Source organism: Zea mays, chromosome 5 (assembly GCF_902167145.1).
Source record: "Zea mays cultivar B73 chromosome 5, Zm-B73-REFERENCE-NAM-5.0, whole genome shotgun sequence".
In the NCBI taxonomy this organism is placed as follows: Eukaryota; Viridiplantae; Streptophyta; class Magnoliopsida; order Poales; family Poaceae; genus Zea; species Zea mays.
In genome coordinates, this window is record NC_050100.1 from 161,450,016 (window position 1) to 161,522,104 (window position 72,089).

Genomic DNA, 72,089 nt, shown 5'->3' on the forward strand with positions numbered 1-72,089 from the left:
AGTGGAAGTGAGTTCACCGGAGGTGGGCGCCAATGTTGGGGACTTGTTCTCAAATGCTATGAGTTAAGAACAAGGCAACATAAAATGTTAAATGTAAACGTCCTTCGTCCATGAAACATTATTCCCTTGAGGATAATGGGCCTTGGACGAAGGTTGATGAGAGTATAATTACGAAGCTTAAGTCTTCGATGTTGGGGACTTGTTCTCAAATGCTATGAGTTAAGAACAAGGCAACATAAAATGTTAAATGTAAACGTCCTTCGTCCATGAAACATTATTCCCTTGAGGATAATGGGCCTTGGACGAAGGTTGATGAGAGTATAATTACGAAGCTTAAGTCTTCGTAATAAAATTTCAATAGATATTGTAAGACGACACAAAATAAAAGGTACAAAAGGGGTAAATAAATCATAGACGAATTATATTATATTTACTTAATATATTGAATCATTGAATACAATAATACCTCTGCCTTGGCAAAGGTTGAATTCCAGAATATGCGATTGCAATTACTAGAATGTGTGAACAGTAAAGGAATACTGTTCACTATTTATAGGCACAGGACGCAGCCTGTGAGGAATTACAAGTATGCCCCTTATAAAAGCTTACAACATTGACTCAGACCTTTATGGACTAAAAGGTCATTCTATCTTTAAGTCGGTTTGTAATGCCGAAGCTTCACGAAGAGGAACCTTCAGCCATCTTATACAAACAGCTTCAGCTGAAAACCGCTTCTTCCTATAAGACCTTCGGCGACGAAGCATAGGCCCAACAGGCACCATAGGTGGGCGACAAGGACTACGACTCAGACGAGGCCGCCCAAATTAGGCATTTTAATTCCCAAGAAACCTCTATACTCCTCGCCTCCTTGTGTCGAGAGGAGTATAATAAGGTGCAAGGGTTGAAAAATGCCAAAGAAATTTGGGATGTCCTCAAAACGGCGCACGAAGGGGACGAAGTGACCAAGATCACCAAGCGAGAGACGATCGAGGGAGAACTCGGTCGATTCGTCCTCAACAAAGGAGAGAAGCCGCAAGCGATGTACAACCGGCTCAAAACAATGGTGAATCAAGTGCGCAACCTCGAGAGCACAAAATGGGATGACCATGAAATGGTCAAGGTTATTCTTAGATATCTTGTTTTCATAATCCCACTCAAGTTCAATTAATTCGTGGAGATCCTAGATATAAACAGATGTCTCCCGAGGAAGTGATTGACAAGTTTGTGAGCTTTGAACTTATGATCAAAGACTCCAAACACATTGTCAACTTGGAGCAAGGCGCCACCTCTACACCCGAGGTGCAACCCGTTGCATTCAAAGCAACAGAAGAGAAGAAGGAAGAGTCTACACCAAGTAGACTTCCAATCGACGCCTACAAGCTTGACAACGAGGAGATGACTCTTATCATTAAGAGTTTTCGCCAAATCCTCAAACAAAGGAAGGGAAAGGACTAGAAACCCCGTTCCAAGAGGGTGTGCTATAGGTGTGGTAAGTCCAGTCACTTTATTGCAAAATGTCCATATACAAGTGACAGGGACAGGGACGACGACAAGAAAGGGAAGAAGAAAATGGAGAAGAAAAAGTATTACAAGAAGGGTGGCGAGGCGCTCATGGTGCGGGAATGGGACTCTGATGAGAGCTCCACCGACTCCTCTTCATGAGGATGCCGCCAACATCGTCATCAATAAAGGGCGCCTCTTCCCCAACATCAGCCACAAGAGCCTAATGGCTAAGGACGACAAGAAGAAGAATGTACATTCTAGAGATACCCCTAAATACACTACATCTGATGATGAGGGTAGCTCTAGTGATGATAATAATGATTTAACTTCTTTTTTGCTAACCTTACTAAGGACCAAAAGAAAAAGATAAATGAACTAATAGAATCCATTAACGAGAAGGATGATCTCTTGGAATGCCAAGAGAACTTGCTCGTTAATTAAGGAAAACAAGAACTTTGTTAAATTGAAAAATGCTTATGCTCTAGAGGTAGAAAAATGTGAAAATATATCTAAGGAGCTTACCATTTGCAATAATTCAATATCTTGTCTTACAGATGAGAATGCCAGTTTAAATGCTAAGATAGAAGAATTGGATGTTTGCAAACCATCTACATCTACTGTTGAGCATGTCACTATTTGCACCAGATGTAGAGATGTTAATATTGAAGCTATTGATGATCATCTTGCCATGATTAAAGAACAAAAGGATCACATAGCTAAATTAACTGCCAAAAATTGCCGAGCATGAATTAGAAAATGAAAAATTTAAATTTGCTCGAAGCATGCTTTATAATGGGAGATGCCCAGACATTAAGGATGGCATTGGCTTTGAACAAGGGAGCCAAAGCAACATCAAACTTAATGCCCCCAAGAACAAACTGTCTAATTTTGTTAAGGGTAAGGCTCCCATGGTTCAGGATAGAGAGGGTTACATTTTATATCCTGATAACTATCATGAGCACAAAATTAGGAAAATCCATGCTAGAAAATCTCATAATGTTTCTCATCATGCTTTCATGTATAATAATAAGGCTTCTAGCTCTAGGCATTCAACTCATATCAAAATGCCTAAAAAGAAAATTGTAAATGCATCAAATGAGCATAATGTTTCATTTAAGACTTTTGATGCTTCTTATGTGCTCACTAACAAATCAGGCAAAGTAGTTGCCAAATATGTTGGGGGCAAACACAAGAGTCCAAAGACTTGTGTTTGGGTATCCAAGGTGCTTGTTTCTAATGTGAAAGGACCCAAGACTGTTTGGGTACCTAAGAACAAGGCCTAAATTTGTTTTGTAGGTTTATGCATACGGTGGATCAAGTTGGATAATCGATAGCGGGTGCACAAAACACATGACAGGGGAGAAAAGGATGTTCTCCTCATATGAGAGAAATGAAGATCCCAATGAACTATTACATTCGGGGATGGAAATCAAGGTTTGGTCAAAGGTTTGGGTAAAATTTCTATATCTCCTGACCATTCTATTTCCAATGTTTTTCTTGTAGATTCTTTAGACTACAATTTGCTTTCAGTTTCTCAATTATGTAAAATGGGCTACAACTGTCTCTTTACTCATATTGGTGTTACTGTCTTTAGAAGAAGTGATGATTCAATAGCATTTAAGGGAGTGTTGGATGGTCAGCTATATCTAGTTGATTTTAATGATAACAATGCTGAACTAGACACTTACTTAATTGCTAAGACTAATATGGGTTGGCACTGACATCACCGACTTGACCATGTTGGAATGAAGAATCTTCACAATCTTCTAAAGGGAGAACACATTCTAGGACTAACAAATGTTCATTTTGAGAAAGACGGGATTTGTAGCGCATGTCAAGCAGGAAAGCAAGTTGGAGTTCATCATCCACATAGGCTGCTTGAGCTACTCCACATGGATCTATTCGGCTGCATGCACACAAAATTAGGATGACAAAAATGTACGATGAAAGGAAATAGATTGGCATGCATGGAAACAAAAAAATCATATTTAATGCTTTATTTCCTCCATAAATATAGGATCACTCCAACAGCCATGCAACTAGACTCGTTAGAACCAGTTTATGATATATACTTATACAAATTATGTTACACGGTGTAGGTATTTATGCAATGTTGTACACTGTGTAAAAAAATCTGGCATGCGGTTCACTGGTGGACGCATCTACAGGTTCGAGCGTAAAAATCTTAAGTTTTGAGCATAAAACCCCTCGGTTATAAGCATAAATACCGAGCCAATGTGAGAGGTTGATATCTCTGGTGGGTTGTATTAACGATCCTATTTTTATGGCAGTTCCGAAAAATATGGGAGTCACATCCATGGGGTTTCTATTTTTATGCAGATCCAAAAATTATGGCACATCGTTGGAGTTTCCATTGCATGTGCAAAAATTTTGGATGATATATTCGTTTCCAGTGTACTCATGCAAAAAAATAGGATGACATTGTTCACACAGAGCATATATTCATATACAAAGTCATATAATTACATGCACTGTGTAGCATAATTGATAAAAAACCTAATATCCGTTCAACTAACAGCCCCTGCAGGAATTAGGGATAGTTTTATGGCAACATAAAATCGTATTCATCATCGTAAAAATCATCACTGGAATGCATAAGTAGTGTAAGTAGCAGGCATAAAACATAATCATCGATGGCATAAACATGGATCAGATAGTTCATCGCCGGAGGACGATCCCGAGCCCCCTAGATCAAAGGACGCTGCTGAAGGCACTGGTTTGGAGGAGTTAGTCATCGAAGGACGCCATAGCCACCCACGCCTCGCATGCCCGCCCTCGCCAGAGACGAACGCTCCTCGTGCAACCGTTGGAGCGACCCACGTACCTCGTGGCACCGCTGCCGACGCCTACCGCGCCTCGCACAACCGTCGTTTCTACCGGGCCTAGGTTGCGCCGCCGCTGCCCGTTCGCTTTGGGAGCACCATCACCGCTTGCCCGCCCGCCTCGGGAGCGTCACCGTCGCTTGTTCCTGGTGGAGCACAGCCGTCGGTCGCCCGCCTCGGGGCGGCACCGCCGCTGGCACCCAGGATCGTCGCCGCTCGCACGCGCGAGGAAACCGCCGCCGCCGCTAAAACCTAACCTCTAGCGGTATGGGGGTGTTTTTATAGCAACCCAGACCTGGTCCGGCTCGACCAGATTGCACCATCTGATCTAGGCTTCCTCAAGTTATTGGAAGCCTAGGGCTCATAATATACAATCTATATATACATATATTGTTTGTATATTACGAGCCCTATGTTTTCAATAGCTAGGGGAAGCCCTCGCATAATGCTGCCATCCGTAAAGCCGAACCAGGTTTCGAACTACAAAAAAAAGCACTAGGCCGCTAGGGTTCAGTTTTTTATGCCCAGCCACGATGCACGAGTGTTAGGCGCCCACCTAGGCGCGCGCGGCGGTAGTGGTTCCACGAGAGCGCGAGGCGGCTGCGGCCTCTGGTCGTGGCGACGACGACTTCTCGATCCGAAGGTGTAACGCTGGCGGCTCTCCGTGTAACACCCCGGGATCCACAAACACCCCAGAATGCTACTAAACTACACATCTAATATTCATATATAAAATTTCGACAGCATCCCCTTTGAAAATTGCATAAACGGGGAAGCAACAAAGTATAAATAGATATCATGATAAGAAAACGTAATAGACATTAATAATCTGCTAGCAATGGAAAGACAACCATAACGACATGAACTAAATTAACCAGTGCGCACAACTAGTTAGAAACAACAACCTTTGACAAGAAGTTTCTAATTAAATCATGACTGCGCCTAATCAGCGTTATTATGAGAGTGAAGGTGGATGTGCTGCTACTTTCCACTTCCCTTGATGAGCAACAAGCATCTGCATTGAGTAATGCAAGAGTGAGATGAAACATCTCAGCAAGCGAATTGTTTTGACAAGATATTTAAACCACAAATTGAATTAATCAACATTTTAAAAAAATCACAATTAAGATCAGAAATACTTGTAGATATAGAACTCAGTAGTCTCAATATAACCAATACAATTTCATTTCCTTGAACAACCATAATAGTTTGTATAACACTCCCCTGCGTCAACAATACCTGCAAATATCACTTCAATGTATGCATAGGAACGCAAAGTGTAGGTACTCTGTCTTCATACCTCTGAGGGTATAAAACCACATCATCTGCAAATATCACTTCGATGAATGCATATGAATGCAATGCATATTCCTCTGCCTTCATACCTCCAAGGGTATGAAGCCGCATCGTACCCCTCCTCGGGCAACGTACGATGCTAAGTTGTACTTGTACGGTCGGACCATAGGTCACGACCCAACTTCAGATGCAAGTGAATCATGCAATGTATGTGGCAATGCTGCATTTATCAATATACTTAACTTCCTTCACATGCAATACAAACCTCAAATAATACTTCATTTACCTTCAGATACAATACAAACCTCAAATAATACTTCATTTACCTTCAGGGGTGTGAATTAATCTCATTAGTCGTACTTGAATCATAATCATCATCAATATATGATTGAGCATCAGGATAATGCAAGCAAGTAAAGCATCACCATGGAGTCCAATTATGAAAGAATCCAATAATTGTGAATAGTAGAGTGTAGGCGATAGAAATAACAGGTCAGAACGGAAGCAACCACCCCTACATTCACTTGCCTTCATCGAAGAAGAAAAATGTACTAGGCATGATCTGGAGTGTAGCCACCTGCTAGCAGGAATAAAACTTAGTACAAATATTTCACAAACATTTGCCAGCAATCAACAAATCGCTCCTACACCTGAAACCAAGACCTGGTGGAAAACCTCCCACTCTGAACCACATGCCATACAGCAGCAACGCTATTTGTTAATTTTGTATCTTTAAAATTATAACATTAGTGATATCAAACAAATACTCTAGGAGTATCTACACAAAATACTCTACAACTTCGGCATTCGATGGATAATTAAATTCTGCCATCTATAAGTTCTAAAACATCTGACAAGATAACTGACTGAATCTGTTTTAGACAGCAGCATAGTTAGCTTTCAAAATTAGATATCTCACAAACTACTCAACCAAAAATCATGAAATTCTGCTGGAAGTAAGAATTCGGCCATTTACCTAATGAAACCTACCAATGAACAGACCCGCTCATTTCTATCAGGCCAACAGAAACAGCCACAGTAAAACAAACATAACTGAAGTTTCATAATTCATATGAATGCACTATTTAACAATCTGGAAAGCTTATGAAATTATCTACATCTTCTCTTACAAACCCAAGGTTTAATTCTGTTGATAAAATTGCCTAAATCTTAAGAGAACAGATTCTGCACAGAATTAAGAGACTGAAAAACTGCTATAATCAAACTGCAATAACTCTCTGATCTGATGTCCGATTGAGGTATTCTTCGCGGCCACGAAAAGATCTACAAATTATCTACGACTCATATATAGACTCTTTATTTTTTTTGAGGCCACTAAGACCACGGAAAACTGACATGAACAGAAATTGTCGAATCTGCCATTCTGCAGAAAACTAAATTCGAGATCAAAACCTAACCCCACATCAAATCCAACCTATAATCCTTTAATTCCCATGATCCACAACCTCCAAAAGCACATAATTACAGGGAGGAACAAGGATCTCATCCATACCTAGGGTTTCCCCAAGAAATTCTGCAAGAAGAGATGGGGAAGAACATCTCCTTGATCCTCTCTTCCCCTTCAATTCAACGTGCTCCTCCTCTTCTCGATCCTTGCTGTGCGGGGGAGATCTAGAGGGAGGAGGAAGCCATGGAGAGGGGCTGCCACGGGAGGAGAGGACGGCCAGCCCAAGGGGAAAGGAGGGAGGGGCGGCCAAGTGTGGGAGGGGGGGAAGGGGTGGCGGCCAAGTAGGGGCAAAAGGGGGAAAAGGCCACCACTAGGGTTTTCTTTGCGGGAGAAAAGAAGCGACACCACAGATGACTCCGACTTAGCATCCAACGGCCCACAACCCTTTTCCCACATCCACGCACCGAAGATCAACCTTTGGCAACTTTTTTTTGGGATATTACACTCTACCCCCCTTAAAAAGAATTCGTCCTCAAATTCGTCCACTCCAAACAAAACATCCAAGGTACCCCATATAGCACCACCATTCCAAAACATGGGTCATTATTGGTCTTATCTAACACAATAACTTCTACCTCGGACTAAATGTCTATGGAAACTACACCACCTGACATCAAGCATGAACCAACATGTAATGAAGCTCAAACCAAGTCATAGATGCAATCAACACTACGATTTCACAACATCGAATTTGGATGCAGCCATACATCCGCATCAATGTCTTAAAACGACACTCTTTTATGAAGGGGTAATATGCACTAAGCACAACCTTTACCAACTTCAACAATTCATTTTAATTTAATGGTGAAACATCCACACCAGATGAATGTATAAGAAGATCAAACACCTCACCTCACAGCACCATGAAACAAGTAGTTCTATTGAAACAAAACTCCTAATCTTCCTAAACCTTGTTTTTGCCATAATGAAAAGATAATCATGTAATCTAACATTCTTTGCACCCCACCGAAAGGGAGAAAATCTATAGAACTAATGGATCAATAAAACCGACAAGAAGCCAATAACATTCTGCGCGACATAGTTCATCGAAGAAATGCCAAAAACTCCACATAGAGCACTGACAGCCCAACGACAACACAATACTTGCTTAACCGATGTCACTATACTTCATCCAACAACTCAACTAAGAAAATATCCAAACTAGTAAGGTTCTACACATAATATAAGTCTTCATCTACTGTAGTTCAGAAACATACATTTCATTCTATCATATGATGCACTCAGAGTACCAGATATAAAGGGTCAACACAAACCCCATAATCCTTCACACATTTGGCAAACATCCCAAGCTGATGTAAAAACCACATCATTTAGGAATAGGTGACTAACCATACACAACCAACTCTAGGCTAGGCAATGACTTCATTCAAACCAATAGATAAGTGGTCCGACAATGGCTCCACAAACATGCAACGGGAAGAGAACCATCAAATCCTCAACGTATTAATACATAATCTATGGATCAAGAAAAATCAAAGATTTATTCTACAATTAGCATGACTAACATACAACCACTTTAAACCACATCTAGGCTTTGTGGCTACTAAAACACATGATAGAAGAGAGACATGTAAGCCATTCTGGCTATGAAAGACTTCCCCCAAAAATCCATATAAAAGTACCAATATTCATTTCTTTCAGAACTGGTTTCTCAACATAAACAATCATTCTTTGCAAAGATAGTTGGAGCTATCGACCAACCGCTCAACAACTTAAATTCAAATTGATGATTACCTTGTACCCAAAAACACGCAATTCACACTCCTCTTAGAAACATCCACAATCAAGCATATATAACAATATTATTGTAATAAAACTCAACCATGAAAAACATGGTGAAAACAACATAGGCATACTTGTATATCACAAGCATAATAACAACTTCATTCTCACAAATGACCAGCGATATCTACCGCATTAATAAAACAATATCAAAATTTCAGAAATTAATTATATCAAGCATTAAGCCATAAACAACTTACCACATCACCGTAAAGGAATAGGGAGGGGTGAGGTTATTGTCATCTACACTTCAAAGACACTAACATATATCAAAGATATTTAAACCCATACCCTTCCTATATGTCCGAGTGTGTCAAATTTATCTTCAAATTGCCAAGAATCTAAAGCCTATGCTTTGATACCAACTGTAACACCCCGCGATCCACAAACACCCCAGAATGCTACTAAACTACACATCTAACATTCATATATAAAATTTCGACAGCATCCCCTTTGAAAATTGCATAAACGGGGAAGCAACAAAGTATAAATAGATATCATGATAACAAAACATAATAGACATTAATAATCTGCTAGCAATGGAAAGACAACCATAACGACATGAACTAAATTAACCAGTGCGCACAACTAGTTAGAAACAACATCCTTTCACAAGAAGTTTCTAATTAAATCATGACTGTGTCTAAGCAGCGTTATTATGAGAGTGAAGGTGGATGTGCTCCTACTTCCCACTTCCCTTGATGAGCAACAAGCACCTGCATTGAGTAATGCAAGAGTGAGATGAAACATCTCAGCAAGCGAATTATTTTGACAAGATATTTAAACCACAAATTGAATTAATCAACATTTTAAAAGAATCACAATTAAGATCAGAAATACTTGTAGATATAGAACTCAGTAGTCTCAATATAACCAATACCATCTCATTTCCTTGAAAAACCACAATAGTTTGTATAACACTTCTCTGCGTCAACAATACCTGCAAATATCACTTCAATGTATGCATAGGAACGCAAAATGTAGGTACTCTGTCTTCATACCTCTGAGGGTATAAAACCACATCATCTGCAAATATCACTTCAATGAATGCATATAAATGCAATGCATATGTCCTCTGCCTTCATACCTCTAATGGTATGAAGCCGCATCGTACCCTTCCTCGGGCAACGTACGATGCTAAGTTGTACCGGTACGGTCGGACCATTGGTCACGACCCAACTTCAGATGCAAGTGAATCATGCAATGTATGTGGCATGCTGCATTTATCAATATACTTAACTTCCTTCACATGCAATACAAACCTCAAATAATACTTCATTTACCTTCAGATACAATACAAACTTCAAATAATACTTCATTTACCTTCAGGGGTGTGAATTAATCTCATGAGTCGTACTCGAATCATAATCATCATCAATATATGATTGAGTATCAGGATAATGCAAGCAAGTAAAGCATCACCATAGAGTCCAATTATGAAAGAATCCAATAATTCCGAATACTAGAGTGTATGTGATAGAAAGAACAGGTCAGAACGGAAGCAACCACCCCTACATTCACTTGCCTTCATCGAAGAAGAAAAATGTACTAGACATGATCTAGAGTGTAGCCACCTGCTAGCGGGCATAAAACTTAGTGCAAATATTTCACAAACATTTGCCAACAATCAACAAATCGCTCCTACACCTGAAACCAAGATCTGGTGGAAAACCTCCCACTTTGAACCACATGTCATACAGCAGCAACACTGTTTGTTAATTTTGTATCTTTAAAATTATAACAGTGGTGATATCAAACAAATACTCTAGGAGTATCTACACAAAATACTCTACAACTTCGGCATTCGATGGATAATTAAATTCTGCCATCTATAAGTTCTAAAACATCTGACAAAATAACTGACTGAATCTGTTTTAGACAGTAGCATAGTTAACTTTCAAAATTCGATATCTCACAAACTGCTCAACCAAAAATCATGAAATTATGCTGGAAGTAAGAACTTTTATTCCTCTACAAAAATCTCCATAGCTGGGAGAGCCAATTCGGCCATTTACCTGATGAAACCTACCAGTGAACAGACCCGCTCATTTCTGTCAGGCCAACAGAAACAGCCACAGTAAAACAAACATAACTAGAGTTTCATAATTCATATGAATGCACTCTTTAAAAATCTGGAAAGCTTATGAATTTATCTACATCTTCCCTTACAAACCTAAGGTTTAATTCTGTTGATAAAATTGCCTAAATCTTAAGAGAACAGATTCTACACAGAATTAAGAGACTGAAAAACTGCTATAATCAATTTACAATAACTCTCTGATCTGATGTCAGATTGAGGTGTTCTTCACGGCCACGGAAAGATCTACAAATTATCTACGACTCATATATAGACTTTTTATTTTTTTGAGGCCACTAAGACCACGGAAAACTGGTATGAACAGAAACTGTCGAATCTGCCATTCTGCAGAAAACTAAATTCGAGATCAAAACCTAACCCCACATCTAATCCAACCTCTAATCCTTTAATTCCCATAATCCACAACCTCTAAAAGCACATAATTACAGGGAGGAACAAGGATCTCATCCATACCTAGGGTTTCCCCAAGAAATTCTGCAAGAAGAGATGGGGAAGAACATCTCCTTGATCCTCAATTCCCCTTCAATTCAACGTGCTCCTCCTCTTCTCGATCCTTGCTGCGCGGGGGAGATCTAGAGGGAGGAGGAAGCCGTGGAGAGGGGCTGCCATGGGAGGAGAGGATGGCCAGCCCAAGGGGAAAGGAGGGAGGGGCGGCCAAGTGTGGGAGGGGGGAGGGGTGGCGGCCAAGTAGTGGCAACAGGGGGAAAAGGCCACCACTAGGGTTTTCTTTGTGGGAGAAAAGAAGCGACACCACAGATGACTCTGACTTAGCATCCAACGGCCCACAACCCTTTTCCCACATCCACGCACCAAAGATCAACCTTTGGCAACATTTTTTTTGGGATATTACATTCCGATCTGGAGCTGCGGCGACAGTGGCTCCTTGTTCCGATGGCACGACGGCGGTAGCTCAACACAGCGCACCGATGGTGGTTTCTTGATCTGAAGGCGCAACGACAACGGCTCCCCGATCCGGTGGCACGGCTACGGCAGTTCCTCGATCCGGAGGCGCTGCGACAGCGGCTCTCCGATCTGGAGGAGCGGTGTCGATGGCTTCCTAGAGGCGTGCACGTGACATCGGCTCCTCTGAGGCGCGCACTCTGGAGTGGAGCACGCTGGCGTCCCACCTACTTCGACCACGCCGGCCTTCCATAGGCGAGAGCGACGACGACGTACTTCTCTAGGCACGAGCGGTGGTAGATCGGCGACCCTGTTTTTATGCTATTTTGTGTACATATTTATGCCAACATCAATAGGTTTTTATTATACATTGTCAGTTTATGGCTCTCCTTCCATCTTTTGTATGTTTATGATATTTTTATTCACATTTTATGTATACCTTTGTTGATTTTTACGTAGTGTACCGCAATGCATAAATACCTTCGACGTGTAGCATAATTAGTATCATTATATATCATAAACTAGTTCTAACGAGCCTAGCTGCATGGCTGCTGGAGAGATACTATAGTTATGGACGAAATAAAGCATTGAAAATCAGATTTTTTGTTTACATGCATGCCAATCCATTTCCTTTCAACTCATATTCTTGTCGTCTTAAAATTGTGCGCATGTGGCAGAAAACTGATGAGGACATCGCTGCCATTGATACAACTACACCAATGATCACTTCTCCATTCGTAGCTAATCAAGGACCAATGACACGAGCTTGTGCACGTAAACTTAATTATAAGGTGAACTCGTTTCTTGCTTGTTGGGGGTATGCTTCGTCGCCGAAGGTCCCATAAGAAGAAGCACCTTCAGAAGATTGACACAAAGCCGAAGCTACCAATCAGAAGGCTTCGGAGTACATTTCCAAAGGCACCGACTTAAAGATGAAATGACTAACCGACCCATAACGATTTGTATTATGATTGTAGGCCTTTGTAAAGGGCATGAATGTAATTCCTCACAGGCTGTGTCCTGTGCCTATAAATAGATGAACATTACCCCTGTACTGTTCACGCAGACTTGGCATTTGCTTCTGCATCACGTTTGTACCTTTACCTTCTTTCAAGCCGAAGGTACATTTGTAATTTGATACATTTCTATTTTTCCATGATGATAAAATAGAAATAAGCTGATAATGCTACATAATTGTTCATGTTATCTCTTACATTCCATATGATTCTCCTTTTATTATCGTATGCTGCAATGATGAAGGTATGTCCTTCACGACCTTCGTCTGAAGATCATTATATCCTAAGGGAAATAATGTCTCGAAGGATGAAGAGCATTAACATTTAACATTTTTTGTGTTGCCTTATTCTTAACTCATAGCATTTGAGAACAAGTCTCCAACATTGCTGTTGAAACTAATTCTTCTTTAAATGTGGTACTAAAGCCTTGCTACGACTTTATTATGCTCATGTGTTTGGGAGGTGAACCATCTTGGACTGGAGAAGACAACAAGGCAATAAAAGTTGTTGCACCCGAGATAATTTCGTAACTGTAGCAAGTGCATGTTAAAGAGGGCATATCATTCAACTCCCAAGGTTGTTTAAAGTAAATAAGCACTTGTTGGAAAGGTCTCTTCGTCTACTTTCTAGTGGCTCAAGAATCAATGAGAGATCATACACTAAGCATCCAGAAACTGCTGAGTGAACTCCTGCTCTACCCAAGCCAATTTTGTAAATGCAGCATGCACCAAATTAAATCAATCATATCTTTAAACTCCCAAGGTTGTTTATTGCAAATAAGCACTTGCTGGAAAGGTCTCTTCATATACTTTCTAGTGGATCAAGAATGAATGATAGATCATACCTGAGGCGTCCACGAATGGCCAAGAGACTTCGTAACTCCACCAGCCGAGGGGATTTCGTAACTGTAGCAAGCACAATACTAAATGGAGCATAACTTTCAAATCCCAAGGTTGTTTAGTGCAAATAACTACTTGTTGGAAAGCTCTCTTTGTCTACTTTATGGTGCATCAAGAATCAATGACAGAAACCAAACGAGGCGTCCAGAAAATACCAAGAGAGTTTTGTTCTCCACCAGAACTCCTTTCTATTCCTCTATTTAAGCAACTAGCAGCCACCAAAGAACTTGGGTTTTTGTTTGATGTAAGTTTAACCTTTGCTACTTCCTTGTAAACGCGTGTGTCGGCTAGACCACCCGGATACTTGAAACAGAACCTCAACTCTATCAGATTCGTGCGTCTGCTTTTTATCTTGTTCTTGCTTGTTCTCGATTGCTTGCAAGTTCAAGGTTGTTCTTGGCATGGCAACAACAACAACAATACGAGCCGGTGTAACTATCGCTAAGGCGCAACACCCTTGTGGTTGTTGTAGTCGGATAACACAACGTGGACCTCCACCCCAAATCGTAATTATCAGGAGATGGTGTACCTGTCGCTCAAGGCGCCACACCATCTTGGTTGTGGTAGTCAGGCAGCCAACGTTGGCCTCCAACCAAACTTCCACCTCCACCATCTCTCATCAAAAGATCGGGCTCCCTTCTACTCGTTGGGTTTATCAAGTGGTATCAAATTTTAGGTTGTTCAGTGAGAGATCTGGATCATCCTTGTTTTATTTATCTACAGTCCACTTTTACGCAAAGATATATTTAGATTAGAAAATTACCTAAAAACATTTTGAGCCTTTTCTTTACTACTTAGTTTTTGACTTGTTGAATTCATGGTTGCTGCATTTGTGTCGACTTGCTGGTCTAAAGTTTTATTACTGTTGGGGACCTTCGGCGTCCGAAGGTCCTCAAAAACAGGATTTAACAGTATTTCTGTAGTACAATGTGTGAACAGGTACCCTCGGACTAAAATCGGCGTTACTGTAAACCGGAATAATACGAAGGTTGATACAGAGCCGAAGGTGTGAGCAGGAAAGTTTCGGCGTGACAGCAAAGAGTGGAACCGACTTAAAGATAAAAAGGCTATTCAGACCTCGGTAGACTACTATAGAATTATTATCAAATGTAAAGGGCATGAATGTAATTTTGTAAGGGCTGTGTCCCGTGCCTATAAATAGGTGAACAGTGTCCCTGTACTGTTCACGCTGACTTAGCATTCGCTTTTTGCGTCACACTTGTATTGTCATTTCCTTCCGATTGAAGGTACACTTGTGATTCAATAATATTTTTATTTATGCTCAATAATAAATGATTGTTCATGTTTTCTTTTATATTATATTTTATCACCTTCGTCATTGTCTGATGAGTTTATGAAGGTATGTCCTTCATAATCTTCGTCCGCAAGTCATTACATCCTAAGGGAAATAATGCTTCGGAGGACGAAGGACATTGACGATTAACATTTTCTATGTTGCCTTGTTCTTAACTCTTGAAGTGCTTGAGAACAAGTCCCCAACAATTACCGCTAGAGTTTCGAGTTCGCGCCACCTTGTTTCAATCACTAGTTTAGACCTCTTGCTGCAATTCAACCAAAAAGAAGAGAAAGCAAAAGGAGAGTGCACAAAAAGCCGCTCTAATCAGCAAAACAAAAAAGACACGTGAAAATAGAGAGAAACTCCAGTTCTGAATTTTGGTAGATAAAATCTGTAAGTGCAACAAAACAAAAGGCAGTTTGTGTGCCTTCTCTTTATAGTTTCAGAAATCAGATTGCTGTTCTGAGCTTTTGGTGATACTATTTGCGTAACGGCTCGTGTCTCTATTACGGTTTGGACTAGGACCAGCACAACACCATTGTGGAATTTTAATCAACTTGTTGTGGCTAACGAGGTACTAGCTATTCCTTGGAACTATTGAAATTGCAGCTACCTATAAATCCACAAATTTTTCTACAACACCACCAGGTTGTGCTAGCTGCCACCGTTGTTGTTGTTCTTGTTGTTTGCCGGCACCTCCTGTTTTGTGTGATGAGATTTTGTAAGAACTTGTTTAACCAGTTTGAGAGTGAGAGATTACTACAATGATTCCTAGTACTTTATAGGATCAAATATATTTTTTATTATTTCTTGTCTTTACTAAACATGGCAGGTGATGGAAAGCTGAAAATGAGATTCTATTATACAATTATACAAGCACTGAACAAGTCAGCCATAGTTCCTCTTTTGCGTCTGCTCTACATGCTGATCAAGAACACAAAATAGTGAAACCAGCTATTGTTTTTCCATCATCACAAGAATTGATTGCTGACCCTTATGATAGTGAAGTTTTGTGGGATAATGATTCACATGTACTAAGGCAACAACTAGTAAATGAACATGTTACATCTGTTATTGAACCAAATAATTTGGCTAAACATGTCATTTGCATTGCAAACAAAACTGAAGAAATGAGGTTGCTCTCTTCTTTAAATACTTGGGGCTATATTGAGTTTGATGATCTTTGTGAGCTCGGTAATTTGGACAATATTTTATTTGATAGATCAACTATGCCTTGTCCTTCTCATGCTATATTTTACTTTGCTAGCAAGTACAACAATACAAGACAATTTTTAGTGCATAGAGTTTATATTTCATCAATATATAGTGTTTCTTCACATTGCACAAATAAGATATTGGCATGTTCTCAAGAAGTGGAGAAATTATTGTTTCCATGTACTTTAGTAGAAGTTTCAGGTTTATTTTTAGAAGATCATGATAAAACCTTAGTCATGAACATCAATCTTGATGCAAAACCGAGGACAGTTTGCTCTCAAGAAAGGGAGAATGATGAGAACATAACCTGCTCAGATATGACCATGTCAATGGCTCCTGCTGCGAAGGGTACAAGGAAGGCATTGAGGAACAAAGAAGTTGATTGGGGACCAAGTAACGATATTTCCAACATCCCCAATCAGGCAACCACATCATTAGAATTGACCACACACTTAGGTGAGGAGTACATGCTAGAGTCAAGGACGACTCTATTGCAAGAAGGGGAGGATAATGAGGACATCACTACCATTGATACAACCACACAAATGATCACTTCACCATTAGTTGCTAATCAGGGACCAATGACACGAGCTTGTGCACGTAAACTTAATTATAAGGTGAACTCATTTCTGTTGTTGAAGCTAATTCTTCTTTAATTGTGGTACTAAAGCCTTGTTATGACTTTATTATGCTCAGGTGTTTGGGAGGTGAACCATCTTGGAGTGGAGAAGACAACAAGGCAATAAAAGTTGTTGGACCCGAGATAATTTCGTAACTGCAGCAAGTGCATGTTAAAGAGGGCATATCTTTCAACTCTCAAGGTTGTTTAAAGCAAATAAACACTTGTTGGAAAGGTCTCTTCGTCTACTTTCCAGTGGATCAAGAATCAATGAGGGATCAGATACTAAGCGTCCAGAAACTACCGAGTGAACTCCTGCTCTACCCAAGCCTTTCTAACTGCGGCATGCACCAAATTAAATGGATCATATCTTTAAACTCCCAAGGTTGTTTATTGCAAATAAGTACTTGTTGGAAAGGTCTCTTCGTATACTTTCTAGTGGATCAAGAATGAATGACAGATCAGACTCGAGGCATCCACGAATGGCCAAGAGACTTAGTAACTCCATCAGCTGAGGGGATTTCGTAACTGCAGCAAGCACAATACTAAATGGAGCATAACTTTCAACTCCCAAGGTTGTTTAGTACAAGTAACTACTTGTTGGAAAGCTCTATTCGTCTACTTTCTGGTGCATCAAGAATCAATGACAGAAACCAAACGAGGCGTCCAGAAACTGTCAATAGAGTTTCGTTCTCCACCAGAACTTCTTTCTATTCCTCTATTTAAGCAACTAGCAGCCACCAAAGAACTTGGGTTTTTGTTTGATGTAAGTTTATCCTTTGCTACTTCCTTGTAAACGTGTGTGTCGGCTAGACCACCCGGATACTTAAAATAGAACCCCAACTCTATCAGATCCGTGAGCGTCTGCTTTTTATCTTGTTCTTGCTTGTTCTCGATTGCTTGTAGGTTCACGACTGTTCTTGGCACGGCAAGAGCAGCAACAATAGGAGCCGGTGTAACTATCGCTAAGGCGTAGCACCCTTGTGGTTGTTGTAGTCGGATAACACAATGTCGACCTCCACCCCAAATCGTAGTTATCAGGAGACGGTGTACCTATCGCTCAAGGCGCCACACCATCTTGGTTGTGGTAGTCAGGTAGCCAACATCGGCTTCCAACCAAATTTCCACCTCCACCATCTATCATCGAAAGATGGAGCTCCCTTCTACCCGTTGGGTTTACCAAAAAACCCCAACTCTATCAGATCCGTGAGTGTCTGCTTGTTATCTTGTTCTTGCTTGTTCTCAATTGCTTGCAGGTTCAAGGTTGTTCTTGGCACGACAAGAGCAGCAACAATAGGAGCCGGTGTAACTATCGCTAAGGCGCAGCACCCTTGTGGTTGTTGTAGTCAGATAGCACAACGTTGACCTCCACCCCAAATCGTAGTTATCAGAAGACGGTGTACCTGTCGCTCAAGGCGCCACAACATCTTGGTTGTGGTAGTCGGGCAGCCAACGTCGGCATCCAACCAAATTTCCACCTCCACCATCTCTCATCTAAAGATCGGGCTCCCTTCTACCCGTTGCGTTCACGTGAGGCGGCTGCGGCCTCTGTCGTGGGGGCGACGACTTCTCGATCTGAAGGTGTGACAGTGGCGGCTCTTCGATCCAGAGCTGCGGCGACAGTGGCTCCCTGTTCCGATGGCACGGCGGCGGCAGCTCCCCGGCAGCGCGACGATGGCAGTTTCTCGATCCGAAGGCGCAACGACAAAGACTCCCCAATCCGGTGTCATGGCTATGGTAGTTCCTCGATCTGGAGGCGCAGCGACAACGACTCTCCGATCTAGAGGCGCGGTGTCGATGGCTTCCTAGAGGCGTGCGCGCAACATCGACTCCTTAGAGGTGCGCACTCTAGAGTGGAGCACGCTGGCGTCCCACCTCCTTCGACCACGCCGGCCTTCCATAGGCGAGAGCGACGACAACGGACTTCTCTTGGCCCGAGCGGTGGCGGATCGGCGACCCTGTTTTTATGTTGTTTTGTATACATATTTATGCCAACATCAATAGGTTTTTATTATACATTGTCAGTTCATGGCTCTCCTTCTATCTTTTGTATGTTTATAATATTTTTATTCACATTTTATGTATACCTTTGTTGATTTTTACGTAGTGTACCATAATGCATAAATACCTTCGACGTGTAGCATAATTAGTATCATTATATTTCATAAACTGGTTCTAACGAGCCTAGCTGCATGGCTGCTGGAGAGATACTATAGATATGGATGAAATAAAGCATTGAAAATCAGATTTTTTTTGTTTACATGCATGTCAATCTATTTCCTTTCAACTCATATTTCTTGTCATCTTAAAATTGTGCGCATGCGGCAGAAAACAGATATTTTACGCAGTCTACCGCCGTGCATAAATACCTTCACTGTGTAGTATAATTAGTATCAGTATATACCATAATCTGGTTTCTAACAAGCCTAGATGCATGGCTGTTGGAGAGATCCTATATTTATGGAGAAAATTAAGCATTTAAATCATATTTTTTGTTTCCATGAATGTCAATACATTTCCTTTTCAACGCACATTTTTGTTATCCTAAATCTATACACATGCGGCAGGAAACAATTTTTATACGGTGTACCACACTGCATAAATATCTATATAGTGTAGCATAATTAGTATCAGTATATGTCATAAAGTGGTTCAACGAGTCTAGCTGCATTACCGTTGTAGAGATACTATTTTTATGGACGAAATAAAACATTAAAATCAGATTTTTTACATGCATGTCAATCTATTTCCTCTCAATGCACATTATTGATATCCTAAATTTGTGCACATGCAGTAGTAAACTGATTTTTTACGCAGCATATCATATTGCATAAATACCTACACTGTGTTGCATAGTTAGTAGCAGTATATTTCATAAAATATTTCTAGCAATACTAGTTGCATGACTGTTATAGAGATTCTATATTTATGGATGGAATAAAGCATTCAGATCAAATTTATTTGTTTACATGCATGCAGCAGTTAACGGATACGCTTTCTAATTTCTCGCGCATGCAAATAGAAACAAACTACACACATAAAAAATGAGACGCATGCAGAAGGTAGGCTAGCGCCTAGCGGGCAAGCTAGTCCGGTGGTGCGGGATAGCTGGCTGGGGCTTTCTATGTGTTATGAGAATTCTTGTAAAGCCCATATTTACATTCAATCTCGTTTACTCTGTTAAAAACAATTAAATCTATTAGTCCATCTCTACCTTTATAAAACACCAGTTTACTTAATTCGACCATCATATTTTTTAAAAAAACTTAAACTTTCTATATTCAACCCACAATGCTACCATGCTTTCTCCCTGTGCCAATGACGCGAGCGGCTGCTGTTGGATTTATTATGGGCTTGGCTCATTTAATCAATAAACTCTATGGTGTGTAATTATGGACAATATCAATAGTACCATATTGGAATTCCAAGGGTCGTTGGCTTGACTTATATGGTGGAAATTATTCCACTTAATTTGACAAGTCAAGAAACGAACCAGGCGTGCCAAACGCGTGCGCGCACGCGCGCCGCCGCCGGCCAGGCCGGGCTCGGGCCGGGCGTGGCGTGGCAGGCGGCGAGCGGGCGAGGCGTGGCTATGTTAATTTTTAGCACTCATTAACCGCGGGAGTTTCAACTCCGGGTTAAACCTTTCAGATGCCCGTCTCTTGATCTGCCGCATGCGAGACCCTTTTCGTTCAGCTTCCCTTCCGCGATGAGGTTAAAAGAGGAGAACTCATGTCGCTTGGTATGCTAGCAGAACTCTTTCAGAATCACAGTCCAGCCGAAGTGTGGGTATTTCCATCTCGTAACTCTGCGTGCATAGAGGAGCGAGAGGGCAGGTGCCTCCGAAGCCCTTACCGTTCGAGACCTTACACGGGGGATCGGCAATTAGGTTTTTAGGGCATTTTTAGCACTCATTAACCGCGGGAGTTTCAACTCCGGGTTAAACCTTTCAGATGCCCGTCTCTTGATCTGCCGCATGCGAGACCCTTTTCCTTCAGCTTCCCTTCCGCGATGAGGTTAAAAGAGGAGAACTCATGTCGCTTGGTATGCTAGCAGAACTCTTTCAGAATCACAGTCCAGCCGAAGTGTGGGTATTTCCATCTCGTAACTCTGCGTGCATAGAGGAGCGAGAGGGCAGGTGCCTCCGAAGCCCTTACCGTTCGAGACCTTACACGGGGGATCGACAATTAGGTTTTTAGGGGGCGTTTACGCAACTGCCAGAACATCCTTCTGGTAAACATATTCTTCTTCCTGGCGTCTTCATCTCGTACGGCATGACAAGAGAAGTTGGACAAGGATCTGGATCCTCGGAGCGCATGGGAGGGTATGATCAATTCATCTCCTTACTGTTTTACGTTTTCCAGATTATATATGTTGTCCATCTCTACAGTTTCATATATAGCCATGAAATTATCCAATTTGTTATGTCGAATCATTTCATGACATGTCTGATGTCTGTTCATGCTAGTAATATATTATATCTGTTTGTTTTAATTTTACAGTCATATTGTTTATGTTGCTATCTGTTTATTTTTAGTTGTTTCGTCATGATACATGTACCATGTTTATATGCTTATTATATTTATATGATTCATATTTTTTATGTTCCCATGTTCCATATTGTTATGGATATATTTGACATCATAATTTTCATGATTAATTGTACTTTATATGTCATCATCGTAATGTTAATTTATGGAATTAAAATAATATGGAAAATGCCTATATTTCTAACAATCTAAAAATCTAATGTTAGGCATTTTTCTGTCAGAGGTTTTGCTGCTGTGTTAAAGCCTGATCCTTTTGATGGTAAAAACTTCTTGATTTGGAAAGCTAAGATGGAATTGTGGCTTACTGCAATATCTTGTTATCATGCCGCTGAGGGCAAGCCTGTCAACTTACCTCCTAAGGATGAGGCTAAGTTTAAGGCTAATGACAACCTCTTTCGAGGAGCAGTGATAAGCGCACTTGATACAAAATTCCAGAAAAGCTATATCATCCTTCCTATAGGGAAAGAGCTGTGGGATGCACTTGTTGGAAAGTTTGGAGTAACTGACGCTGGTAGCGAGCTGTATCTCATGGAGCAGTTGTATGACTACAAGATGGTTGAGAATCGATCTATAGTAGAATAGGCTCATGAGTTTCAGGCACTAGCTAAGGAACTTGAGCTTTTTCCTTGTCCTTTGCCTGACAAGTTTGTGGCTAGCGGTATAATCGCCAAGTTGCCACCCTCTTGGAAGGACTTTGCTACCTCTCTCAAACATAAGAGACAAGAGTTCAATGTGGAAGAGCTCATTGGTACTCTTGATGTTGAGGAAAGGGCTAGAACAAAGGACAGTGGTAAAGGTGTTGAGACCTCTACTGCTAATGTGGTGCAAAAGAGAAACTTCCGCAAGTTTATCAAGAAGAAAAACCAGAACAAACAAGAGAACACAAATAAACCTGTTCAAACAGCACAGTTTAAAAAGAAGAACAACAACAATACAAGGGAAAGGGAGGATGTTTTGTTTGTAGCAGTGATCAACATTTGGCTAGAGAGTGCCCTGATCGCAAGTTCACACAGGACAAAAAATCAGCTAATGTTGTAACCACTGAAACTGGAGATGGAACATCTGGGTATGGTAATTCTTTACCATTTGTTCTTTTAGTTTGCAATTCACCTGAGTGGTGGATGGATAGTGGTGCAAATATTCATGTGTGTGCTGATGCCTCTATGTTCTCCTCCTACCAGGTCGGGAGGTCTGGTGCCTTGTTAATGCGAAATGGGTCGCGTGCTCATGTTCTTGGTGTTGGTACAGTCATTCTGAAGTTTACTTCGAGAAAGACGGTGCCATTGAAGAACGTGCAGCATGTGCCCTCTATCAAGAAGAATCTTGTTAGTGCTTCTATGCTATGTCGAGATGGGTACAGAGTTGTTCTTGAGTCTAATAAATGTGTTGTGTCGAAACATGGTACTTTTGTTGGTAAAGGATATGACTGCGGAGGTTTGTTCCGCTTATCACTGCATGATGTGTGTAATAAAATGGTGAATTCTGTTAATTTTTTTTTGATGAGTCAGATTTATGGCATTCATGTTTTTGTCATGCAAGCTTTGGTTGTCTTATGCGGTTAGCAAATCTAAATTTAATCCTAAATTTATCTTGGTCAAAAAGCGTAAGTGCCATGTGTGTGTTGAATCAAAACAACCCTGCAAGCCTCACAAGGCTGCTGAGGCGAGGAATTTGGCACCTCTAGAACTTGTTCATTTTGATCTGTGCGAGATGAATGGAATTTTGACAAAAGGTGGTAAAAGATACTTTCTCACTTTTATATATGACTCCACCAGATTTTGCTATGTGTATCTCTTAAAAATAAAATATGAAGCATTTAATTATTTTAAGACCTATAAAGCTGAAGTTGAGAACCAACTTCAGAGGAAAATAAAACGGTTAAGGTCCGATCGAGGTGGAGAATATTTCTCTAATGTTTTCGATGAGTTCTGCGTGGAACATGGTATTATTCATGAGAAGACACCACCATTCTCACCACAATCCAATGGGATTGCTGAAAGGAAAAACCGCACTCTAATAGATTTGGTGAATACCATGTTGAGTACAGCGGGATTATCCAAGGCATGGTGGGGTGAGGCGATTTTGATGGCGTGTCATGTCCTGAACAGAGTTCCAACAAAGAACAAAGAGATCACACCATTTGAGGAATGGGAAAAGAGAAGATTAAATCTCTCATATTTACGCACTTGGGGTTGCTTGGCTAAAGTGAATGTGCCAATCAACAAAAAGCGTAAACTTGGGCCTAAAACTGTTGATTGTATATTCCTTGGGTACTCTTTTCACAGCACTGGGTATAGGTTCTTAATTATAAAATCTGATGTGCCTGATATGTATGTTGATACTATCATGGAATCAAGAGACATAATATTTTTTTGAGAATGAGTTTCCCATAAAGAATACACCTAGTGATACAAGTCATGAGACTATAATTCCCCATGAGCACGAACTGTCTATTCCTATAGATCATGCTGAGGATTCTCACGTGCACATCCCTGAGGAGGATGACACTATAGTCACTCGAAAGAGCAAGAGACAGAGGGTTGCAAAATCCTTTGGTAATGACTTTATAGTGTACCTTGTGGAAGACCCACCAACTACCATTAGTGAGGCATATTCCTCTCCTGATGCTGACTTATGGAAGGAAGCAATAAGGAGTGAGATGGAATCTATTATGTCTAATGGAACTTGGGAGGTCGTTGACCGTCCTTATGGTTGTCAACCTATAGGCTGCAAATGGATCTTCAAGAAAAAGCTTAGGCCTGATGGTACAATCGAAAGGTACAAGGCAAGGCATGTGGCCAAAGGATGTACCCAAAAAGAGGGTGAAGATTTCTTTGATACCTACTCACCAGTTGCTCAATTGACTACAATTCGCACATTAATAGTTGTGGCAGCCTCTTATGGTCTTATCATTCATCAGATGGATGTTAAGACAGCTTTCCCAAATGGAGAGTTAGATGAGGAGATCTACATGGATCAGCTAGAAGGGTTCATTGCGGATGGTCAAGAGAACAAGGTGTGCAGGTTGATAAAATCATTGTATGGCCTAAAACAAGCACCTAAGCAATGGAATGAAAAGTTTGATAATACTCTTACAGCTGCTGGTTTTGCTGTAAATGAATCTGACATGTGTGTATATTATCGGTATGGTGGGGGTGAGTCTATTATGCTGTGCCTTTATGTTGATGACATCCTGATCTTTGGATCAAATCTCAATGTGATTGAGGAAGTTAAAAATCTTCTATCGAGCAATTTCGAAATGAAAGATTTGGGAGAAGCTGATGTCATTCTAAACATCAAGCTTGTTAGAGAAGGTGATGGTGGGGTAACTTTGTTACAATCTCACTATGTGGAAAAGGTATTGAGTCGCTTTGGTTTTAGTGACTGTGATCCTACTCCAACACCTTATGACCCTAGCATGCTATTGAGAAAGAATCGGAGAATAGCAAGGGATCAATTGACATACTCCTAGATCATTAGCTCGCTCATGTACCTTGCAAGTGCAACAAGACCAGACATCTCATATGCTATGAGTAAGCTAAGTCGGTTTGTGTCAAAACCAGGAGATGATCACTGGCGTGCTCTTGAGAGAGTGTTGCGGTATTTGAAAGGTACTATGACATATGGTATTCATTATACTGGAAACCCAAAAGTGCTGGAAGGCTATTGTGATGCCAACTGGATTTCTGATGTTGATGAGCTTTATGCCACAAGCGGATATGTGTTTCTGTTTGGAGGTGGCGCTGTTTCCTGGAAGTCTTGCAAGCAGACTATCTTAACAAAGTCTACAATGGAAGCAGAACTCGTAGCATTAGACACTGCTGGGGCTGAGGCCGAGTGGCTCTGTGATTTCCTATTGGATTTACCGGTAGTTGAAAAACCGATACCGGCTATTTCCATGAACTGTGACAACCAAACGGTGATTACAAAGGTTAACAGTTCAAGGAATAACATGAAGTCTACAAGGCATGTTAAGAGGAGATTAAAATTTGTCAGAAAGCTGAAAAACTCTGGAGTTATAACAGTGGATTATGTCCACACATCAAATAATCTGGCAGATCAATTCACTAAGGGTCTGTCACGTAATGTGATAGAAAGTGCATCGAGAGAAATGGGTATAATACCCATGTGAAATCTACTATAGTGGTAACCTGCTCTATGTGATCGGAGATCCCATGAAGTAGAGTGGAGAAACAAGCTAGGAGTAGATTGTGAGGAAAGATCCCTTCCTTTAACTCATTTCTGATGCACATCTTTCCTATCTATAAGGCAGGATGGTATTTACCTTAATATATTCCAAGAGTCTTATAAAGGTGAGATGTTGTCCTACAGAACATCTTCTGAGGAGTACACCTATATGAGTCAGACTGCTGGTCACAGTCTATGGGACTTGGGTAATCCCTAAATACTCATGAAAGGCACTGAAGTGTGACTTATATGCTTCTAAACAGCGGGAATGCCCTTTTGTAGCCTAGTATCAGCAAAGGATTTGAGTGAATCTCACTTCGCACAAAACTGTCAATTCAAGGCTTAGTCCATTGTTCAGTTGTGAATGAGTGAAACTCTTATTCTAGATGGATGTTCAACTTAACAGTCTCCATCGAAACACTGGTATATCAAAGGATTGTGATTCTGATACTTCATCATTACAAACCCTAGAGTTTGGTGGGGATTGTTGGATTTATTATGGGCTTGGCCCATTTAATCAATAAACTCTATGGTGTGTAACTGTGGACAATACCAATAGTACCATATTGGAATTCCAAGGGTCGTTGGCTTGACTTATATGGTGGGAATTATTCCACTTAATTTGAGAAGTCAAGAAACGAACCAGGTGTGCCACACGCGCGCGCGCTGCCGCCGGTCGGGCCGGGCGTGGCGTGGCGTGGCGAGGCGAGGCGAGGCAGGCAGGCAGGCAGCGAGTGGGCGAGGCATGGTGTGGTTGTGTTAATTTTTAGCACTCATTAACCACGGGAGTTTCAACTCCGGGTTAAACTTTTCAGATGCTCGTCTCTTGATCTGCCGCATGCGAGATCCTTCTCCTTCAGCTTCCCTTCTGCGATGAGGTTAAAAGGGGAGAACTCCTGTCGCTTGGTACGCTAGCAGAACTCTTTCAGAATCATAGTCCAGCCGAAGTGTGGGTATTTCCATCTCGTAACTCTGCGCGCAAAGAGGAGCGAGAGGGCAGGTGCCTCCGAAGACCTTGCCGTTCGAGACCTTGCACGGGGGATCGGCAATTAGATTTTTGGGGAGCCTTTACGCGACTGCCAGACCATCCTTCTGGTAAACATCTTCTTCTTCCTAGCGTCTTCATCTTGTACGGCATGACAAGAGAAGTTGGACAAAGATCTGGATCCTCGGAGCGCATGGGAGGGTATGATCAATTCATCTCCTTACTGTTTTACATTTTCCAGATTATATATGTTGTCCATCTCTACTGTTTCATATATAGCCATGAATTTATCCAATCTGTTCTGTCGTATCATTTCATGACATGTCTGATGTCTGTTCATGCTAGTAATATGTTATATATGTTTGTTTTAATTTTATAGTCATATTGTTTATGTTGCTATCTATTTATTTTTAGTTGTTTCGTCATGATACATGTACCATGTTTATATGCTTATTATATTTATATGATTCATATATTTTATGTTCCCATGTTCCATATTGTTATGGATATATTTGACATCATGATTTTCATGATTAATTATACTTTATATGTCATCATCGTAATGTTAATTTATGGAATTAAAATAATATGGAAAATACATATATTTCTAACAGCTGCTAGCCGAGCATGCTTTCCCCCTCCAGCGCTGGTGTTCCACCCATGTAGCCTAAGGGACAGTTGCGCCATGGTGCTCCTCAGAGACAGTTGTGCCTCGTGGTAGGAGATGCATGTCCCTGCCGCCAGACTCCACATACAAAGGTAGGGATTGATCCGAATACTTATTTAGATGTTAAATTTTTTGTCTTCTTTCTTCGATTATGAACAAATATCATATAGAGTTTACTATGTAAATTTATATTCTTGTTTTTTAGCATTGAGACTATTAATAATCATAAAAGTAAACCTCAAATACATTCTATATATTTTTTAAATAATTGATACAAAAATCGGTTACGGATACAGATTCAGATGTTTTTCACTTTTTCTGTTGTAGGGAGAAAATAATGCACACAAAAAATATACAAATTTTATTCTTATACCTCACAATATTCTTAATGGCATGACCAAAAAATAGTTTCAAGTTATTTGCATATCCCTTCTCTATCTCTACTATATTAAAACACCAGTTTCAACGATCATCCCGCATCATTTTTTGCAAAAAAAGTCCCTTACACCTTTTGGAATAAACCCACCGTTCTGCTGTCCGCACATCTGCACCGTCCGTTCTACCGCCCCACACCATCCAACTGCGCATGCCCTCTCCCCCAATATCGCGCCCGCCCCTACCCACGCACGACATAACCGCCTTAGCCAGTCGCCCGTTCTGGAAAACATTTAACTTTACTATTGTATAATATAGGAGTTTCATCGGTTTTTTCGTGCGTCAATGCACTCCCGCGCGAGCATCCCATGCCTCGCCGCGTGTGTTTGTATCTACATCAAAATTCAAGGCATACAACAAAAATATTAAGTGAGAGTAGGGATCGAACCAACACCCTCTACCACAACAACACTTGTATAATTGCATTAAAATTAAGAGAGATCGATATCGTTAATATATAAACTAATAATTAGAAAATTTAAAATATAATCACACATGATATATAGGAACCACCGTAACCATGTACCGGCAATATGGATAAATTTCGGACTCATCTACAGCTTTTCATAAGGATGCAGGGTTTAAATGGTAAAAATAAGAAAAACTATGCACAATTGTTGGATCTAAACCTACATTCACATCCACATAGCCACTAGAACACATGTTTTTATGTTTTATACTCTATATTCAAGTATACTATAGAGATTTTATACAAAAACAATGAAATAATAAAATAGGCCAAGTCATGTCGTGCTCGGGCCGACCAAAACCTTGTTGGGCCACAGACCACAAATCAGGCCTGTTTTATTTGGACATGTATACTCGTACACCAGTGTTGCGCCCGCTTAGTCAGATAACATTTATTTCAACTGAATAAGGTCTACCTTAAGTATATAGATACCGTCGCAATGCACAGACACTTAGCTAGTCTATGTTAAAATATTAGATTTATCATATAAGTATGATGTTTTAGTAACATCCATGTACCAATGCTAACGGCGGGTGGTCCTTGGCAGCTACCCGACATAGCAATTTGATCCACTGCTACACTTTTTCCCCGATGCCTATTGCACGAATAGATAAGCTGCTAGCCCAGCACGCCTGTTAGCAACTCCGTCGACTAGTGCACGAACAGTAGTTGCTGGCGGCGTAGGAAAAGGGAGAATAGATGTCGTGGGAAAGAAGAAGATAGCAGTAGCGGCGAAAATGGATTTCCTATTTTGTTATTCGATGGCCTTAATGTTCTCACAAACTGACCTATATCACCATCGAGACCCAGCGACCCACTTAAGTATTACACGCCCCACTTGAGCCAATTCAAACGAACGTTGACACGCCTTCCGTGCGATGACGGCCTTCGCTCTCTTGCTATTGCTCCTCGCTGCTCATCTTCTTGCTCGCCTCGCAAGGATCTCAGCCCGGCGCGCGCCTATGAGCGAGATGTTGATGAGCACATCACACGTCACCGCTGAGGTGTGGCTGGTGCCGCCGAGCTCTTGGAACAGCAGCACGTGCGTGTAGAGCCTGAGAGACAGCGTGTCGGTGGCCGCGCAGACGGCGAGCATGCTCTGCACGGTGTAGGCGTCGGGCGCGTGGTCGGGCCTGTCGCATTTTAAGCGCGTCGAGGGGCACCAGCTTCAGGAACTGCTTCGTCTCTTCCACCCGGGTCACCGTGTAGAGGCTCCCTGTCGGCACCGCCCCGCTAGGCACGACGGCGGCCTTGTTGAGGAAGCCCATGGGGTTGGTGAAGTCCATGCTGAGCTGGAGTCGAAGCGGGAGAAGATCCTGTGGCACATCGACTCGGATGTCGTCGCCGACCACCTCCTGCAGATGCTCGCTTGCGACGTAGCTGCTCGGCACGACACGGATGCCCGGTAAAGGAAGCAAATCACGAGAGCTCATGGTCGTGGCACAAACGATCGAGGACAGATCGACCCAGTCACAGGGAGAGTCTGGATCCGAATCGAGGAAGCGGTGGTGGAAACAGGGCTCCTCGTCGAAGATGGACGTCTCGTCACAGGGCTCTTCACAACGCTCGTCCCGGCAGCGCTCGACGCCATCGCAACATCCGCTGATGCGCTCGGACAGGCGCACCTCCATGAGTCGCATTTCGTCGAGCAGCTTGCGGATGGCGGTGTCTTGGTGCTCCATCATGGAAGATCAGGGTCGCCGCGGCACAGCAGCAAGCGAATCCAGGAGACTGAATCTGATACCAGATGTTAGCAACTCCGTCGACTAGTGCACGAACAGCAGTTGCTGGCGGCGTAGGAAAAGGGAGAAGAGATGTCGTGGGAAAGAAGAAGATAGCAATAGTGGCAAAAATGGATTTGCTATTTTGTTATTTTATGGCCTTAATGTTCTCACAGACTGACCTATATCATCATTGAGACCTAGCGGCCCACTTAAGTATTACACGGCCCACTTGAGTCCATTCAAACGAATGTTGACACGCCTTCCGTGCGATGACAACCTTCGCTCTCTTGCTGCTGCTCCTCGCTGCTCATCTTCTTGCTCGCCGTCGAAGACTCCCTTGCACCTTAGCAACTCCGTCGACTAGTGCACGAACAGCAGTTGCTGGCCGCATAGGAAAAGGGAGAAGAGATGTCGTGGGAAATAAGAAGATAGCAGTAGCGGCAAAAATGGATTTGCTATTTTGTTATTCGACGACCTTAATGTTCTCATAGACTGACCTATATCACCATCGAGACCCAGCGGCCCACTTAAGTATTATACGGCCCACTTGAGCCCATTCAAACGAACGTTGACATGCCTTCCGTGCGATGACGGCCTTCGCTCTGTTGTTGTTGCTCCTCACTGTTCATCTTCTTGCTCGCTGTCGAAGACTCCCTTGCACCTTCCGACGTCACGGGGCTGAGAACGCTGGAGGGGATGTTGTTGCCCTTCCACTCCATCACTGACGTTTGACCTTTGTAGCTTTAGGAGTCAATATGGTCAGGATTTAATGGCAATAACAACACACGGTAGACCACTCTAATAACACACATCTGAAAATAGATATTATAGTGTGTTCTACAAGACACACTTTTACTATTATTCTTAATATTTTAGTATAAATAAAATATCAGTAGTGACACTAGTAAGACTTTAAATTTCTCCTCGAATGAGCAAATGATGAATATAGTACATAATTAATATAGTATTAGCGCTCTTAACTTCTAGCTAGTAGTCATATAGGAATATAAGCTCATTTGGTTCACTCCAAAGTCTCATTGAGACAAGTATCAAGTTTCAACATCATGGCTTGAGTAGACTAAACTACAAACCGCCGTAGCGCATGCCTCTCTAGCTGCTTCATCATTTACTTATATATACTAAAAAGACTCACACGAGAGTTCATCCATTTTTGCTTTCTCCTATTCATGAAACATATTTTGACCAGCATTGTTTATGCGTGAAGCCGGAACAATTTGTGTTCGGCTTCAACAGCTGGTCATGCGAATCCCCAGCAGCCTAGCCTGATGCGCTCCGGTCACAGGAAGCCCATTTCGTTTAAACATGCATTTGGTAGCCACACTTTTTCATAAAAACATATTGCTGAAATTGTGTCAGGATGGTTGCAAGATAGTTTACGTGTGTGGTTCGATGTTAGAGCATCTTTAACAACTCTCAAAAACATTTCTCCAATACATGAAAATTAGAACATCCATACAAATTTAAATCCTAAAAAATGCTACCACTTTAATAACTTCCAATATATATTTTTTTCAAAAATCTAATGAGCTTGTTTTTCTATGCAAACAATTCCAATGTCACGGCACACTTCGGCAGCACCAAGCCACGAGCATGGCCTTTTCGGTACTGAAAAACAGTAAACTTCTTTTTGAGAGCTTTTGTTGAAACTTCTGCGAACGACCCACACTCAGAAGTGATAAAATACACTTCTCGCATTAATACCTGCTCTGACCCAAACCAACAATTTTGGACTCGCTTCGCGCGTGTAAACAATATTATCTCTTGCTTGGGTCGATGTCGTATCAGCTAATACGATACGACGACCATTTAGGAGCACTCGAGCTTGCACACCAACAGAAGCAGCCATCCTCTAGCCTCTATGCACACAGTGACAAAAGTTCCAAATCGAGAACGATTCCTACGCTCTGTCAAGTACTCGCCCGGGCCGGTCGTCTCGTCTGCCAGTGCCATGTCGGCGGGAAGTGTGGCCGCCATGCCTGGCACTGACTCGGCGCCGCACTTCATGCTGGTCCCGATGATGGCCGCGGGCCACGCCGGCCCGATGCTTGACATGGCCCGCACCCTCTCCGGGTGAGGCGCGCTTGTCACATTCGTCACAACGCCCCTCAACCTGCCCCGCCTCGGCCGCGCCCCTAGCGACGGCGCGCTCCCCATCCGCTTCCTGCCGCTCCGCTTCCCCTGCGCCGAGGCAGGCCTCCCCGAGGGCTGCGAGAGCCTCGACGCGCTCCCAGGCCTCGGCCTCCTCTGCAACTTCAACGATGCCTGCGCCATGCTCCGCCCTCAGGGACAGGGAGGGCGATGCCCTGCCGCCGAGCTGCATCGTCTCTGACGCCTGCCACCCGTGGACCGGCGGGGTGGCAAGGGAGCTCGGTGTGTCGTGCTTCTTGTTCGACGGGTTCTGCGCCTTCTCCTCCTTGTGCATGTGCCAGATGAATCTCCACAGGATCTTCGAGGGCGTCGTCGACGACGACACGCGCCCCGCGCGCGTCCCTGCTTTCCCCATCGACGTCGAGATATCGAGGGCGCGGTCGCCCGGAAACTTCACGGGTCCCGGCATGAAGGAGTTCGGCGAGGAGATCATGGCCGAGAGCGCGAGAGCCGATGGCCTGGTGGTGAACAGCTTCACGGAGATGGAGCCCATGTTTGTTGATGCCTATGAGGCGGCCCTCGGCAAGAAGGTATGGACCTTCGGGCCTCTCTTCCTGGCCCCCACCATGCCGCTGGCGGCGACAGCAGAGGACGCCAACGCCGTCCGGTGCGTGAGTTGGCTCGAGTCCAAGAAGCCTCGAACCGCGGTGTTCGTGAGCATCGGTAGCCTGGTGCGCTCGTCGCTGCCGCAGCTCGTCGAAATCGGGCACGGCCTCGAGGCAACCAAGCGCCCGTTCATCTGGGTTGTCAAGCCGCGCAACCTCGCCGAGTTCGAGTGGTGGCTGTCCGAGGACGGCTTCGAGTCCCGCGTCGGGGAGACGGGCCTGGTGATCAGGGACTGGGCACCGCAGAAGGTGATCCTGTTGAACCCGGCGATGGGAGCCTTCGTGACGCACTGCGGTTGGAACTCCGTGCTCGAGTGCGTCGCGGCGGGCCTGCCGATGGTGTCATGCCCGCACTTCGCCGAGCAGTTCATGAACGAGAAGCTCGTGGTGGATGTGCTGCGGGTCGGCATCAAGGGTGCCGCGCAGTGGGGCATGGAGGCGGAGGGTGTGCTGGCGACGAGGCAGGACGTGGAGAGGGCGGTGGCTGCGGTGATGGACTGCGGGGAGGAGGGCTCCGCGCGCCGGGCAAGGGCCGCCGAGCTCGGTAGGAAAGCTCAGGAAGCCGTGGTACACGGTGGCTCGTCATTCCGGAACGTGGCGCTGCTCATACAACACGTCCAGCAGCGAGCCAGCACTAGAAATCCATGGATTGAAAAGAAGCCGAGTGACCGTAGATAAATGTGCACTAACACGAGTACCACATTAATAACTGTATTACCCAATTGATAAAAACATTATGTATTATTTCAAATATTCTTATCCTCCTCACATAGTCACACGGTGGCCTTCATCTGCTCAACGAAGTCCACCAGAAGTGTCGTGTTCCGATCCGACGAGCCGACACGCGCCACGGCGTCCCGCGCTTTCCTGCCAAGCTCGGTAGCCCACGCCTGCCGCGCTGCCCCCCCCCCCCCCACCCTGCCGTCCATCACTGCCTCCAAGGCCCTCTCTACATCCTCCCATGTCGCCACCATGCCCTCCATCTCCACACCCCACTGTGTCACGTCTTTCACGCCAACGAGCACCCCCACCCGCAGCACGTCCACCACGAGCTTCTCGTTCATGAACTGATCCCCAAAGTGCGGCCACGTTGTCATCGGTAGCCCCGCCGCGACGCACTCCAGCACGGAGTTCCAGCCGCAGTGCATCACGAAGGCGCCCGTGGCCGGGTGCGACAGGATTGCCTTCTGCGGCGCCCAGCCCGTGACCACGAGCCCCCTATCCCCAACGTGGCGCTCAAAGCCGTCGTCGGACAGCCACCGCTCGAACTCGGCGAGGCTGGCGGGCTTCACAACCCAGATGAACGGGCGGTTGCTCGCCTCCAGCCCGTGGGCGATCTCCACGAGCTGCGGCTGCGACGAACGGGCCAGGCTGCCGAAGCTCACAAGCCCCATGGACCGGGGCTTCTTTTGCTCAAGCTAGCTCCCGCAGTGGACGGCGATCGCGTCATCAGAGCCAGACGTCGTGGACAACGGCATGTTGATGTTGTGCTGGAGGAAGAGAGGCCCCACGACCCATATCTTCTTGCCGAGCGCCGCCTCATAGGCATCAACGAAGAGGGGCTCGAGCTCTGCGAAGCTATTGACAACCAGGCCATCGGCTCTCGTGTTTTCAGCCATGACCTCATCGGCGAACACCTTGCCGAAACCTGAGAAGTTTTCCGGCGACCGCGCCTGACATCTCGACGTGTATGGGGAAGCCAGGGATGCGCACAGGGCGCTTGTGGTCACTGATTCCCTCGGAGACGCTGTGGATGCTCATCTAGCGCATGTAGAATGAGGAGAAAGCGCAGAAGGTCTCCAACGCGAGCCGCGGCATGCCAAGCTCCCGCGCCACCGCTCCAGTCCATGGGTGGCAGGTATCGGAATCGAGGCCGCTCGCCAGGGTGTCGGCCTCCCTAAGGTCCGCAACGAGTGGCGCGCGGAGCATGGCGCACAAGTCGTGGAAGTTTCTGAGGAAGTCAATGCCCGGGAGCGCGTCGGCACTCTCGCAGCCCTCGGGTAGACCGGCCTCAGCGCATGGGAAGAGGAGCGGGAGGAAGTGGATGGGGAGCGCGCCATCAACGGGGGCACGGCCGAGGCAGAGCAGGTTCAACGGCGTGGTGACGAACGTGACCAGCGCTCCTCGGCCTGCCAGAGCGCGGGCCATGTCGAGCATCAGACCAGCGTGGCCCGTGGCCAGCATAGGCACCAGCACAAAGTGCGGCATCGCGAATCCGTGCGGACGACACCTAGACCGACCAAGACAGAGCGTGTGGCTGAACAGGGTCTTGCTTTGGAGCCGACGACATGGGGGTTGTGAGTTTGTGACGGCGAGGTTGGATGGGCAATGTTGACGACTGCTAATCGTCGTCGATTAGTCCCGCAGAGATGCGGACAGTGATTGGGACTGAAGGCTTGAGACATACTCTCTCGGTTTTTGTCGCAATTTAGTGCAAAAATAAATTAACAGACGATAAATATTTAAGAACAAAGGTAGTATTCTAACGTAGAGGAGTGTGGATTGAACGCAGCCACTCTCACTAGATGCTCCTTCCAGATGGAATTCAACTTACCTTTTGTCCAAGGACGACATATATTATAGAGGTGCTTCTAGTAGGCTTATGAAACTGAACAAAAAAAAGATATGTGTTGAGCACTATTTGAAACACTGAGTATGGTTGGACGGTCCGGCATTGAGGCTCCAATGGTATGGCCTGCGGATAGTCCAGTCATAGGCGCGGACGGTCCGCGATAGGATTAGATCAGCCGATTAAACTCATATATCCTCGCATGTTTATCCCTCTAATCTTGCGAGAGATGTTGGAGAATGCTTAGGAACGGGTCTAGACATCCCCCTTATATATTTGAAGGGTACGACCGATTGAATAACAAATAATCGAATCAACAATCAATTTATCTTTCGTTCTTTACCTTTTTTTCCTAGGAGTAGACGGTAATGTAGCTTTCTCTCTCTAATCTTCACCCTTCTCTGACTCTACATCGTATAGAGGCGTCTCGGGTGGTCTGCTGATTCTAAGACAAATCCTAGGATCTCTCCTCCCCGACAGGGTCCCACCCGGGAGCGAGATCCAGGTGCTGTCGGCGAACTTTGTTGCCTTTGCGCACACATGGACCGTCCGACCATCAGACGTGGACCATCCGGCTTGTCGGTTGAAACTCTAGCCTCTGCACCAGGTCGCGGACCGTCTGGCCCTTGACCGTAGATGGTTTGCGCTATCGCAAAGAGCACCGTCGCCATTACACATCACAGTGATTGATGCCCAGATCGGCGCTAACAATATGCAATGTTGTCGGATGAAAAAATATATGCAAGTGTACTACAGATCTATTTCATCAAAGCTTTTTTGTGCATTACATCTTTAAATTCAGAGTGGTGTACTAGTGCAAATGACACTATTAGAGAAATGGTTAATTCTGTGAGGCCGTCTGCAGCAGTCTACCCAAAGTTTACACAAAAGCACTGTTTTGCACTATATACTGCATTGTTCGTAGAGTAGAGTTTGATATGAGTATGGAGATTGGTAAGCTACTGGTCTTGGAGAGTGGAGATAGCCTAAACATCGAGTTGAGTTTGAGAAGTACTGGGAAAACTCAAATGTTGCCTTTGATGTGACTCTGTTTCTTGAACTAGGTACAATGAAAGGCAATATAATTTTGCATGAGAAAGATTTATGGCCCATGATTACACTATGGTAAAGTAGAAGAGTTCCTTGTTGTCAGACGAATGTATCGGCAATATGCTTCTTTTTCCCCAAAGCCCTGTTGGACCGAACTCTAGTATCAACCCCGAAACAAAGAGTAAGAATAAATTTTCAGAACTACTAGTCTACTACTCCCTTCGCCTAAAATATAATTATTTTTTAGCTCACTTTTTTCTGTTTACGTTTATTCAAATGATAGTGAATATAGAAATACATGAAAACCATGTTCATATGTTACTTAATAGATATGTTATTAGTCTAAAACAAATTATATTTTGGGATGGAGTGAGTGCTACTTATCTGGAGGGGAGGGCTGGCGAAGACGATAGATGAAGCAAAGGCAAATGACTAGGACAAATACATGGCATAATCACCACTAAGCGTTCCTAAAGTTGGTCCTAATAAATTTGAGCTCTTATCATGGTAGAAGACATATCAACAAGTATAACAAATTCTAGTGTACTTGCTCGTAATATCTTAGCCATCTAAGCATCCACTATTGCTTCAAAATCTGCTATTTGTCATTGATCCATTCGGTAGAATCCTCGAACCTAGGAGGGTAGAAACATTGGTATGTGCTAAAGATTGGATGGCAGCCTGTTGTGCATTATCATAGAGAATTTTGGCTATCCAATGAAATATTTTCCTTCAAAATTTGCAGATCATAATTAAGAAGTCCGATCTTATTGTTAATTTGACACTCAAGGATTTTAAGAATTAGGTATGACAGTTTTTGGAGGATCGGTGATGCGACCAGAAGGGTAAATGAGAGTTAATCAAATTTTCAATTGAGCACTTAACTTCAATTTAGATGAAGAAATCGCTCAAACCAAAATCACATCAACCAACCAGTAATCTCATAATTTAAAAATGTTCCTAGGACTCATACCATAGTCACAAGAAACGGGTATGGTGGTAGCGACCCTCGATCCGAAAACGTGACCCAAAAACGCGGGGTCATTTTTGAAAGGGAAATGGGCTTAATCATTTCCTATAATCGATATTGGTGGTTGACGTCCATCACAAACCACGTGGACTAACTAGTTTGCCTAGATGTCTTTTATCTCATGTGCATAAGGTTCAACATAAACCAAGAAAGAAATTAAGTTGGGGATTCAATCAAGTGTGGAGCAAAGAGTTGGAATAGTGCTGCCAAGTGGCGCACCGGATAGTGTCCGATGCCCTAGGCCAGGCACCACTCAAACTGGCCACTCTCGAGTTTTCCAGAGACGTGCTCCACTATAATTCACCAGACTGTCCGGTGTGCACCAGACATGTCTGGTGAGCCAACGGAGCAACGGTCAACTACGTATACAGTGAAAGCGCATAGTGCAGAAGTCAGATGTCAGGCTGCGAAGTCAGAACGCACCGGACATGTACAGTGTCCCACCGGACTGTTCGGTGTAGCTACAAGACAAAAAACTTCAATGATCAACCGCTCCAAACGCCAACGGGTCGATGACGTGGCACGCACCGGACACCGAACAGCGTCCTGTCCGGTGCACCACCGGACTATCCGGTACACCGTCGATAGCAATGGCTAGAATAGTGGTTGGGGTTATATACCCCCAACCACCTCCATTCAATCCATCCAAGTTTTATGAACTCAACATTCAATACAACAGCAAAAGACTACTCTCCAAGACATAATCAATAGATCAAATCCTCTCTAAGCCTCCAAATCAACTCAATTGCCTAGTGACTTGAGATAGGGTGTTTTGTGTTCTTTTGTTGCTCTTGTTGCTTGGATTGCTTTCTCCTTCTCCATTCTTATTCTTATAAGTGCCTTGTAAAGCTAGCAAGAGAAACCTAAGTGTGTGGTGATCCTTGCGGGATCTTAGTGACCCAAGTGATTAAGGAGAAGTCTCGACCGGTCTGTGTGACCGATTGAGAGAGGGAAAGGGTTGGAATAGACCCAGCCTTTGTGGCCTCCTCAATGGGGACTAGGTTCTTTGGAACCGAACCTCGGTAAACAAATCACCGTGTCCACTTGTTGATCTTCACTTGATTCGTTTCCCCTCTTTCCTCTCTCTCTAGTTCCCTTGCTTTTGAGTTTGCTCCCAAACATTATCCGCATTGATTGAGCAACTCTAAGCAAGGAGAACTATCTATTGTACTCTGATTTAATTCTAACGCTCACCCTGGCCTTAATGTGTGTTTAAAGTTTATAAATTTCAGGTTTCGCCTATTCACCCCACCCCCCCTCTAGGCGACTTTCAATTGGTATCAGAGGAGGTGCTTCATTAAGAGTCTAACAAACTCAAAGTGATGTCTAGAGATCACGCCAAGAGGGAGATTGTCACCGGCGACAAGGCCGTAGGCTCGGAAAGGACACCGTCAAGGGAGTTCGGTGACAAATACAAGGTAGAATCCTCTTCCTCCATCAAGTCACATAGGAAGGGTGACAAGAATAAAAAGAAAATGAAGAAGGTGGTCTAATATGAGACCGACTCTTCATCACCTTCCACATCCGGCGCCGAGTCTACAACTTCGAAGCGCCACGAGCGTAAGAAGTATAGTAAGATGCCTCTTCGCTATCCTCGCATTCCTAAACGTGTTCGTCTACTTTCGGTACCCCTAGGCAAACCACCATATTTTGATGGTGAAGACTATTGTATGTGGAGTGATAAAATGAGGCACCATCTAACCTCACTCCACGAAAGCATATGTGATATTGTTGAGTTTGGAGCGCAGGCACCACAGGTGGGCGACGAGGACTACGACTCAGATGAGGCCGCCCAAATTAGGCATTTTAATTCCCAAGCAACTTCTATACTCCTCGTGTCCTTATGTCGAGAGGAGTATAATAAGGTGCAAGGGTTGAAAAATGCCAAAGAGATTTGGGATGTCCTCAAAAGGGCGCACAAAGGGTACGAGGTGACCAAGATCACCAAACGTGAAACGATCGAGGGAGAACTCGATCGATTCGTCCTCAACAAAGGAGAGGAGCCACAAGCGATGTACAACCGGCTCAAAACAATGGTGAATCAAGTGCGCAACCTCAGGAGCACCAAGTGGGATGACCATGAGATGGTCAAGGTTATTCTTATATCTCTTGTTATTTGTAATCCCACTCAAGTGCAACTAATCTGTGGAGACCCTAGATATAAATAGATGTCTCTCGAGGAAGTGATTGGCAAGTTTGTGAGCTTTGAACTAATGATCAAAGACTCCAAACACATTGTCAACTTGGAGCAAGGCACCACCTCCACATCCGAGGTGCAACTCGTTGCATTCAAAGCAACGGAAGAAAAGAAGGAAGAGTCTACACCAAGTAGACCCAATCGACGCCTCCAACCTCGACAACGAGGAGATGGCTCTTATCATTAAGAGCTTTCGACAAATCCTCAAACAAAGCAAGGGATAGGACTACAAGCCCTGTTCCAAGAGGGTGTGCTACAGGTGTGGTAAGTCCGGTCACTTTATTGCTAAATGCCCATATACAAGTGACAGTGACAGGGACGATGACAAGAAAGGAAAGAAGAGGATGGAGAAGAAGAGATACTGAAAGGGAAATGTGCCCTTGGGCCATTTCTAAGTATTTTGGTGACTAAGTGCCAACACAAGTGCTTTTGTGTTAATTTATGTAAAGTGGTGGACAAAGTACAAATCATGTCAAAAAGTACGTTTCTAGACTTAGTACATTGCTTTATGGACTAATGTATTGTGTCTAAGTGCTGGAAACAGGAAAGATTGAATTGGAAATGAGATGGCTTTGTTCAGCCAAAGTCTGCTCAGTCTGGGTGCATCGGACTGTCCGGTGGTGCACCGGACAGTGTCCGGTGCGCTAGGCTGGCTCTGGCGAACAGGCTGCTCTCGGGACTTCGACGGCGGTGTACGGCTATAATTCAACGGACTGTCCGGTGGTGCACCGGACTGTCCGGTGAGCCGTTCACAGGCGAACTCGTCGCTCTCGGGAGATGATTAACGGCGTATGGCTAAAATTCACTGGTCTGTCCGGTGGTGCACCGGACTGTCCGGTGAGTCAACAGTCAGCCGGGGCAACGGTCGGCCGAGGATTCCGCGCGTGATGCGTGGCCGAGCCAACGGTCACATTGGTGCACCGGACAGTGTCTTGTGCGCCAACGGCTCTCAGACTCCTCTCTAGCCACTTGGCGATTATTGTGCTAACGATTAACCAAGTTTTTGTGGCTTAAGTTTCAAGTTTCGCAGGATCACCTATTCACCCCCCCTTTAGGTGCTCTCAATTGGTATCAAAGCCGTTCTCTTCATAAAGGGACTAATCGCCCGAAGAGATGGATCCTAAGGGGAAGGGAATCGTGATCAACGATAAGGAGAAGGAGTCTTTCGTCAACGAGCCGAAGAATGACAAGCCTACCGACTCGGGCTCGGGCCACAAGCGCAAAGATGGGAAGAAGAAGAAGACGAGACACATCAAGGAGATCGTCTACTACGACGACAGCGATGAGTCCACTTCTTCCCAAAAGGATGACTACGACTACGAGAAACAAAAGACGGTTAATTCGAATTTTTCTTTCGATTACTCTCATATTCCTCAGAGTTCAAATTCACATTTGCTCTCCATTCCTCTCGGCAAGCCTCCACACTTTGATGGGGAGGACTACGGATTTTGGAGCCACAAAATGCGTAGTCACCTGTTCTCTCTCCATCCAAGCATATGGGAGATTGTTGAGAATGGAATGAAATTTGATAGCTCGGATAGTCCTATTTTTATTAATGAACAGATTCATAGAAATGCACAAGCTACTACTGTGTTGTTAGCCTCCTTGTGCAGGGACGAGTACCATAAGGTGAGCGGCTTGGACAATGCCAAGCAAATCTGGGACACCCTCAAGATCTCTCATGAGGGGAACGACATCACTTTGCTCACCAAGATGGAGTTGGTGGAGGGCGAGCTTGGAAGATTTGCGATGATAAGGGGCGAGGAGCCAACTCAAACATACAACTGGCTCAAGACCCTCATCAACAAGATAAGGAGCTACGGAAGCACGCGATGGACGGACCATGACGTCGTCCGCCTAATGCTAAGGTCCTTTACTGTACTTGATCCACACTTGGTGAACAATATTCGTGAAAATCCTCGGTACACCAAGATGTCGCCCGAAGAAGTCCTTGGGAAGTTCGTGAGCGGGCGAATGATGATCAAGGAGGCAAGATACGTGGACGACGCGTTGAATGGTCCAATCAATAAGCCTCAACCCGTTGCTCTCAAGGCAACGAGAAGCAAGGAGGCGCTACCTAGCAAGGTGGCGCAAATTGAGGCGGCAGGGCTCAATGATGAAGAGATGGCCCTCATCATCAAGCGCTTCAAGACGGCGCTAAAGGGTCGCAAGGGACAGCCAAGCAAGACCAAGACAAAGGGGAAGCGTTCATGCTTCAAATGTGGTAAGATTGGTCATTTTATCGCTAACTGTCCCGATAATGGAAGTGACCAGGAACAAGGGAGCAAGAGGGAGAAGAAGAAGAATTACAAGAAGGCCAAGGGCGAGGCACATCTTGGAAAGGAGTGGGATTCGGATTGCTCCTCCTCTGACTCCGACAATGAAGGACTCGCCGCCACCGCCTTCAACAAGTCATCCCTCTTCCCCAACGAGCGTCACACATGCCTCATGGCGAAGGAGAAGAAGGTATGTACTCGAGACAGTACTACTTATGATTGTTCTAGTGATGATGAGTCTAGCGATCAGGAAATAGATTACTCTAGTTTGTTCAAGGGATTGGATAGAAATAAAATTGATAAAATCAATGAATTGATTGATGCCTTGAATGAAAAGGATAGACTTTTAGAAAAGCAAGAGGATTTGTTGTATGAAGAACATGATAAATTTGTAGAGGCACAAAAATCTCATGCTTTAGAAGTTAAAAGAAATGAAATGCTTTCTTATGAACTATCTACTTGTCATGAAACCATTTCTACTTTAAAAGGTGTTAATGATGATTTAAGTGCTAAACTAGAAGTAGCTAGTAAATCTAACTCTTGTGTAGAACATGTTTGCACTAGGTGTAAAGATCTTAATGTTGATACTTGTAGTGAACACCTAGAGTGCATTTCTAAACTGAATGATGAATTGGCTAGTCTTAATGCCCAACTTAAGACTAGCAAAAGTGAATTTGACAAATTAAAATTTGCAAGGGATGCCTAAACGATTGGTAGACACCCCTCAATTAAGGATGGTCTTGGCTTCAAGAGAGAAGCCAAGAACTTGACAAGCCATAAGGCTCCCATCTCCGCCAAGGAGAAAGGGAAGGCCCCTATGGCTAGTAGTGTGCAAAAGAACCATGCTTTTATGTACCATGATAGGAGACAATCTAGAAATGCTTATAGGAGTTGTATTGCATATGATGCTTTTGATTCTCATGCCATGTTTGCTTCTAGTTCTTCCTATGTGCATGATAGAAATGTTGGTAGGAGAAATGTTGTTCATAATATGCCTAGGAGAAATGTTGTTAATGTTCCTAGGAAAGTTAATGAACCTTCTACAATATATCATGCTTGCAATGCTTCATTTGCCATTTGTAGAAAAAATAAGAAGGTGATTGCTAGGAAGTTAGGGGCCAAATGTAAGGGAGACAAGACTTGCATTTGGGTCCCTAAGACAATTGTGACTAACCTTGTAGGACCCAACAAGAGTTGGGTACCTAAGACCCAAGCCTAAATTTGCCTTGCAGGTTTATGCATCTGGGGGTTCAAGCTGGATTATCGACAGCGGATGCACAAACCATATGATGGGGGAGAAGAAGATGTTCACCTCCTACGTCAAAAACAAGTATTCCCAAGATTCAATAATATTCGGTGATGGGAACCAAGGCAAGGTAAAAGGGTTAGGTAAAATTGCTATTTCATCCGAGCACTCTATATCTAATGTGTTTTTAGTTGAGTCTCTTGGATATAATTTGTTATCTATTAGTCAATTATGCAATATGGGATATAATTGTCTATTCACAAATGTAGATGTGTCTGTCTTTAGAAGATGTGATGGTTCACTAGCTTTTAAGGGTGTACTAGACGGCAAGCTTTATTTGGTTGATTTTGCAAAAGAAGAGGCCGGTCTAGATGCATGCTTAATTGCTAAGACTTGCATGGGCTGGCTGTGGCATCGCCGCTTAGCACATGTAGGGATGAAGAACCTCCACAAGCTTCTAAAGGGAGAACACGTGATAGGTCTAACTAACGTACATTTCGAAAAAGATAGACCTTGTGCAGCTTGTCAAGCAGGGAAACAGGTGGGAGGCTCTCATCACACCAAAAATGTGATGACCACATCAAGACCCTTGGAGATGCTTCATATGGACCTCTTCGGTCCCGTCGCCTATCTAAGTATAGGAGGAAGTAAGTATGGTCTTGTAATAGTTGATGATTTTTCCCGCTTCACTTGGGTATTCTTTTTGCAAGATAAATCTGAAACCCAAGGGACCCTCAAGCGCTTCCTCAGGAGAGCTCAAAATGAGTTTGAGCTCAAGGTGAAGAAGATAAGGAGCGACAACGGGTCCGAATTCAAGAACCTTCAAGTGGAGGAGTTCCTTGAGGAGGAGGGGATCAAGCACGAGTTCTCCGCTCCCTACACACCTCAATAAAATGGTGTGATAGAGAGGAAGAACAGGACACTCATCGATATGGCGAGGACTATGCTTGGAGAGTTCAAGACCCCTGAGCGTTTTTGGTCAGAAGCCGTGAACACGGCTTGCCATGCCATTAACAGGGTCTATCTTCACTGCCTCCTCAAGAAGACTTCATATGAGCTGCTAACTAGTAACAAACCCAATGTGTCTTATTTTCGTGTATTTGGGAGCAAGTGCTATATTCTTGTGAAGAAAGGTAGAACTTCTAAATTTGCTCCCAAAGCTGTAGAAGGGTTTTTATTAGGTTATGATTCAAATACAAAGGCGTATAGGGTCTTCAACAAATCATCGGGTTTGGTTGAAGTCTCTAGCGACGTTGTATTTGATGAGACTAATGGCTCTCCAAGAGAGCAAGTTTGTGATCTTGATGATGTAGATGAAGAAGATGTTCCAACGGCCGCAATGCGCACCATGGCGATTGGAGATGTAAGGCCACTGGAACAAAAAGAGCAAGATCAACCATCTTCCTCAATGATGGTGCATCCCCCAACCCAAGATGACGAACAGGTACCTCAAGTGGAGGCGCATGATCAAGGGGGAGCACAAGATGTTCAAAGTGAAGAGGAAGAAGCACCTCAGGCACCTCCAACCCAAGTTCGAGCAACGATTCAAAGGGACCATCCCGTCGACCAAATATTAGGTGATATTAGCAAGGGAGTAACTACTCGCTCTAGATTAGTGAATTTTTGTGAGCATTACTTTGTTGTCTCTTCTGTTGAGCCTTTTAGGGTAGAAGAGGCCTTGCTAGATCTGGACTGGGTGTTGGCCATGCAGGAGGAACTCAACAACTTCAAGCGCAATGAAGTTTGGACACTGGTGCCTCGTCCCAAGCAAAATGTTGTGGGAACCAAGTGGGTGTTCCGCAACAAACAGGACGAGCACGGGGTGGTGACGAGGAACAAGGCTCGACTTGTCGCAAAAGGTTATGCCCAAGTCGCAGGTTTGGACTTTGAGGAGACGTTTGCTCCTGTGGCTAGGCTAGAATCAATTCGTATTTTGCTAGCATATGCCGCTCACCATTCTTTCAGGTTGTACCAAATGGATGTGAAGAGCGCTTTCCTCAACGGGCTGATCAAGGAGGAGGTGTACGTGGAGCAACCCCCTGGCTTCGAGGATGAACGGTACCCCAACCACGTGTGTAAGCTCTCTAAGGCGCTCTATGGACTTAAGCAAGCCCCAAGAGCATGGTATGAATGCCTTAGAGACTTTTTAATTGCTAATGCTTTCAAGGTTGGGAAAGCCGATCCAACTCTTTTCACTAAGACTTGCGATGGTGATCTTTTTGTGTGCCAAATTTATGTCGATGACATAATATTTGGTTCTACTAACCAAAAGTCTTGTGAGGAGTTTAGCAGGGTGATGGCGCAGAAATTTGAGATGTCGATGATGGGCGAGTTGAACTACTTCCTTGGGTTCCAAGTGAAGCAACTCAAGGACGGCACCTTCATCTCCCAAACGAAGTACACGCAAGACTTGCTAAAGCGGTTTGGGATGAAGGACACCAAGCCCGCAAAGACGCCGATGGGAACTGACGGACACACCGACCTCAACAAAGGAGGTAAGTCCATTGATCAAAAAGCATACCGGTCCATGATAGGTTCTTTGCTTTATTTATGTGCTAGTAGACCGGATATTATGCTTAGCGTATGCATGTGTGCTAGATTTCAATCCGATCCAAGGGAGTGTCACTTAGTGGCCGTGAAGCGAATTCTTAGATATTTAGTCGCTATGCCTTGCTTCGGGATCTGGTATCCAAAGGGGTCTAACTTTGACTTGATTGGATATTCAGATTCCGACTATGCTGGATGTAAGGTTGATAGGAAGAGTACATCGGGGATGTGCCAATTCTTAGGAAGGTCCCTGGTGTCGTGGAACTCTAAGAAACAAACTTCCGTTGCCCTATCCACCGCTGAGGCCGAGTATGTTGCCGCAGGACAGTGTTGCGCGCAACTACTCTGGATGAGGCAAACCCTCCGGGACTTTGGCTACAATCTGAGCAAAGTCCCACTCCTATGTGATAATGAGAGTGCTATCCGAATAGCGGAAAATCCTGTTGAGCACAGCCGCACAAAGCACATTGACATCCGGCATCACTTTTTGAGAGACCACCAGCAAAAGGGAGATATCAAAGTGTTTTATGTTAGCACCGAAAACCAGCTAGCCGATATCTTTACCAAGCCTCTAGATGAGAAGACCTTTTGCAGGCTGCGTAGTGAGCTAAATGTCCTAGATTCGCGGAACTTGGATTGATTCATAGCATACATGTATTTATGCCTTTGATCATGTTCCTTATGCATTTTTGCTGCTTACTGTGGTGCTCAAGTTGTACAATCACTCCCCGGACCTCACAAGTCCTTTTGCAAGTGATGCACATATTTAGGGGGAGTTGTGTTACAACTTGACCCTTTGAGACTAACCGTTTGCTTGAGTTTGCTTGATTTAGTCTCAAAGGAGGTTTGAAAGGGAAAAGGTGGACTTGGACCATGAAAGACTTCCACTGCACTCCAATGAGAGGGTAACTTATTCCAAGTTCATCTCACGTGCTCTTATTGCCTTTGTGTTCTTATTTGAAGATTTTGGTGAGGCAATGGGGTTTAAGGGCCAAGATTGATCCCGTTTTGGTGCTTCATGCCAAAGGGGGAGAAAATAAAGGCCAAAGCAATAGATGGATCAGCTACCACTTGAGAAATTTTGAAAATAGTAGATTAGAGCTTTTGGTTTGGCAAAACTCTTTTATTGTCTCTTTTGTCAAAAGTTGGCCTCTTGTGGGGAGAAGTATTGATTATGGGGAAAAGGGGGAGTTTTTGAAATCCTTGATCAATTTCCTTTGGAATACATCTCTTTATGTCTCTACAAGTGAATTTGACTTAGAGATAGGAATTTGAGTTTGATTTGCAAAAACAAACCAAGTGGTGGCAAAGAGTGATCCATATATGCCAAAATTGATTCAAAACAACTTTTGGTTTTCATTTGCATTGTAATTGCACTTGTTCTAGTCACTTTATGTTGTGTTGGCATAAATCACCAAAAAGGGGGAGATTGAAAGGGAAATGTGCCCTTGGGCCATTTCAAAGTATTTTGGTGACTGAGTGCCAACACAAGTGCTTTTGTGTTAATTTATGTAAAGTGGTGGACAAAGTACAAATCATGTCAAAAGGTACGTTTCTAGACTTAGTACATTGCTTTATGGACTAATGTATTGTGTCTAAGTGCTGGAAACAGGAAAGATTGAATTGGAAATGAGATGGCTTTGTTCAGCCAAAGTCTGCTCAGTCTGGGTGCACCGGACAGTGTCCGGTGCGCTAGGCTGGCTCTGGCGAATAGGCTGCTCTCGGGACTTCGACGGCGGTGTACGGCTATAATTCACCGGACTGTCCGGTGAGCCGTTCACAGGCGAACTCGTCGCTCTCGGGAGATGATTAACGGCGTACGGCTAAAATTCACCGGTCTGTCCGGTGGTGCACCGGACTGTCCGGTGAGTCAACAGTCAGCCGGGGCAACGGTCGGCCGAGGATTCCGCGCGTGATGTGTGGCCGAGCCAACGGTCACATTGGTGCACCGGACTGTCCGGTGTGCACCGAACAGTGTCCGGTGCGCCAACGGCTCTCAGACTCCTCTCTAGCCACTTGGCGATTATTGTGCTAATGATTAACCAAGTTTTTGTGGCTTAAGTTTCAAGTTTTGCAGGATCACCTATTCACCCCCCCCCTCTAGGTGCTCTCAGATACTACAAGAAGAAGGGTGGCGAAGCACACATGGGGCGGGAATGGGACTCTGACGAAAGCTGCACCGACTCCTCCTCCGACGAGGACGCCGCGAACATCGCCATCAACAAGGGACTTCTCTTCCCAAAGGTCGGCCACAAATGCCTAATGGCTAAGGACGACAAGAACAAGAAGGTACATTCTAGAGATACCCCAAAATATACTACATCTGATGATGAGGGTAGCTCTAGTGATGATAATGATGATTTAACTTCTCTTTTTGCTAACCTTACTAAGAATCAAAAGAAAAAGATTAATGAATTGATAGAATTCATTAACGAGAAGGATGATCTCTTGGAATGCCAAGAGGACTTGCTCGTTAAGGAAAATAAGAAATTTGTTAAACTGAAAAGTGCTTATGCTCTAGAGGTGGAAAATGTGAAAATTTATCTAAAGAGCTTAATATGTGCAATGATTCAATTTCTTGTCTTAGAATTGAGAATAATAATTTAATTGCTAAGATTGAAGAATTGAATGTCTGCAAACCCTCTACATCTAATATTGAGCATGTCACTATTTGCACTAGATGTAGTGATGTTAGTATTGAAGCTATTGATGATCACCTTGCCATGATTAAAGAACAAAATGATCACATAGCCAAATTAAATGCTAAAATTGCCGAGCATGAATTAGAAAATGAAAATTTTAAATTTGCTCGAAGCATGCTTTATAATGGGAGACGCCCTAGCATTAAGGATGGCATTGGCTTCCAACAAGGGAGCCAAAGCAACATCAAACTGCCACCAAGAAACTATCTAATTTTGTTAAGGGTAAGGCTCACATGGTTCAGGATAAAGAGGGTTACATTTTATATCCTGAAAACTATCCTAGTTATAAGATTAGGAGAATTCATGCTAGAAAACCTCATATTGTTTTTCATTATGATTTTATGTATAATAATTAGGCTTCTAGCTCTAGGCCTTCCACTCATATCAAAATGCCTAAAAAGAAAATTGCAAGTGCATCAAATGAGCATAACATTTCATTTAAGACTTTTGATGCATCTTATGTGCTCACTAACAAATCAAGCAAAGTAGTTGCCAAATATGTCGGGGGCAAACACAAGAGTCTAAAGACTTGTGTTTGGGTACCCAAGGTGCTTATTTATAATGTCAAACGACCCAAGACCATTTGGGTACCTAAGAACAAGGCCTAAATTTGTGTTGTAGGTTTATGCATCTGGTGGATCAAATTGGATAATTGATAGCGGATGCACAAACCACATGACTAGGCAGAAAAAGGTGTTCTCCTCATATAAGAAAAATGAAGATCCCCAAGGAGCTATCACATTCGAGGATGGAAATTAAGGTTTGGTCAAAGGTTTGGGCAAAATTGATATATCTCCTTACCATTCCATTTCCAATGTTTTTCTTGTAGATTCATTAGATTACAATTTGCTTTCTGTTTCTCAATTATGTAAAATGGGTTACAACTATTTGTTTACTGACATTGGCGTTACTGTCTTTATAAGGAGTGATGATTCAATAGCATTTAAGGGAGTGTTAGATGGTCAGCTATATTTAGTTGATTTTAATGATAACAAAGTTGAACTAGACAGTTGCTTAATTGCTAAGACTAATATGTGGTGGCTCTGGCATCGTTGACTTGCCCATGTTGGAATGAAGAATCTTCACAAACTTCTATAGGGAGAACACATTTTAGGACTAACAAATGTTCATTTTGAGAAAGATAGGATTTGTAGCGCATGTCAAGCAGGGAAGCAAGTTGGAGTGCATCATCCACACAAGAACATCATGACAACTAACAGGCCACTTGAGCTACTCCACATGGACCTATTCGGCCCGATCGCTTACATAAGCATCGGCGGGAGTAAGTACTATCTTATTATTATGGATGATTATTCTCGCTTCACTTGGGTATTCTTTCTACAGGAAAAATCTCAAACCCAAGAGACCTTAAAGAGATTCTTGAGACGGGCTCAAAATGAGTTTGGATTAAGAATCAAGAAGATTAGAAGCGATAATGGAACAGAGTTCAAGAATTCATAAATTGAAGAATTTCTTGAGGAGGAGGGCATCAAGCGTGAGTTCCCTTCTCCTTACACACCTCAACAAAATGGTGTAGTGGAGAGGAAGAATAGAACTCTGTTGGATATGGCAAGGACCATGCTTGATGAGTACAAGACACTGGATCGGTTTTGGGCGGAGGCGATTAACACACGCTTGCTACTCCATCAACCGACTCTACCTTCACCAAATCCTCAAGAAAACATCATATGAACTCCTCACTAGTAAAAAGCCCAATGTTTCTTATTTTAGAGTTTTTGGGAGCAAATGCTTTATTCTTATTAAGAGAGGTAGAAATTCTAAATTTGCTCCTAAAGCAGTAGAAGGCTTTTTACTTGGTTATGACTCAAACACAAGGGCATATAGTCTTCAACAAGTCCACTAGATTAGTTTAAGTTTCTTGTGACATTGTGTTTGACGAGACTAATGGCTCCCAAGTGGAGCAAGTTGATCTTGATGAACTAGATGATGAAGAGGCTTCATGTGTCACGCTAAGAAACATGTCCATTGGGATGTGTATCCAAAAGAATCCGAAGAGGTTCCACAAGCACAAGATCAACCATCATCTTCCGTGCAAGCATCTCCACCAACTCAATATAAGGACATGGCTCAACAAGAAGAGGATGAAGACCAAGACGATGAGCCACCTCAAGAGGAGGACATTGATCAAGGGGGAGATGAAGACAACAAAACAAAAAGTGAAGGTCTTCGTATTCTGAGTGTCAAGGAGTTGCGGACACTAGTTATATAGTTAGGTCTTTTATTTTGTTTTAGCCGTACTATAAAGAGGGGTTGTCGATGAGTAGTTTGACCAAGAGAGTTCTAGTGTAGTGTAGGTGCATATTCACACTCACATATAGTGCTAGGTGTCACTCTAGAACATACTCATGAGTTAGAACAAAAACCAATTTGAAAAACAGAAGAAAACTGAAACTAGGGTTTCTAGCTTTGGGGCACCGGACTGTCCCGTGTGCACCGGACTATCTGGTGTGCACCGGACTGTACGGTGCACCCTCTGTCAAGTGGGGCTAGGTTGGCCCGGGGAAGGCTCTTCCCCTATGTAGAAACCCGAGAGCACAGAGTTCGGAAGTTGAATTATAGTCGGCCACCGGACAGCGCACCGGACTGTCCGATGCGCACTGGACTGTCCGGTGCGCACCAGACAGTGACTGTTCACTATCCGGTGTGCCATCTGCCCATCGGCTATCTGTCAGAACTAGCCGTTAGAGTGGACCGTTGGCGCACCTGACTGTTCGGTGCACCCATGCACAGCAGAATTCCTGTAACGGCTAGTTGGTGGGTGAGGGCTATTTATACCCCCTCCACCCACCATATTGATTGTCTTGTTGCCCACATTTACTCCTACACATTGGTAGAGCATTTGTAACATCCTGAATTTGGGGGTATAAAATTTCTTTCTAATGATCACCCAAATTCATGTGTTACTCTTCTCTCTCTCACCCTAGGTTCTATCTCTCCCTAGATTCTCTCTCCCTTTTTCCCTTTTAGGTAGAATTAGCTTAAAGTTAGGGGGATTTAATTATTTATTTTTGCCAAAACATTATGGGTAATGACATGTTGCATCATGCTGAGCTTAAAATATTCTTTGAAGTGTTGCACATGGTTGAATTTATTTGAATTTGAAACCTAATTTGAATTTGGAATTGAAAACCCCATAGAAAAGAAATAGAAAAGGAATTAGAAAATCTAGAGAAAAAGAAAAAGAGGAAGCAACCCAAACCAGCCCAGCCAGGCCGCACGCCCGCGCGCCCGCGCCGCCTGACAGGCGGACCCCGCCTGTCAGCGATAGCTCTCTCTCTCTCGCGCCCTCCCTCTCTCGCTCGCTGCCCAGTGGGGCTGACCTGTCGGCGCCAGTTTCTTCGTCCGCGCCCCCTCCTCTCTCCCTATCTCGCGGGCCCGATTCGCTAGGCGCTGAGCCGTTGCCCCGCGCGTCCCTCTTTTCTCTCTCTGTGCTATGGGCCCTCCCTATCAGTTCCGCCCTCCCCACGCCCGCCGTGGACCGGCGAGTGCGCACTCGCGCACGTCGCCAGATTTCTCGGCCACGACACCCGCCCACACGCCCAGCTCCCTTCTTAGAGCCCCACCAGTGCCCCACGCTCGCCCCCCCTGCCTCATTTCGCACAGCTTTGCCCTCTCTCGCGCTCTACCCTCACCGCAAGACACCGCCGGAGACCCGCGCCCACGTTCCTGACCATCTAGCTCATCAGAGACCGTGCCAAGCCTCCCCAAGCTCCGCCCCGATGTAAGACACCTTTGCATGTGCTCAATTTCCCTAGTTTCTCAAATACGAACTACTGGCTAAACTAATATTTAGGTCTTACAAATAGAAAATATATATATATATATATATATATGTATCTATATTTATGTTTATCTCTATTCTTGTTGTTCATTGACTTCTTCACCGACTACTTCATCTTCAACTAGCTCTTCTTCCTAAATTTCAAGTTCACCCGGCTCAGCTTCTACTTCTGCATGATGGGCTTGTCCCCGGTTGACAGATAAGGGTTGACTCTTTCCTGCCGAGGCTTGACCTTGCTTCATCGGAGCCGGTGTAGTGTAGGCAGCTCTGTTGGGACAATAGTTGGCGTAGTGTCCCGGTTGTCCACACTTGAAGCATGCCCTGTTGGTGGATGTGTTAGGAGCAACAGGTCCTGCTGGGGTGCTTGCTTGCAGAGGAGCAGTTGGTGCCCGTTGAGTTTGTTGTCCAGAACTGCCACTAGCTGGTGTACTTGGAGTGGTAGTATAGCAAGGACGGGAACTACTTCCAGCCTGCCCTTGGTTTGCAGCCCTTCTTTTCTCTCCAAATATACTCCTCTTGTTTTCTACAACAATAGCTTTGTCAAGTAGCCTTTGGAAGGATGGGAATGTGTGCGATACCAGTTGATATTGCAAGGGTCCAATCAAACCGTCCAGAAAAAAGCTCCTGCTTTTGCTCATCATCCTCAACATCTCTAGGAGCATATCGAGATAACTGGATGAATTTGTCCCTATATTCACTCACAGACATACTTCCTTGCTTGAGGGACAGAAACTCCTTTCTCTTAATCTTCATTAGCCCAGCAGGAATATGGTAATTCCTTAATTGAGTGGAGAATTCTGCCCAGGTAATTGTATCGACAGCAGCAAGAGCAGCGCAGTACGCATCCCACCAATCCGCAGTAGGACCAGCAAGACGACCTGATGCGTAGAGTACTTTCTCTCTGTCCGAGCACTGAGCTATGTTGAGCATCTTTTCTACAGACTTTAGCCAGTCATCTGCTTGCAGCGGATCCGCGGAGTTGGAGAAGGTTGGTGGTTTGTGGCTCATGAATTCCCGGTGCTTGTCCCGGGGTGGACTGGTGGTGGAGGTGGAGGCAGTGGCACTTGTTGCTGTTGCTGTTGCGCCCTTCTCTCTTGATGTATCTCCTCCCGCTCTTGGCGCATCTCCCGACGTACATCCTCTCTTTCCTGGCGCATTTCCTGGCGTTCTTGCTGCATCTGAGCGCGCATATTTGCCATAGTGTCCGCCATTTGCTGCATCATCCTCATCTAAGCTGCAATCAGTGGGTCAACTCCGCCTGGTGGAGGATTAGGAGGATTCATCTCTGCTGGCTGTGGCTGGGGTTGTCTATATATCCACCGAGTGTGTCGATTAGGAGGTAAATCAATTCCACCACCCCGCCTGTTATTGAACATCTGAGTTAGATACATATGGTAAGAGAATAGTAGACAAGGCAGGTATTTACAAATCAGGTTACTTTGGGGGATTTTATTAGCTAAGCAGATTAATATCTTACCTACCATGGCTAATTCAATACCTTATGGTGGTACATGCTAAGATGTCCATCTATAATAGTTCAATCAATCAAAGAAGCAAATCAGGCATTTATCATCAGCACAATCAACCAATCATTTTTAAATAAAGAAAATAGTTTTAAATTTTGTCTTAGGTTCCCTATCTCTTAAAAAGATCATAGTGGTAGGATTCCAAGGTGTGAAATCCATCTTGTCTTAGAGTAGAGAAGATAAGAGTAACCAGAGTAGAATAGCAAAAGGTGAGACAAGATCAAGATGAGATGAGTATAGAATGAGTCAGAGTAGGGTAAGTAGGAAAGGGTTTGTCCATTTCTATCTAGGTTTCGTCCTACAGTCAACATTCCTCTGATACCACTTCTGTCACACCCGGGTTTCGGGGCACCAAGACCCGGGCGCGAACAATCACGAGGTGTGATGGGACCAAGTCTCACACATATGATGAATCATGGCACAGGATCGAATGTCACATCTTTTCTATATAACAGGAGTTCCATACAAAATAAATAAATAATTACATTATAAGGAGACAACGGTCCAGCAACCCAAAGTTGACTGGGAGACGACGACCTAGACCTCTCACGAACTCGTCACAGCATCCTCCATGCGCCTCATCCTGCGGTACCTGTTCTTGACCTGTGGGGGGTGTGAGACAGCAAGAGTGAGCTCACATACGTTCATCGCTCAACAAGTTGTGGGGAATAATGTGCATGAACTCGCCAAAGGTGGGAGCTCACGTGAAGTGTAAGGCTTACCAAAGAGGATGGTTAGAGCTAAGCATTGCTTTTAAAGTTGGTCAAAATTTTATTAGCAATTACTAAGTATAAGTAAATACCAACCCAATTAAGTAGTAGAACAAAAGTAACAACATCACCTGCGATGCAATGCATACGACAAATTGAATTTAGTTCCATAAATTAATCATGTGAGGGTCCGAGCTATTCATGACCGTGAGCACGGCTGATATACCAGTTTTACACTCTGCAGAGGTTGCACATCTTTACCCACAAGTCATGTTACCCATCTGCCAAGGGATCGCGATTTCCCATACACCTCTTCTGAGGAGGCGAGGCAGGGTAACACTACGAGGCCTTTACAAAGTTCCACTAGCTTCAGAAAACCCGCTACAGTTTATAGGAAGCTCCAATGCAGGGACCCCTCGCATGACCGCCATCACAGCAAAATTATCCCAAGGGCCTCCCTACACTGACCACTCCCCTACTGCCCTTGCCCTTTCGGGTAAGGTAGTCTTCCACTAGCTTTCCTAATTAATCAGCCAAGGGCGTCCCATTAAACCCTTGTGGTAGCACTGTTTTCCTAGGTGGTCGCTCCATGTTCCAAATAACATAATGATCTTATCATGAACAGTAATAATAAACAGATAATAAATGTGTGATCATGAATAATGTATCTTCATACCCAAAACCACATAAAGCACTAGCAAGTACTACCCAAAAAGTTCAGTGGTAAACAAGGTATAAAGATAGACAAACTAGGGTAACCTATTGGGTCCCATCAAAATTAGCCTATGCAGATCATTATGATTAATTAGAACATGAGTGGATAAAAAGAAGTGCTCAAGGGCACAACTTGCCTGGGGACTTGAGATTCTAGGTACCAACTTGCTCTTCAGATGACACGTGACCTCACGCTAGTCGTAGCATTACAAATAGACAGTGTATAGGCAAAGTTAACATTACACCAAACATATATGCAAAATACATATTAATAATCTACATATTGAAATAAGATCACAGGGACAGGAATTATTAATTTTGGATTTATAGATTTTAAGTTATGGATTCCCAAAGATTCTATGTGCTTTGTACAAGATTAATTAAGATAACAATTTTAATGTGGCCTTTATGTCAAAATAGTGGCACAAAATGATAAACAATAATATTACAAAGTTATAGGAACTGGAATGGACTAATTTGGACTTAATATGGATTTTCTATGAATTATACAAGTTCCTAGTATTATTTTTGTATTGAAAATCAAATTCTAAATTCATTTATCTGATTTTCCTTGAGCTCTGGACTGGGCGCCAATAACAGAGAAACACAGGGGCTAGCGTGCAAACATTCCCAAGACTCAGTTTTAACGCATGGTGGATGGCGCGTTGATATCTAGAAAAGACAGGTGTCCATTTATAAAGCATACCCGTGAAGGGGTACCGCAACATATGGGCCACTGGATCGAACGTGGACGGCTCAGATTTTATTTAACGCGATCTATTCTACTCCATTGAACTCCAGATGGATGGTCTGGATCTTAGCTTGAATGCGACGACTGGAGATCTGATCTCCACTGTCCATCACGTGACCATCGGCGCACGGGCACATAGCCCTCCGCGTGGGGATCAATGGTCCAGACCCACCTCGCCCAATCTCAACCGTTAATCATCAATCGAGCGGTCTCCAGCCCATCTTCCACCTCGCGCTCCTACCACACTCCATCTCACTCGCCTATGCCGGGATGGTCACGCAACCACTGGCAGCGGCGGTACCACAGGCACACATCCATGCCCATTACCCTCTCCCCTCGCAAGCTAGAACCAGGGCGACCGATACATCTGGGCGGTCGGCGCCCAACCGGCCACAATCACCATGCGCACCATCGTCAACCGCGGCCGTACGAAAAGGAACGGAGAAAGCGACAACCCCGGGAGACTCACCAGCCGATGATGAGGTCGCGGTCACCCTGATCCTGTCGACAGACCAAGCTCCGGCACGAAACCAGCAGCGGCTCCACCCTCTTCTCTCTCCTCTTCGATGCGCTCTCATAGGACCTCGCAAATGGTGATGATTAACCCGCTGTGATGAGAGGGATGGTTCCGGGGCACGTATATATATGTACGACGTCGAGATCTCCAACAGGATGCGTGCCAACCACCAAGAGATGATTACAGCGGAGGATTTGCCTGCTATTTCGCGGGGACTGTTTGTGCGGCGGTGGAATTCGGCGTGCCCAACAGAAAAGTGGATAAGGGAGGGAGAAGAGGTTCCTGACATCCAGGCCCCACACGTAAGTGCCACCGCGACCAGGTCCCACACGGCGGTGGAACAGCCGAGCGCGTGGGCGTGGTGTGAGCGTTGCCGAGGAGGCCCCACCAGCCAGACACAATGCGCAGAGGAAGGGGAAAATTGAATGGGCCACGCGGTGGGGAAGTTGGGGAAAATGGGCCGAGGGCGCAGGGATTTGGCCCACGCAGGTTTGTTCTTTGTTTTTCTTTTCTATTTCCAATTTCTTTTAAATTTTCAAATCTCTATTCCAAATTCAAATTTATTCAAATTTGAACTTCAACTTTTTAAGTGCCAAAATTAATCCTAATATAAACTTTACTGTTTACAATATTATAATTATTATTATTATTGATTCTTTTCCTTATTATTTATTCATGGAAGAAACCAATGACTTCATTAAAATTCCTTTTCTCAATTTCTATTTTACGTTTTCATTTAAAATTCTAAGGTCAAATCCAAGTTATGTCTTCAATAAAATGCCTTAGCCAAAGTGATAAGCAAGGGATGCATTTTCTTCATTTTTATTTGATGGTTGCTTAACTTAATATCATTAATTGATTATAAATGGGAAGGATCTTAATAAATTCTCAAGGGTTTTTTTGGAAATTCTAGAAATAGTATCCTAGATATTCTTATTTCTATATTTTATTATTTTATGATATATAATTTTTTTCTTCTACTAATTTTAGGTATTACATAAACCCGTCGTCCCTGGTTTTCGCGCGCAGGCCCATGTTTTCTTGCAGATTGAACCCTGGACTTTTAAATAGTCACAGAATTAGACCTAATTTCATATTTTGAATTCCCAAACTTGTTTATTTCATAACTTTTGCATATGAACTTCAAATTTAGTGATTCAAATTGCAAAATGTTCATAGGATTATTCTCTGTTTAAATAAAATATTTTCATTTATTGTATGCACATTCTAATTTTTATGATTAAGTATGAACTAATGTAGGTGTAGATTTATTTAATTTAATAAAATAAATAAAAGGAGAACCCTAGAGATTTAAACATGTTTAATCTTGTGAGATTAATAATGTGTATTACATGAAATCATCTCTGGTCTAATTTTTAGGTCACAATAAAATGAATTGAACTATGTTATGTATATGTGAGTAACACTTAGAGAAATAATAATCAATTTCCAAATGAAGTTAGTTTATGTTATAGTTTATGTTATACTTTGATCTCATTATTCCTTATTTAGTATTGTGCCCTTTGAGATGTATTTCTATGTTTGTACATGTTTGGCGTGCTGTTCATTTGTACTTTCCAAATGTATTGAATGCATGCTAGCTTTATTTAGACAACGAGCAGTCCGAGATTCCTGAGTGTGTTGTTGGAGACCTCCCTGAGCAACAACCTGGTGAAGGCAAGTGTCCTTTGGCCTATTATGTCCTACAAACTCTATAATTCACTGTCCCGCATTACTTTATGAAACCTAAGGATTGACTAGTTTGTATGTACCTTATCCTTGTTTACCTTTTTGGGATATCATGGTAAGCATTTTGCTATTGCCTTAACTTTAATCAATGAACATGATGTGAACATTTATGATATGATACTGTTATCCTGATTATGTTGATGATCTTGTGATACTCTAGGAGGCGCAGGCCTTTTTCCTAAGTACCTCTCCGTAAGGACCTGTTCGTGGAGTGACCACCCGAGATAACAGTGCAACCATGAGGGTGGAATGGGATGCCCTTAGCTGATTAATTAGATGAACCTGGGGGAGTAGTTGGCTTTGCTGGAGGGTCGTTAATGGGGGCCATGGCATAGTGCTCGCTCTGCCAAGGTTGGGGTGCAGAGGTTCATTCGGTTTGGTTTTGTTAATCACCCACCTTGGGGAGGTGTACTGCATTTGTACGACTGGCGAAACCTAACGAGCATCTATGCACCAGGGGAGTCTTTGTAAAGGCTACGTAGTGTATTCATGGCCATTCACCTTGGTAGTGAAGATCGGGTCTGTACAACCCAGGCTGGAAAGGAATCACAACTCGTGGGTAAAGTGTGCAACCTCTGCAGAGTGTTAGACACTGGTATATCAGCTGAGCTCATGGTTAAGAGCAGACTTGGGATCCTCTTTGATTAGAAGAATTCTAGTTACTTTTATGATGATGGTTAACAATGATGTTATAAGTCTGATCTCTGGTATTTCCTCTTTTGAGGGAGTACTTTTGGGTAATAACTGGGTTTATTACTAAAACTTGGCTCTACTAATAATAATAAATACTTGACCAACTAAAAGCTACTGCTTAATTTCAACCCCACATATAGCTAGTCCACTTTAGCCAAACGGGACATTTGCTGAGTACGTTGATGTGTACTCACCCTTGCTTTACACACCACCCCCACCCCAGGTTGTCCCCATTGTACTCAGTGCTCAGGAGGTGATGCTGGCAACATGGAGGACTTCGAGGAGTTCCAGGACTACGATGTGTTCTAGTTTATTTAGTGGCAACCCCCAATCAGCTGCCTGTGTAGGCTTATTATCTACGTTTCGTATCTCCGCACTTTGATATTTATGTTGAACATTATGGCTATGTATTAGACTCTATGGATGTCTCTGACATCTTGATGTAATTCAAGTACCTTTTCGTTATTTAATTCGAGCATTGTGTGATGATGTCCAATTATGTAATCGTTGTGTACGTGAGTTCTGATCCTGGCACGTACATGGTTCGCATTCGGTTTACCTTCCAAAACCGGGTGTGACAGCATTGCAAGCACCACAAAGCCTAGTGAGGTGATTTCAGAATCTTAATCCCGCATTTGGACCTCATTAGCGCTAGCGAGAGCGACCTAGAGCACACACCGCATGCATTAGGCTTCTCTTGGTCAAGTGAAAGTCTACGGCTTGTTACTCTTGGTGATCGGCATCACCTAGATGGCTTGGTGGCGTTGGGAGCTCGGTGATCACCTTGGAGATCTTGTGGGTGACCCGGCTCAAGATTGTAAGCGGTGGTGAGGGAGCCACCGCACCGGAGTGGCAAAGGATCATCTCATAGTGAGCACTTGGTTCTTGCGACCACTAAGATGTTAAAGAAGCTCAATAGAGAAGGCATCAAGTTTGACTCAAGAAAGAAGAAACTTTTTTCCAGTAAAAGAAAGCCCATTTGTAAAATGGATTGCTACAACTGTGGAGAGCTTGGTCATCTTGCTCATCAATGCAACAAGCCCAAGAAGAACAAGTTCAAGGGAAAGAAAGAAGATGATAGTGATGACGAGAAAAAGGAAAAGAGATTCTTCAAGAGGAAGGATGGGAAGCACAAGAGGTTCCACAAAAATAAAAATGGAAATGCATACATTGTTGGTGACTGGCTCACTGACATTGAGTCATCAAGTGGGTCTTCTTCAAGTGAAGAAGAAAATGATGAAAAAGTTGCCACCATCGCTGGGGACTTCTCTTCACCACCACCATCACCATCATCCACTTCTCACCTATGCCTCCTGGCTAGAGGTGAACGGAAGGTACAAAATGATAATGATATTATTGATGATAGTGATAGTGATGATGAATTTACTTCACCTTCCTATGATGAACTAGCTGACTTGCTTAAGGAATACACTAAAATCATTAGGAAGTCAAAAGCTAAATGTCATAAGTTGAAAGATGAAAATGAATTTTTAAATGCCAAATATGACATAGTTATGAAAGCTAGTGATGAAATGAAAGAAGAAAACAAAACTATGTCATCCACTGTAAATGAGCTTACATCCTCCCTAAAAGATGCTAAGGATAAGTGTGACAAGTTAAATGAAGCAAATAGGGAGTTGAAAGATAGACTAGTAAAAATTAAGGAAGACTATACTAAGATTAAATTTGATCATGATAATCTTCTTGTTAAAAATGAAATTTTATCTTGCAATAAACATGAGGCTATTAACCCTGTTGTTAAGATTGATGTAGCAACCTCATGTCATGATTTGAGCCAAGACGATCAAACTAGTCTTCATGATGAACTCACCGAAAAAGTTGAAGTCTTGATATTAGACAACCAAAAATTGAAGAGATATTTGACTGATGCAACTACTAGAGGAAAGGTTGCCATTGAGAACAATGACTTCAATAATGAGTTGGCAGTGGATAATGAAAGGCTTAAAAAATAGGTCAAGAAACTTAAGAGTGAAAATGAACATCTTGCAACAAGTGTGCAAAAATTCAACAAGGGCCAATACCTCCAAAATGAATTGCTCATGAACACTGTCATGAAAAACAACAAGAGTGGTATTGGATATAATTCTTTTGTGCAAAAGAAAGCTACAACTCAATACAAGCCAAAGCAGACTCATAAGCCTATCAAATGCTTTGAGTGTGGAAAAGAAGGTCATTTTGCCCACAACTGCAAAGCCAAACCACAAACTCCCCTTCCAAAGCACTCAAGACCATTTGCCTTCAATGCTCATTATGTTCTAAGAAAAGTAGCAAATGGAAAAGTCAAAGTTACATTCCTAGGTCCACCAAGCAAGAGTAGACCTAGACAAATTTGGGTTGCAAAGTCCTTGATTGAGAAAGTCACTGGTCCTATGCAATATAGAGCCCTCAAAACTCAAGCTTGACTTGTCTGTGGATGTAGGTCAACTACAAGACCGGTGGGAGCCATTAGGTTATTGACAATAGATGCACACAACATATGATAGGCAACCCACGGATGTTCACCTCACTTGATGAGAATGTTGATGGACACATATAAATATTCAATCTCACTAAAGAAAAATGTTTTAAGAAAAACATTTTTCTTTAGTGAAAAGAAATCGAAATTCTTTCGAAATCTAATGATTAGAAGAGCGGCGGATAATAAGGATCCACACAAAAGAGTTGCATAGCTTAGTAACATCATACTGACATGCATCATTAACCACTGAGATTGTAGAGCAGGTACTAGTATTGTGGATTGATGCATTTCAGTTAAAAGACCCGACGTGGCAAAGCCTTGCGTTAAAATAGTACTTGGCGTAGTTATTGTGCTTAAATCATTTTTCGAGTTCTGTATCTTAGGAATAGTATGAAGAATATACAGAGTCCAGGACAAAATTACTTTTGGGGACAATTCAAAGGGAAAAGTTCAAGGACTTGGCAAGGTAGCAATTTCAAATGATCTATCAATTTTAAATGTTCTCTTGGTTGCACCTTTGAGCTTCAACTTATTATCAGTGGGTCAACTTTGTGATCTTGGCCTTCAATGCTTATTCACTCCAATAGAGGTTATTGTATCAAAATTGGATGATGAATCAGTGGTGTTCAAAGGATTTAGATACAACACTCTCTACTTAGTGGATTTCACCTCTGAAGATGCAGACTTAAGAACTTGCCTCTTTACCAAAGCATCACTTGGATGGCTATGGCATAGAAGGCTTGCACATGTTGGAATGAGCACACTCAATAAAGTATTAAAGAAGGACATGGTTAGAGGACTAAATGATGTTGTATTTGAAAAGGACAATCCTTGTAGTGCATGTCAATCTGGAAAGCAAGTTGCTAACACACATCCTACAAAAGCTTTCATGTCAACATCAAGGCCACTGGAACTACTTAACATGGATCTATTTGGACCAACAACTAATGCAAGTGCTGGTGGCAACCTCTACTGTCTGGTTATAGTTGATGATTTCTCAAGATACACTTGGGTGTTCTTTCTCCATGATAAATCTGAAGTTGCATCTATATTCAAGAAGTTTGCCAAGAAAGCTCAAAATGAATTTGATTGCAAGATCAAGAAGATTAGAAGTGATAATGGAAAAGAATTTGATAACACCAACATACATGAATAATGTGATGAGATTGGGATCAAGCATGAAGTTTCAGCAACATATACACCTTAACAAAATGGAGTTGTTGAAAGGAAGAACAGGACCTTGATCACACTTGCAAGGACAATGTTTGATGAGTATAACACACCGGAGAGGTTTTGGGCCGAAGCTGTCAACACTGCATGTTATGCATCAAACAGGTTGTTTCCTCATCGGCTACTTGAGAAGACTCCCTATGAATTGCTAAATGGGAAAAAGCCAGACGTCTTCTTCTTTCGGGTGTTTGGATGCAAATGCTACATCTACAAGAAACGCCATCACCTAGGGAAGTTTCAAAGACGTTGTGATATTGGTTTTCTACTATGTTATTCATCAAAGTCTAAAGCATATCGAGTATTCAATCATGCCACTAGCGTGGTAGAAGAAACATATGATGTGGAGTTTGATGAGACTAATGACTCCCAAGGAGCACTTGAAAATCTTGATGATGTAGGTGATGAGCCACTTAGGGAAGCCATGAAGAACATGCCAATTGGAGCTATCAAACCAAAAGAAGATGAAGAAGAGGTGCAAAACATTAACAAGCCTTCTTCATCAAGTGTACCACAAGATGATGAAAAAGATGAGAGGCATGCAAATGAAGATACATTTGTCCCTCATGAACAAGAAAGGGTACAAGCCAAAGATGTTGATGCTCTAGGACCTTCTTCCCAAGTGGTTGACAGGAGAAATTCATCACTACTTCAAGCACACCCACAAGATCAAATCATTGGGAGTCCTTCACAAAGGTTTATTACTCGATCACATAAACATGCTTCATTTATTGAACATCACTCTTTTGTTTCTTGTGTTGAGCCTACATGTATAGATGAGGCGCTATAGGATCCGGATTGGGTGAACACCATGCATGAAGAACTAAACAACTTCACCCGCAACCAAGTTTGGACCCTGGAGAAGCCTCCACAAGATGCAAGGATCATAGGAACAAAATGGGTGTTCAAAAACAAACAAGATGATCAAGGCATGATTGTGCGGAACAAGGCAAGACTTGTTGCAAAGGGGTTCTCTCAAGTTGAAGGCTTAGATTTTGGAGAGACCTTTGCACCGGTTGCTCGACTTGAAGCCATCTGTATCCTACTCCCATATGCATCATGCTATGATATAAAGCTTTATCAAATGGATGTAAAAGTGCATTTTTAAATGCCTTTATAAATGAACTTGTATATGTTGAGCAACCACCCGGGTTTGAAGACCCTAAATATCCTAATCATGCTTACAAGTTGTCCAAGGCGCTATATGGGCTAAAGCAAGCTCCAAGGGCTTGGTATGAGCGTCTTCGCGACTTCCTCATCGAAAAGGGCTTTAAGATTGGGACCGTCGACACAACCTTATTCACAAAGAAACATAACGGTGATATTTTCATTTGTCAAGTATATGTTGATGATATAATCTTTGGCTCGACAAATGATTATCATTGCAAGGAATTTGGTGAGTTGATGTCGAAGGAGTTCAAGATGTCTATGATTGGTGAGATGACGTACTTCCTCGGCTTTCAAGTCAAGCAAATGAAAGATGGTAACTTCCTCTCACAAGAGAAGTATACCAAAGACTTGTTGAAAAGATTCAACATGGAGAAGTGCAAACCAATCAAGACACCTATGCCTACAAATGGACATCTCGACCTAGATGAGGGAGGTAACCCGGTTGATCAAACTCTCTACCGTTCTATGATTGGTAGTTTATTGTATCTTACCGCATCTAGGCCTGATATCATGTTTATTATCTGTATGTGTACTAGATTTTAATCAAATCCTAAAGCTCATCTTTGTGATGTTAAAAGAATTCTTAGGTATCTCAAGCACACCCCATGCATTGGCCTTTGGTATCCCAAAGGAGCTACTTTTGACTTAATTGGCTATTCTGATTCGGATTATGCCGGTTGCAAAATTGATAGAAAAAATACTTCTGGGGGTGTAATTTGCTTGGGAGATCACTAGTATCATGGACATCCAAAAAGCAAAATAGTGTTGCCTTGTCAACCACCGAAGCAGAATACATTGTCGTGGGTGCTTGTTGCACACAGATTTTATATATGAAACAAACTCTTCTAGACTATGGTGTAGTTCTAGAAAAGGTACCTTTGTTGTGTGACAATGAGAGTGCTGTTAAAATTGCTAATAATCTTGTACAACACTCTCACACCAAGCACATTGATATTCGTCATCACTTCCTTAGAGATCATGTTGCTAAAGGAGACATTATTTTAGAAGCAGTGAGGTCGGAAGATCAAATAGCGGATATTTTCACTAAGCCACTTGATAAAAGCCGCTTTTGCATGTTGAGGAATAAATTAAACATACTTGATCTCAGAAATTTTATTTAAGATCTCAAAATGGTGTTGTCAAGCCTGCATTGCATATTTAAATTTCTTGTATTGCATCTAGGGCTTGTCTAACCTAGTTAAGGTAATCGCCAACAAAGCGAGTGAAAAAGCTTAACTCGGGCTCAAACTTGACAAGTCTTAGCTTTAAGCTTTTAGTACTTAAATTCTTATTTACTATGCCATTGTTGGTTCTTGAGATATGCATGTGGTACTACACTTAGAGGGAGTATTCAAAACTCAAATTGTTCATGAAAACCCCTAGAGCAAAGCCAACATGCAAATCTCACCATTTGACTATTTTCTCTAAAAATTAACTAGCCTATGGCAAAATATTTTGAAATTTATGGGAAAATATATGAGGGTGCCAATACATGTCCCAACAGGTGTTCTTTTGTGTGATTATAAGTTGGGATTTGGTTTGGTTAAAAACGAGATAGAAAATTTGAAAATTCTCAAAATTCCCTCTGTCTGGCCTCACCGGACAGTCCGGTGTGCACCGGACACTGCACTGTGCACTGTCCGGTGCACCGGCCGCGCGCGCGCAGATCCCCTTTCTGCTATGCACTGTCCGATGGTTAACCGGACAGCTACTGTGTGTTGTTCGATGTGCACCAGATAGGCATTGTAGATTGTCCGGTGCGCCCATAATGCGTTTTAAAAAACAGCCTCCAACCCGAGATCGAGCCAGAGGCCACACTTTCCTCTCAGCTCTCTAGTTCTCTTCCCTCTCTAGCGACTCCACCTCACTGGCGACGACCCCCCTCGTTGGTGCCATGCTCCGGTGATCAGCGTGGGCTCCACCTTCTTCTCCCCTAGTGATTTCCCCCTCTGCACTGCCTTTCTCTCTGTTTGTGCTTAGCAGTGTCAACCTCTCACCACCCCTTGTGAAAATTCTTCAATCTCTGTTAAATTTGTGAATACAAGTGCATGCATTGGTTCCTATATACTTCTTGAATACCCCTGCAGGTTCCTAGCTCCTTAGGGAGGGTTTCACCACCTCAAATAGCCTTTTCACCGAAACCCTAAACCTCCGCACACCACGTGCTTAGTGAAATGCCCAAACCAGCCAAAATTGCTCCAATCGATCCCAAATTTTTCAGGCACCTTCATGATTCCTCCAGTAACATATTCGCCAAATTTCACGCCAATCCGATATCCCAGACTCCAAATTTCCACAAATCCCCATTTCTAGCGATCGATTCCGAGCTGAGTGCCCAAATTCCACTTTCTTCGCCTAAAATCAAACCAAGCGTGTACTTCACTCATATTTACCCACATAAACCTATTCATGAAGTATCAGCTCCATTCCAAGTCATTTAATGCCTCAAATCCAATTTCAAATCTCCTATGGCACTATTCCTCGTTCAAACGTCGTTTTCGTGTCGTTTGACCTCTCTATCGCCAAATCACTCGTTTTCTATGTCATAATTCTCTGTGTATGTATTTATTCACATTTCATATACTTATGACTATGTGACTAATACGTGCTCACCTCTTATGTCATTTCAGTAATCTCGCCTGCCCGTGAGCCGTCTCATGTCCTGCCTGGATTCTCTCCCTCTCTCGTGAGATTTCCAGGTAGTTATCCATTCTTTTGTAATCCTATCGGCTGCTATCTTCTCGTGCTTAGTTTTTCTCTCTACTATGCAGTCTTTAGGTCAGGATGGTGCGCACAAAGAATGTGTCAGTGCCAGGGGGAGGAGACGACGAGGACCCTCCTCGCCCTATGATACCCCAATTTTCTGAAAAGAAGTTAAATTTCCATTTCTCTTTTCTTTCATGTCCTGTGGCATTGGGGTTTGGAGTTTCAGGAGGCATTCCTCAGGGAAACAGTAGATCTTTTGGCATTTTTTCCGCTGGGGTCGGGAGCTCAGATGGGAGAGCGAGTTCGGGCCATTGATCTCGATCCGATGGATGGGAGCCCCCCTCTCCTCCCCAACCCTAGCCGACCCCCTCTCCCTCTCCCCAATTGTTGTAGCCGCCCCCTCCCTCTTCCTCTCCTCCCCATTTGCAGCCGCCCTCTACCCTCTCCACGACTTCCTACCCCTCTAGATCTCCCCCCACGCTGCAAGGATCAAGAAGAGGAGGAGCACGTTGAATTGAAGAGGAATAGAGGATCAAGGAGATGTTCTACCCCATCTCTTCTTGCAGTTTTTCTTGGGGAAACCCTAGGTAAGGATAATATCCATGTTCCTCCCTGTAATTATGTATTTTTGGAGGTTGTGAATCATGGGGATTGAAGGATTAGAGGTTGGATTAGATGGGGGGTTAGTTTTTGATCTCGAAATTAGTTTCTGCAGAATGGCTGATTCGACTGTTTCTGTTCCTACCAGTTTTCTGTGCTCTTAGTGGCCTCAAAAAAATAAAAAAGTCTATCTATGAGTCGTAGATAATTTGTAGATCTTTCTGTGGCCGTGAAGAACACCCCAATCGGACATCAGATCAGAAAGTTATTGCAGTTTGATTATAGCAGTTTTTCAGTCTCATAATTCTGTGTAGAATCTGTTCTCTTAAGATTTAGGAAATTTTATCAACAGAATTAAACTTTAGGTTCGTAAAAGAAGTTGTAGATAATTTCATAAGCTTTCCATATTGTTAAAGAGTGCATTCATATGAATTTTGAAACTCCAGTTATGTTTGTTTTACTGTGGCTGTTCTTTTTTGCCTGATAAAAATAAGCGGGTCTGTTCACTGGTAGGTTTCATCTAGTAATTGGCCGAAATGGCTCTTCCAACTATGAAGACTTTTGTAGAGGGATAAAATATCTTACTGCCAGCAGAATTTCATAATTTTTGGTTGAGTAGTTTGGGAGATAACGAATTTTGAAGTTAACTCTGCTGCTGTCTGAAACAGATTCAGTCAGTTATCTTGTCAGATGTTTTAGAACTTATAGATGGTTGAATTTAATTATCCATTGAATACCGAAGTTGTAGAGTATTTTTTGTAGATACTCCTAGAGTATTTGTTTGATATCACCACTGTTATAATTTTAAGGATACAAAATTAACAAACAGCGCTGCTGCTGTATGACATGTGGTTCAGGGTGGGAGTCTTTCCACCAGGTCTTGGTTCCCAGTGTAGGAGCGAATTGTTGATTGTTGGCAAATATTTGTGAAATATTTGTACTAAGTTTTATGCGTGCTAGCAGGTGGCTACACTCCAGATCATGCCTAGTACATTTTTCTTCTTCGATGAAGGCAAGTGAATGTAGCGGTGGTTGCTACCGTTTTGACCTTTTACTTCTATCGCCTACACTCTAATATTCAGAATTATTGAATTCTTTCATAATTGAACTATATGATGATATTTTACTTGATTGTATTATATTGATGCTCTATCATATATTGATGATGATTATAGTTCGAGTATGACCCATGAGAATAATTCACACCCCTGAAGGCAGATGAAGCATTATTTGAGGTTGGTATTGTATCTGAAGGCAGATGAAGCATTATTTGAGGTTGGTATTGTATCTGAAGGCAGATGAAGTATTATTTGAGGTTTGTATTGTACTTGAAGGCAGATGAAGTATTAATTGAGGTTTGTATTGTAACTGAAGGAAGTGTAGTTTATTGATAAATGCAGCATGCCATATACATTGCATGACTCATTTGCATCTGAAGTTTTGTCGTGACCTATGGTCCGACCGTACCGGTACAACATAGCATCGTACATTGCCCAAGGAGGGGTACGATGCGGCTTCATACCCTTAGAGGTATGAAGGCAGAGGACATATGCATTGCATTCATATGCATTCATCGAAGTGATATTTGCAGATGATGTGATTTTATACCCTCAGAGGTATGAAGACATAGGACCTACACATTGCATTCGTGTGCATACATTGAGTGATATTTGCAGGTACTGTTGACGCAGGGAAGTGTTATACAACCTATCGTGGTTGTTCGAGGAAATGAGATGGTATTGGTTATATTGGGACTACTGAGTTCTATATCTACAAGTATTTCTGATCTTATTTGTGATTCTTTTAGAATGTTGATTAATTCAATTTGTGGTTTAAATATCTCGTCAAAACAATTTGCATGCTGAGATGTTTCATCTCACTCTTGCATTACTCAATGCAGATGTTTGTTATTCATCAAGGGGAGTGGGAAGTAGCAGCACATCAACCTTCACTCTCATAATAACGCTGCCTAGGCGCAGTCATGATTTAATTAGAAACTTCTTATCAAAGGATGTTTGTTTTTAACTAGTCGTGCGCAGTGGTTAATTCAGTTCATGTCGTTATGGTTGTGTTCCCATTGCTAGCAGATTATTAATGTCTATTATGTTTTCTTATGATGATATCTATTTATACTTTATTGCTTCCCCGTTTATGCAATTTTTAAAGGGGATGCTGTCGAAATTTTATATATGAATGTTAGATGTGTAGTTTAGTAGCATTCTGGGGTATTTGTGGATCCCAGGGTGTTACAGTTGGTATCAAAGCATAGGCTTTAGATTCTTGGCAATTTGAAGATAAATTTGACACACTCGCACATATAGGAAGGGTATGGGTTTAAATATATTTGATATATGTTGGTGTCTTTGAAGTGCAGATGACAATAACCTCACCCCTCCCTATTCCTTTACGGTGATGTGGTAAGTTGTTTATGGCTTAATACTTGATATAATTTATTTCTAAAATTTTGATATTGTTTTATTAATGCGGTAGATATTGCTGGTCATTTGTGAGAATGAAGTTGTTATTATGCTTGTGATATACAAGTATGTCTATGTTGTTTTTGCCATGTTTTTCATGGTTGAGTTTTATTACAATAATATTGTTATATATGCTTGATTGAGGGTGTTTCTAAGAGGAGTGTGAATTGCGTGTTTTGGGGTACAAGGTAATCATCAATTTGAATTTAAGTTGTTGAGCGGTTGGTGGATAGCTCCAACTATCTTTGCAAAGAATGATTGTTTATGTTGAGAAACCAGTTCTGAAAGAAATGAATATTGGTACTTTTATATGGATTTTTGGGGGAAGTCTTTACATAGCCAGAATGGCTTACATGTCTCTCTTCTATCGTGTGTTTTAGTAGTCACAAAGCCTAGATGTGGTTTAAAGTGGTTGCATGTTAGTCATGCTAATTGTAGAATAAATCTTTGATTTTTCTTGATCCATTGATTATGTATTAATACGTTGAGGATTTGATGGTTCTCTTCCCGATGCATGTTTGTGGAGCCATTGTTGGACCACTTATCTATTGGTTTGAATGAAGTCATTGCCTAGCCTAGAGTTGGTTGTGTGTGGTTAGTAACCTATTCCTAAATGATGTGGTTTTTACATCAGCTTGAGATGTTTGTCAAATGTGTGAAGGATTACGGGGTTATTATTGACCCTGTATGTCTTGTACTTTGAGTGCATCGTATGATAGAATGAAATGTAAGTTTCTGAACTACAGTAGATGAAGACTTATATTATGTGTAGGTTAACCTTACTAGTTTAGATATTTATCTTAGTTGAGTTGTTGGATGAAGTATAGTGACATTGGTTAAGCAAGTATTGTGTTGTTGTTGTGCTGTTAGTGCTCTTTGTGGAGTTTTTGGCATTTCTTCGATGAACTGTGCTGCGCAGAATGTTATTGGCTTCTTGTCGGCTTTATTGCTCCATTAGTTCTGTAGACTTTCTCCCTTTTGTGGGGTGCAAAGAATGTGAGATTATATGATTATCTTTTCATGATGGCAAGAACAAGGTTTAGGAAGATTAGGAGTTTTGTTTCAATAGAACTACTTGTTTTGGTGGTGCTTTGAGGTGAGGTGTTTGATCTTCTTATACATTCATCTGGTGTGGATGTTTCACTATTGAATTAAAATGAATTGTTGAAGCTAGTAAGGGTTGTGCTTAGTGCATATTACCCCTTCATAAAAGAGTGTTGTTTTAAGACATTGATGTTGATGTATAGCTGCATCCAAATTCGATGGTGTGAAATCGTAGTGCTGATTGCATCTATGACTTGCTTTGAGCTTCATTGCATGTTGTTTCATGCTTGATATCAGGTTGTGTAGTTTCCTTAGACAATTAGTCCGAGGTAGAGGTTCTTGTGTTAATTAAGACCAATAATGGACCCATGTTTTGAATGGTGGTGCTATATGGGGTACCTTGGATGCTTTGCTTGGAAGTGGTCGAATTCGAGGACAAATTCTTTTTAAAGGGGGTAGAGTGTGATACCCCAATTTTCTGAAAAGAAGTTAAATTTCCATTTCTCTTTTCTTTCATGTCCTGTGGCATTGGGGTTTGGAGTTTCAGGAGGCATTCCTCAGGGAAACAGTAGATCTTTTGGCATTTTTTCCGCTGGGGTCGGGAGCTCAGATGGGAGAGCGAGTTCGGGCCATTGATCTCGATCTGATGGATGGGAGCCCCCCTCTCCTCCCCAACCCTAGCCGACCCCCTCTCCCTCTCCCCAATTGTTGTAGCCGCCCCCTCCCTCTTCCTCTCCTCCCCATTTGCAGCTGCCCTCTACCCTCTCCACGACTTCCTACCCCTCTAGATCTCCCCCCACGCTGCAAGGATCAAGAAGAGGAGGAGCACGTTGAATTGAAGAGGAATAGGGGATCAAGGAGATGTTCTACCCCATCTCTTCTTGCAGTTTTTCTTGGGGAAACCCTAGGTAAGGATAATATCCATGTTCCTCCCTGTAATTATGTATTTTTGGAGGTTGTGAATCATGGGGATTGAAGGATTAGAGGTTGGATTAGATGGGGGGTTAGTTTTTGATCTCGAAATTAGTTTCTGCAGAATGGCTAATTCAACTATTTCTGTTCCTACCAGTTTTCTGTGCTCTTAGTGGCCTCAAAAAAATAAAAAAGTCTGTCTATGAGTCGTAGAAAATTTGTAGATCTTTCCGTGGCCGCGAAGAACACCCCAATCGGACATCAGATCAGAAAGTTATTGCAGTTTGATTATAGCAGTTTTTCAGTCTCATAATTCTGTGTAGAATCTGTTCTCTTAAGATTTAGGAAATTTTATCAACAGAATTAAACTTTAGGTTGGTAAAAGAAGTTGTAGATAATTTCATAATCTTTCCATATTGTTAAAGAGTGCATTCATATGAATTTTGAAACTCCAGTTATGTTTGTTTTACTGTGGCTGTTCTTTTTTGCCTGACAAAAATAAGCGGGTCTGTTCACTGGTAGGTTTCATCTAGTAATTTGCCGAAATGGCTCTTCCAACTATGAAGACTTTTGTAGAGGGATAAAAGATCTTACTGCCAGCAGAATTTCATAATTTTTGGTTGAGTAGTTTGGGAGATAACGAATT

General features: G+C 43.0%; 2 protein-coding genes across 2 annotated transcripts; one reads left to right on the forward strand and one right to left on the reverse strand.

Moving 5' to 3' along the window:
* The first annotated feature begins 31,995 nt into the window (after positions 1 to 31,995).
* Positions 31,996 to 33,427, forward strand: LOC103628614 (UDP-glycosyltransferase 73C6). The gene is given in 2 exon segments (XM_008648784.2): positions 31,996 to 32,273; positions 32,275 to 33,427. Coding segments are annotated over 2 exon segments (1,428 nt in total). The 5' UTR covers positions 31,996 to 31,998.
* Positions 33,428 to 33,452: 25 nt separating this feature from the next.
* On the reverse strand, positions 33,453 to 34,957 carry LOC103628616 (UDP-glycosyltransferase 73D1). The gene is given in 2 exon segments (XM_008648786.3): positions 33,453 to 34,423; positions 34,425 to 34,957. Coding segments are annotated over 2 exon segments (1,434 nt in total). The 3' UTR covers positions 33,453 to 33,522.
* Positions 34,958 to 72,089: the final 37,132 nt, after the last annotated feature.